Source organism: Arvicola amphibius, chromosome 6 (genome assembly GCF_903992535.2).
Source record: "Arvicola amphibius chromosome 6, mArvAmp1.2, whole genome shotgun sequence".
NCBI classification, from domain to species: Eukaryota; Metazoa; Chordata; class Mammalia; order Rodentia; family Cricetidae; genus Arvicola; species Arvicola amphibius.
In genome coordinates this window covers 57605033-57677121 of record NC_052052.2, presented here as the reverse complement: position 1 = coordinate 57677121, position 72089 = coordinate 57605033, and the positions used below count along the sequence as shown (strand labels likewise).

At 41.0% G+C, this 72089-nt stretch overlaps 5 protein-coding genes and 1 pseudogene across 5 annotated transcripts; 1 reads left to right on the top strand and 5 right to left on the bottom strand.

Annotated features, from left to right (window-relative positions):
- Positions 1–10950: 10950 nt before the first annotated feature.
- Positions 10951–11500, bottom strand: LOC119817306 (annotated as a pseudogene).
- Positions 11501–14300: 2800 nt separating this feature from the next.
- LOC119817275 (interferon alpha-12-like) lies at positions 14301–14843 on the top strand. Its single transcript, XM_038334441.1, has one exon. It carries the CDS (start codon positions 14301–14303, stop codon positions 14841–14843), a length of 543 nt encoding a protein of 180 aa, XP_038190369.1.
- Positions 14844–22130: 7287 nt separating this feature from the next.
- On the bottom strand, positions 22131–22702 carry LOC119817048 (interferon alpha-12-like). Its single transcript, XM_038334224.1, is given in 2 exon segments — positions 22131–22678; positions 22681–22702. Coding segments are annotated over 2 exon segments (570 nt in total).
- Positions 22703–30160: 7458 nt separating this feature from the next.
- On the bottom strand, positions 30161–30733 carry LOC119817057 (interferon alpha-12-like). Its single transcript, XM_038334235.1, has one exon. It carries the CDS (start codon positions 30731–30733, stop codon positions 30161–30163), a length of 573 nt encoding a protein of 190 aa, XP_038190163.1.
- Positions 30734–44057: 13324 nt separating this feature from the next.
- On the bottom strand, positions 44058–44630 carry LOC119817047 (interferon alpha-12-like). The gene has a single exon (XM_038334223.1). The coding sequence runs from the start codon at positions 44628–44630 to the stop codon at positions 44058–44060; it is 573 nt and encodes a 190-aa protein (XP_038190151.1).
- An 8293-nt stretch (positions 44631–52923) lies between these two features.
- On the bottom strand, positions 52924–53496 carry LOC119817055 (interferon alpha-12-like). The gene has a single exon (XM_038334233.1). The coding sequence runs from the start codon at positions 53494–53496 to the stop codon at positions 52924–52926; it is 573 nt and encodes a 190-aa protein (XP_038190161.1).
- Between the last annotated feature and the right edge of the window lie 18593 nt (positions 53497–72089).

The window sequence follows — 72089 nt, the reverse complement described above, 5'->3', positions numbered from 1 at the left end:
TGTTTCTAAGAGCGCATGTGATGGTTTAATATAACAATCCAATGATTATTCCAGTCCAGTTTACATTTGAGAAACTTAGTTCCACAGGAGTGAGATGAGTCATCCCGGAGCACACTTACAAACCCCACCAGGTGGAGTTTTAATGCAAAATCTTAAGGTGTGGGTTGAATGATTTCATAACTGGGAATTTTTGGAGTTTTGGGTTGTTTGGATTTGGGTTTTTGAGACGAGGTCAACCTATGTGTCCTGGCTGGCCTTGAAGTCTAGTCAGTCTGCTTGCTGCAGCCTCTGGAGTGCTGGGGTTATTTCTGTTAACAGTCGCTTAAAGTCCAAATTTGTATGGTTATTAAGTTATTTCTCTTGATAATTTTATCAGTGGTTGCAGCTCTGCATCCTCAGCCTCCCTTGCAGCTCTCCTGATTTCTACAGTGACAGTCTCTCAGGCATACTTGCTGTGTTTCTTCCCTCCCAGGCATTGATGGGGTCTCTGGAAGTATTTCTTTAAGGCCGCTTTCACATGCTCAGTTGCCAAGGCAGATTCTTGCTCTCCCAACATCTGCCAAACTGGTCTCCAGGTGTTCCAGCTGTTGATGGAATACAGTTCTGAGTTTACTCAGGTCACAGAGGAGCACTCTGTGTGGAAGAAGAGGTTGAAGATGCTGCAGTATCCCGTGGGTGACTGAGGTGGCCTAGGACTTCTGGATCTAGCTGTCATTCACTGTGTCTCAGAGGAACCAGAAGTCTTTTCTCTCCTTCAGACACTAGAAAGAGAACGATTCTCCTCATTTTGACCCAAGAGCACAAAGGTTTCCTGCTAAGCATGGGAGAGTTCTGAGACAGGTCACAAGCCAGAGATCCAAGGCCATCGCTGCACACCACTAGGGTGGCAAGGAGAGGGAGCAGGAGGATCATGTGGGAAAAGTGCTGTTAGCCTGGCTGAACTGGACCTTGGTGAACTTTGGACCTTAAGTTCTCTGAGGACATTCTGTATGTGCATTGTTCTTAAGTAGGTAAACAAGAATGTTCATTTTATGAACGTTTATCTTAACTTTCACTTCTTTTTTTCATTTCTATTTGTGTAATTTCCATACTATCTAACAAGATATCCAAAGGCAAGACTGTTAACTTTATAATAGAAGTTAGTTTTTCCAGTGAACTTTGGACATACCAATCCAAATAGACTCTCAGCCAACAGTGAGAACTTTTTGGCTCCAACTCAGAAATGCTTCCATGGATTAAAAAATCAGGGACTTGCATACAGGGACTCTTTTTTAAAAAAAATTAATTAATGATCACACATTTCTTTTTAAGGGACAATTTCTTTTTTAGTTCTGTACCACCATTTTTACTCTCCTTCCTTTTAAGAGAAAGTCAGGCTTCCTCACACCTACAGGTTGCTATATTTGCCTGAGGCTTTACCAAGCCAACCATGCCCAATAAACTCTTCAGAGTAAAGGATATGGCTTGATTCATTATTTGATTCAGCAGAGGCTGAGCGTGGGCAGTAAATGAGCTTCTTTGGCATTCCCTAGAACAAGTCTGTGATGGCGTATGTGACTGCCACATGGGGCCACAAGTCAGCGTTAATGTACACATCACCTTTTCTGCCCACTACTGAGGTCTGCAGTGCTCCTCTGTGTGTGCCCATCATCCTTGGACCATCCAACTCCCTTATGGGGCTCACTGCCGAGATTCTAGTTCTAATGTCTTGTCCCCAGCACCACCTCACTCCTTCATCTGTTTCCTCAGGGCTAGGGTGACAAAGCATCCCTAGCCCACACTTGCTAGACTCCCTTTCAGAGAGAAGGCTTTCCCACATCTCTATGACCACGGTACTCTTTATGAAGAAAGAGGTGCTTCTTTATAAAATAGGAAGCTCCCAAGGTCTTTGCTCTCTTGGTTAGGTGCTTTAATGAAAGGCCTTAGCTCTCAGTGGTGAACTGCTGTCCAGATGCATACATATCAAAAGTATCAATAGTCCCTCAGGTGATGACAGCAAATGTTTGTACCACCTTTATATCACTTAGTAGCAAACTAATTATTATATTCTCAAACATAAATTTTGTTTCCAACTCTAACACCATTGAACCCTTGTCATCCTCAAATTTTCTGATTTGGCAATGGAATTTATTGATGAGGTTCTCCTTCACCAAAAGTTTAGGTCACATACTCGGCTTGACTTTATTGTTTTTGCTTTATTGTCTGTGACCACTCTGGTACTACAGTGGGTTGCAGGATAATCTGTCAAGGTGTAATACATTTCACTTCTTTATGGTTTTTAATTCTAGATTTAAACTGTCACAAGAGAAGAACTTTATACCTTCTCTTTTCATGATAGTTTATTGGAGAAGGTGTAGTTTGCTCATCTGGTATTACCTTGTACTTCATTCTGAGGTTAGAATTCAACCACAGGAAGTCAAAGAAGGTGGTAGCAGTGATAGTGTGTGTGTGTGTGTGTGTGTGTGTGTGTGTGTTTACCTCTATACTTTTTAAGACACAGAATTTTTGTTTGAGATGAAGTTTCACTATGTTGCCCAGGCTGGCCATAAACTCACGTTTCTCATGCCTTGGTCTTCTAGGTATTGGGATACAGGCATGCACTTCCAAATTTAGCTAAGATAAAAGATTTTTAAATTTCTCATTTTCTCTTCTCAAGAAAGTAAAGCTCCATAGCTATTTGTTGACAAAGTGAAGACAGATGTGAGTCCAAATGTCATAAAAGTGGAAGAGGAGTTACTTCTTGAAAAAAATCTCCAAGTGTTAGAAAGAAAAAAATTTAGGATGGGTATTGTAGAGGGAAAGAAAGAAGGTTATTCCTGACAGGAATGAAGTTAGAAGATGTCTGTTTCTGTGAGAGGCACAAAGAAGAGCAACCCTCAGGATCTTATCAGTCCCAGCCTTCTAAGACCTGCCAGCTGATGTTCTTTGGGCTAATCTAGTTGTGATGATCTCTGGGGACAGAAGGAAAGAGTAAAACCAACCACATCACAGAAGCCTGACAACCTGACTCCAGTCACTGGAACACGAACCCAGAGAAAGGGAATAAACCCACCTAGTGAATTGTTCATTCAGGCAATGAAAATGCCATCTTGAGATGAAGAATAGAATTAGGAGAAAGGAAATCTAATGCTCTGAAACCCTTTTTAAAAGAAATTGTATTTATTCTTCTTTCATACAATATATTCCAAACCTGCAATTTCCCCTTCCTCCACTCCTCCCAGTTCCCCCTCCCCTCTTTTCCAGGCCCACTTTCCCTATCCCATAGTTCCCCAGAAAAGAGCAGCCCACCCAGGGCATCAACCAAACACAGTCACAACAAAACACAGTAAGATCAGGCACAAACCCTCACGCCAAGACTGAACAAGGCCACCTAGTAGGAGGAAAACTGTCCCGAGACCAGGTAAAACATCAGAGACACCCCACTCCTACTGTCTAGAGTCCCCATAAAACACCAAACCAACAGCCATAACATATATGCATAGGGCCTAATATAGACCCATGGAGGCTTCATGATTGCTGCTTCGTTTCTGTGTGTTCCCATGAACCCTGCTTAGTTGACTCTCTCCCGGTGTCCTCAACTCCTCTGGTTCCCAAAATTCCTCTTCCCCCTCTTAATTTACTCTTAACATAATAATAATAATAATAATAATAATAATAATAATAATGCTGTTTTAAAAGTGATAATAGAAAAAATGTATTTCGTATTCATTGTGAGTCATCTCTGGTCTCACATCCTTGAAAAGGTTAAGACAATATTCTCAACAACACTATTGTGGATGATGACGCTCATTTTGAAACTTTTTGGGCAAAAAATAAAATACATCTGTAATCAGTATCTTAGGGAGGACTGAGATAAAGCTTTTCTGGAAGGACCTATCAGATGATATGGAAAATAGAAATGGATATGAAATGGATGAGCCAAAGAAGCGACAAGGAATCAGAGCAGAGAAGGGGGGGCTTCAATAGCAAATGACCCCAACCCAATTTCACTGCTGTTCATTGTTTGTTTAGATTCAGGATTGTAGTAGAAGCAAATAGAACTGCCTGTGTGCTAAGGAAAAGTATACTATCTATTTACAAGTACGATAGTCTCTATTCTTTGAGAATTCCATTCATGCACATAATGTATTTATATTATATTCATCTCTCACTACCCCCTTCAAATCCTCCCGGCTCCTCGCCTGCATGTACCCTTCACAACTTTCTATCTTCTGTTGATTTGGTAACCCACTGCTGCCCATATATGCATGGGCATGGGGCCACACACATAGATGGGACCACACATCTGAAGAAAGCTGACCTTTATCTAGAAGACATCCATTGTAAACAGCTCTTTAGCTAACCCTGGTGTATATGTGCCACTCACACAGCCACACTGTTTTGTTTGATCTTGTGCAGCTTCTGTGCAGACATCCCAGTTGCCGTGAGTTCATGAATTCAACCATTCTGCCATATCCAGAAAACATTGTTCTGTCATGAATTCATGAATTCAACTCTTCTGCCATATCCAGAAATCACTGTTCTGTCATGAGTTCATGAATTCAACACTTCTGCCACATTCAGAAAATATTGTTCTGCCCCAGTCCTCTGAATTCTGGCTCTTACACTCTCTCTGCCCCCTCTTCAGAGATGTTCCCTGAGACTTTCAGGGAAGGTGTGATATGCAGATGTCCCATCAATGTCTGAGCATCCTACAGGACGTTTATTCTCTGTATTTTGCCCAGTTGTGAGCTTATGTGTTAACTGCCATCCACCACACAAAGATGCTTCTATGATTGATATGGGAGGTGCTGTATGCTGTGAATGTATTTTATTGTCATTGGTTAATGAAGAAGCTGCTTTCAGACAATGGCTTAACAGAGTAAAGCCAGGCTGAAATAGATATATAGAGAGAGTAGGCAGAGTCAAAGAGAAGCCATGCAGCCACCTGCAGGAGACAGACACACTGAAACCTCGCCAGTAAGCCACAGCCACATGGCAATACACAGATGAATAGAAATGGGTTAATTTAAGATATAAGAATTAGCCAAAAATACACTTAAGCTATTGGCCTAACAGTATTGTAGAGGGGAGCTGCGGGCAGGCCTGCTTATTGTCCTGCCCGGCTCCCGCATAGCTAGCTTAGCCCCAGAAATAACAACACACAAACTGTATTCATTTAAACACTGCCTGACCCATTAGTTTCAGCCTCTTATTAGCTAATTTTCACATTTTGCTTTAATCCATATTTAGTAATGTGTGTAGTGCCACACATTACCAGGAAAGATTCAGCATGTATGACCTGGCGGCTGGCTCCATGGCATCTGTCTCAGAGAGGAGAGGCATGGTGGCTGTCTAACTTCCCTTCTTCCCAGCATTCTGTTCTGTCTACTCCACCTATCTAAATCCTTCCCTATCAAAAAGTCAAGGCAGTTTCTTTATTAACCAATGAGAGTCCTCCATCATTTCCCCTTTTTCTGTTTAAACAAAAAAGAAAAGCTTTAACTTTAACATAGTAAAATTTCATATAACAAAACAGTTATCAAGCAAGAATTACAGTTACAATATTTATATCTATTTTATCTTTTATAACAACAAAGGAAAACAACTACAACTATCTATCTATTCTTCAACTCCATCAAAGACTCCAGAAGGATATAATATTACCTAAGTAAATGAGAAATAAGCAACTTACAAAACTCTAGAAATCACAGAGACATCTCGCTGCCTGGACAGTCACCCAAAGTTCCTCTGTACTGTTGGGGCATCCATCTTTGGCCTACAGGCCCATGGTTTCCCTCAGATATTTCCATGAAGCAGGAAATTTCAAAGGCAATTTAGTCAGTATCTGCTGTGTCCTGCAGAATGTCTCGCAGACTCTTTCATGAATCAGAAACCCCGAAAGATCATCTCATCTTTAGGCAAGTTCAGCAGTCCTCTCTCTGAGGTTTCTCTGTGTCCAGTTTACGTAATAGTCCAGGCAAGAGCAGTTTCTTGCCCAAATGGCTATCAAACTCCATAAGGAGCCTTTTCAATGCCCATCTTCCTTTTGAAGTAGATTGGAGCTGCCAGGAGCAGATGTGTGTCATTGTCATGAAAAGCCTTAAGTTATTAGAACATTAAATGTCATATTCTGTAGTCTTTGAAATATATGAAGAATGTCTATCTAAAATATATCTATGTACATCTAGAAAATCTAACTAATATGACTACAAGTTTGACTATTATTGATGACTATTCATTAACAACCTATATACATTACATTTTTAAATGAACTACACAAGCACAATACCTTAATCAAGGTCAGAAATACATATACATATAACAAAATTGACCTTAAATTATATCAATAGAGTAAAATTTATACCAATGTAAATTATTCATATCTATATCATTTCCCCCTTTAAATGTAAAAGAACATTTATAAACAATATTTGGGAATATGGACATAGTTATTTCTCTCCAAACTTCTTCCTGCTGTATAGGGGCACTGTTAATTAGGTCTTTCTTGGTATAACCTGTCTCCTAGGTTCATCTCAGTCAGCAGTTGAGCAAAGTAATTTTTTGAGGGTGTTCACAGCAACCTTTCAGGAGGGTGTGGTCTATCATACCATATTGGGATAGAAGCAATCCACAGGGTCTCATCCTATGTGAGAACAAAAGAAGAATCTCTTTTCCAAAGTATCATGTCCTTACATCCAAATTCTGAAGTCAAGGTATTTTCAAAATATCTATGTTGGATTAGTTCAGCAGCATGTATAAACAAATATCTTTTAGCAGCTGTTGCTCCTTCCTCAGCATTCGAACAATTCAAAGAGAGCATAATAGTATTCAGTGTCAAGATTCTCTGTGTAATTTCCATCTTTGTGTGGCTTTATTTTAACCTCTATTTCTTTTATTTTTACTTTTACTTTTTGATTCAGGTTCCCTGTATATCTTTGTCCTGGAATAACTCTGTAGACCAGGCTGTCCTTGAACCCACAGAGATCCTTCTGTCTCTGCCTCCCAGGCATAGGGATTAAAGGCGTGTGCTACCACACCTTGAAGTCACAGAGGTCAATCTACCTCTGCCTCCCAAGTGTTGGGTTTAAAGGTGTGTACTGCCACACCCAACTACTCTCTTTCTCTCTTTCTTTCTTTCTTTCTTTCTTTCTTTCTTTCTTTCTTTCTTTGTGTTTTTCTTTTTTTTATTTTAAGAACTTTAACTTTTAGCCTGCATATATTTTTAACTCACTGTAAACCATTTAGAGGTTTTCTTCATCTATGAATCTCTCTTTACTGTATATCTCTCTTTTTCTGACTACATGAGTCTTTAAGGAGAGGATGAAAGCCATGGCTTTGATGACTGGATCCAGCCCATTCCTTAGCTTTCCAGCCTCATGGCAGAGGTACCAGCTGTAGCCATTTTTATTGCCACAACTCTATGGCATTTCAAGGTTCTTGCCAACAAGCAAGCTGCAGCATTCTGGTCACAGACCACAGTCAGTCAGACCGCCTGCCTGAAAACATCAGAGTTTGCCCTGGCAGGATGGCCCAGAAAGCCAGCATTTTAAAACAGTGTAACTTTTTTCCTGCTACAGCTGAAAACTGAAAAACAGGCATTCAGCTTTTCATCAACACCATTTAAGTGTTTCGTGGCAGGACATCTTAAAAGAGCTGCAGGGTTTGCAGCTAAAGCTGAGTCGGGAAGCCTCTCTTAGATGAGAGCACTTGCTTGCCTCTAGCAAGCAGAGCAGACCTGAGAAATTGCTGCTACCAAGAAAATATGCTTTATTCTATTCTTTCCCAAACTTTCTCTGGCTTTATGTGGATTCAGTTATCCACATGGGTGCCATTCTGTAGAAGGAGCTGCGTGCAGGCCTGCTTATTGTCCTGCCTAGCTCCCACATAGCTAGCTTAGCCCCGGATATAACAACACACAAACTGTATTCATTTAAACACTGCCTGGCCCATTAGTTTCAGCCTTTTATTAGCTAATTCTCACATCTTGCTTTAACCCTTATTTATTAATGTGTGTAGCACCACAAGGGTGTGGCTTACTGGTAAAGATTCAGCATGTATGACCTGGTGGCTGGCTTCATGGCGACTGTCTCAGAGAGGAGAGGCATGGCGGTTGTCTAACTTCCCTTCTTCCCAGCATTCTGTTCTGTCTACCTATCTAAATCCTTCCCTATCAAAAAGTCAAGGCAGTTTCTTTATTAACCAATGAGAGTCCTCCATCACAGTATTGCAATTAATACAGACTACAGTGTGATTATTTTGGGAGTCTGGGTGGCTGGGAAATGAACAAGCAGACTCCCCCAACTTATAATGAAAGCTGAGCCTACACTAACCTATTGGTAGAAATACAAATTCAGAAATGCCTTAGTTACTTTTATATTGCTGTGATAAAGGACCAGAACCAAAGGCAACTTAAAGCATGAAGACCTTATTTTGGCTAAGTTTCCCAAGTGATGGGAATCTATCATGATGGAATGCTGACAGGAACAGGAAGCTGAGAGTTTACACAGTTTGCCTTACTGTGAAGCAGAGACAGCAAACTGAAAGTGACCAAGAACTCAAGAGGAAGTATCCAATACCAGGCACTGGGCTTTAAAAAAGAACAAAAACAAAAACCAGGGTCTTAATATGTATCCATGACTGGCATGGAACTCACTATATATAGAACAGTTTGTGTTTGGACCCACAGAGATCTGCCTGCTGTGGCTAGGATTTAAGGGAATGCTTTGATTAAGGGCATGTATTATGTTCATAGCTGCATTATTTGTAATAGCCAGAACCTGGAAATAATCTAGATGCCCCTCAGCCAAAGAATGGATAATGAAAAAGTGGTACATTTACACAATAGAGTACTACACAGCAGTAAAAATAATGACATCTTGAAATTTGCAAGCAAATAGACGGAACTAGAATAAAACATATTGAATGAGGTAACTCAGACTGAGAAAGATGAATATAATATGTATTCATTCAAAAGTGGCATTTAGACACAAAGCAAAGAAAAACCAGCCTACAATTCACAATCCCAGAGAACCTAGACAACAAAGAGAACCCTAAGAGAGACATACATGGATCTAGATAGGAATGAGAAAAGATAAGATATCCTGAGCAAATTGGGAGCATGGGGGTCTTGGGAGAAGGTAGAAGGGGAGTGGGAAGGAAGGGATGTGAGAGGAGAAAATGTATAGTTCAATAAAAAAATTAAAAAAAAGGAAAAAGGAGTTGATGAACCTGTAGGATTTCCTTGGAAGCCGTCTTTCTCCGTCCATGTATTATATCAGAGCATTTATCAAGCCCATTGTTGCTGGTCTCAGTAGGAAGAGCAGCAGGTGGAGAACAGAGCAGCTCTTCTGCAGGTTCAGAAACTATGCTACAGAATTCCTAGCTGGGGGCATGGTTTGCTCAGTTTCACGATGCATCCCAAATGCTTTACCTACTGCTCAAAATGATGTGAGATCAGACATTGAGCTGGGTTGTAGATAGTTTCTAGGGGGAATACACACAGACCCCTCCTTTCCTAGAGAACTTCCTTTACAGAAGGCTAGAGGGAAAAAATTCTTAGTAACTGTTTGTGCACATTGATCTGTCCATTGTCCAGAAGACATGACATGTATGGACCAGGGAAGATGTTCCCTCTCTCTTTTTTTTTTTTTTTGGTTTTTTCAGGGTTTCCCTGTAGTTTCTAGAGCCTGTCCTGGATCTAGCTCTTGTAGACCAGGCTGGCCTCGGACTCAGAGATCCGCCTGCCTCTGCCTCCCGAGTGCTGGGATTAAAGGCGTGCACCACCACCGCCCGACTTGTTCCCTCTCTCTTATGAGAAGTGAATGAAATCGAGTCTTCCAAACTGAAGTTAGTTCTTCTGTGGAAAAGCCTGTTTTAACTGTGGAGAAAAATATGCCAGGAAACAGAATTCTGCAGAAAGCAGGCCAGCCATACTCTGATCTTTCCTTGCAGGTCATAGGGAACAGGTGGCTCCCCTCCTCTCTAAATTTTGCCAGCTATGCAGATTCTGTTCCTTCTCTCCCTCATTCCCTCCCTCCCTCCCTTCCTCCCTCCCTCCCTCCTTCCTTCCCTCCCTCCCTTCCTTCCTCCCTTTTTCCTTTTCTTTGCCAAAGCCAGCATTATGTATGTCATTAGAAGAATTTTCTCTCGGTTCCAAATTCTCTCAACATGAGAGCTTTTTAAAACCTTGAAAAGTCTCATTTTTTTTTGGTTTTCAACTGGTGGTTATACATTTCCAGAAAATTAATAGCCAGAATTAGAGACATAATAGAGATCAGTTGTGCAGTGAACCGAACTGGTTAATGAGGAGAGAATGAAGACCACACACTAGAGCTTCCCACATCAGGAAGGAGGAAAACAGGGCTATGAGGCTGAAAAATTGGTTCTGGAAAGCAGGGAGTGCATTAGAAAGAAAGCTGTGTGCACATGTATGTGCAATATTATATATAACACGTGCTGCTGTTAAACAGTGCACAGTGTATAATACATGTGCTTATACATATGGCCACTTTCAGTTTTTGTCTAGGACACTGATCCCTATCGAATGTATTCCTTATTGAGTATTGATTTCAGCAATTAATCTGCTGTTCCAATGGGTCTCGTTTTAGAGATATTCAGGAGATTGTGACAGACAGCAAAGGCTATCAGTGCTTCAACTGTCAAAACTTTTCCCTTAGCTCTTTCTATCACTCCTTGAGGTGTTGGTTGGCTGGTAGAAGTGTCCACATCTGCTTTCTTTCTCTTTTCCATGTTCCTAGAAAGAACACCCTAATGCGGGTTTGTGGCCGTGAACTAAAAAATATGATTTCACTGGAAATGAAATCTAAAAAAAGAAACTGGCCTGCCATCCAAATGAGCAGAGACAATATTAGCTATTAAGACTCAGTGGAAAAGACCTATGTTGATTAAATAAAATAATGATGTGAAAGTGACTAGTCCAGGAGAGTCCCCTCCACTCTGCCTCAGGACTTACTCCTTGTCCTCACTCAATCTTGCCAGCAACTTGGCTGAGGAAGACAGGGCTCTCCAGACTTCTGCTCTGACCACCTCCCAGGCACAGGGGCTGTGTTTCTTCTCTCTCAGGTAGGCAGTGATCCTGTGGAAGTATTTCCTCACAGCCACCATGGAGTCTTCCTGGCTCAGGGGAGGTTCCTGCACCCCCACCTGCTGCATCACACAGGCCTGCACGTCCCTGAGCTGCTGGTGGAGGCCAGTGCAGAATGTGTCTAGGAGGGTTGTCTCCCAAGCAGCAGATGAGTCCTTTGAGCTGAAGAGGATCAGGACCTCCTGGGTCAGCTCCTGCAGGAAAGGGCATCCACCTTCTCCAAAGGGAATGCAAAGTCCTTTCTGTCCTTGAGGCAGGAGAGAGGGGAGAGTCTCCTCGTTTATGCCAGGAGTGTCAAGGCTCCCTTGTTGCTGAGGTTAGGAGTCTGAGGCAGGTCACATCCCAGAGAGCAGGTTGACCAGTACAGGAGCTCATCACTACCAGGGCCATCAGGAAAGCACTGGGTCTGGCCATTGTGGATGTTGCAGATGTTGCTGGTCCTGAACCTTCCCCTGTAGGTTCTCCGAAGATCATCCTTTGTGCATCTGTCTTAAGTAGGGCAAACACTAGTTTCCACTTTCTGAATGCCCTCCCCTTCTCCACAATTCTTTTCACTTTTCTTCATTAATTCTCAGCGGTGTCTTGGCATTTTTCTCAACCATTTTTATTTTCATTACTGTTTTCTCTTTCATTGCTCTCCTAAACAAATCTGTATCAGAGGTTTTCTTGCCCTGAGTAAAATTGTCATTAACTGTTAACCACACATATGCATTCAACTTTTGATATTTACACACGTAATTCAATGATAAATTTCTTCTAAAACTTGTAAAAAAAAGATATTGAAATTCAGTTTGTAATTAAATTTTCTGTTGTTATTTATATCAAATACATACTTTTAAATTATAATTTAAGGTATGATGCAAATTCGCTGTTTCTAAATTTATCATATTAATGTAATGAGACACTGTTTTTCTAATGTTTAAAAGAAAAAAATACTTTTTCAAATTGCCCTTATTAACTTTAATACTGATTTATATGTATGCTTGATTTAATAATCACTGTATATTGGCTATTTATTCAATGATTGCCATGCCATCATGAGGTTTTAATATGTGAGGGTTTGCTGTCAAAGTTTCATGAGCTGAGTTTGATTCCTGGAACCCATGGTTGAAGCAGAGATCTGAGTCCTGTATTTTGTCCTCTGAATACCATATTCATGATGTGACAATCTTGAGGCTGCTCACACACACACACTCACACACACTCAAACACACAGATATACATACACACTCCCACACATACATACACACAAACATGCACACTCCACTCCTAACACACACACACACACACACACACACACACTCCAGCATATCTGCATATAGACACACTGCATTACACACAAAAATGCCCATTCACATAAGCACACACACACATATATGCACACCCTCCCCCCACATAAGTATACATCCCTCCCACGAAAATGCACTCACATGCACATTTACACATTCCCACATGTACAAGCCCCTCACACTCAAACACACATATACATTTCCACACATATGTACACACTTGTGCACACACTCACACGCTGGTGAACATACATCTACACTTACATACATGCTCTCTCTCTCCCCCCCTCACACACACACCTATAAACAATGCTCATGCACACACACACACACCTATAAACAGTGCTCGTGCATACACACACACTATAAACAATGCTCGTGCAGACACACACACACCTATAAACAATGCTTGTGCGCGCGCGCACACACACACACACACACACACACACACCCAGTCATAATAAGAGCAATAAGAAGTAAATACCTCAAAACTAAGATTCCTGTGAGGGATTTTTCTTGAGTTGAAGTGGGAAGCGCCACTTCTTAACAAGACTTTGGAGGGGAAGGCACACCTTTTATCTGGATCTTTGAGGTGGGACCACTCACCTTTAACCCAGATCCTTTGAGATAGAAAGACCCACCTCTATGCTGAGGCACACCTTCTGCTGGAATCCCATAGAGGACATGAAAGAAGAAAGCTTTTGAACTTTGCCTGCTTGCTCTCACCTTGATCGCAAGCCCATTCCTTCACTGACATTAGAACCCACTTCTTCTGGACCCCAGTATGTTAGGAAGACCATGTAAGATGTCCAGCCTCACGGGGTGAATAAATCCATAAAGGTAAGGATCTGAAGTGTGACAAATGAAAGTTTTTGTTTTGAGATGGTATTACTCTTATTACTCCTCTGTATTATCGGGAGTGTGTGTGAGCATTGTGAATAGATGTGTGTGTATGTGTGTGGCCGAGAGCATGTCTGTATGCGTGTGTCCACAGGTGTGTGTGCACCACTGTGTGTGTGTGTGTGAATTGATGTTTGTGTTTGAGTGTGTGGGTATGTGTTTACATGTGTGAAGGTATAAATGTGTAGGTGAGTGCATTTGTCTGGAGGAAATGTGTGCTTATGTGAGTGTGTTCTATGTAACAGTGTGAGGGTCTTTGTGTGTGTGCATGCATTGTGTGCGTGTGTAGACACAAGCTCTTGCCATGTGTAAATGTGCTCATTGGAGTCTGACTTACGAGAGTTTGTTTCTCCGTTTCAACCCTGGACTCAGCGCGTCAAGACTTGAACAGCAAGTCTTTTCACCTAGATACCTTATGATGGCATGGCAATTATTGGAAGAAAAGTCAAGATACACTAATGATGTAATGAACATCTTATGTAAATCAATATTAGAGTTAATGGAGGCAATTTGAAGTGTACCATTACATTGATACTTTTAATTTAGAAATAATTTGCATCACACCTTACATATGATTTAAATATTTATTTAAATAATAGAAATAAAACACAATTTAAGATCAATTTAAATAACTTAAATAAAATTTTGGGAGAAACTTTATCTTTAAAATAGATAAAATAGTGTAAGTTTCAAAGAAGGAATGGTCATCTGTGGTGTAATGGCTAATGACAACTCCACTGACAAACAGAAAAGTGCTGAAAACAGCAGCTTTCTGAGGGCAGCGGTGAAAGAGGAAGCAAAGATGACAACCAAAATGATTTAGAAAAAAAATGTCTAGACAAAAGCAGAGGATGAGCTCAAGAAAGTGAAAAGACAATTGGAAAGTAAGGGGCGGGCATTCAGAAAACGAAAACCAAGGCTACACGATTTAAGACGAAGGCAGGAATGATGGTCTTCAGAGAACCTAGAGGAGAAGGTCCAGAACCACACAGCCCACAGGACCAGCAGCATCTACAACATCCACAATGGCCAGACCCTGTGACTTCCTGATGGTCCTGGTGCTGATGAGCTGCTGGTCAACCTGCTCTCTGGGATGTGACCTGAGTCAGACTGACAAAATCATGAACGAGACTCTCTCGATACTCCTGGCACAAAAGAAGCAATTCTCTCTTCCCTGTTGGAAGGAGACAAAGAACTTTCTCTGTCCCCTGGAGGAGATGGATGCCCAGCAGATCCAGAAGCCTCAAGTGATCCAGGTACTGGATGACATGACCCAGCAGAGCCTGACGCTCTTCTGCCTAAATAAGGCATCTGCTGCATGGGAGACAACACTCCTAGAGACATTCTGTAATGGCCTTTACGATCAGCTCAGGGAGCTGCAGTCCTGTCGGATGCAGCACGTGGGGATGCAGGAAATCCCTGTGAAGAAATATTTCGAGAGGATCACTGCCTACCTGAGGAAGAAGAAACACAGCCCCTGTGCTTGGATGGTGGTCAGAGCAGAAGTCTGGAGAGCCTGGTCTTTCTCAGCCAACTTGCGAAAAAGTTTGAACAAGGAGAATGAGTAAGTCCTAAGGAGTCTCCTGGGACCGGACACTGTATCTCACTGTTTAAGTTCTCCACTAAAGACTCTTGTTCATTTTGGCATGAATTCAATCAACCTGCCTAGCTGTTTCAGCAGAACAGAGACAATTTGGGTCTACATATGAAAGCATGTGTTCCTTCATTCTATTGGTGTATCCGTGTATGCATGTATTTACTCATTTTATTATTTATATAATTTAAGTTATTTAAATTCAATCTTAAAGTTTTATATTTTCTTTAATGTAGCAAACCATCCTGTGCGATTAAATTATTTTGTTTTCTATTAAATTTTGCGGCATAGAACATTTTTTAATTTGTTAATTCTGTTATTTTCCAATTTTCTCAGTACTTTTAAGTGGATACTCTACACCATACAAATGATACAAATGAACACAAGGTCAAAAAATTGAGCAGGATCCATGTGTGCACAGCATAGTGTTTAGACAAACCCTGCATCTGTCCCTCTAATTCTCTCCAGGATGTAGTATTCTCTGTGTGTACAGTCAGCATGCTGTCCAGAATCTTGTCCCTGTCACATTGTGACTTGGTCCTCTTTGATGTAATGTTCACCAGAGTAATCCTCCCTCTGACCTCCCTGACCTCTGGTACCTTTCATCCACTCTAAACTTCTGTGAGTTTTGGGTTCTAAATATGAGTGAGATCATGTGCAGTGATATAAAATAGATCACAGAAAAATGATCAACTTGCCTGAATACCACAGCAAACATACCAAGAAGAAGTCAGTAAATCAACTCCATTCATAATGGTCTCAAAAATATACCTGCAATAAATCCCACCACGGAAGTGAAATGCCTCTGAAATTAATCCTCCCTCTCCATTTCATGGTTTTTTTTCTCCTCTTTCTTCTCCTCCTCCTTTTCATCCTTCTTCTCTGTCTTAGTGCTTCTAGTTGTGCACAGGGGTATCTCCTGGAACCTTAGATAACCTCTCTTAGAGTCCCCACCCCTAAGGACAATGAATCTCTCTCTCAGAAGCCACCAGTTGCCTTAGTTCCTCGGCTACAAGTGGAATTTCCTGTGTTTTCCAAGCTGGGATGTTGTCTGGCTTGGTCTTGTTCATTCAGTCACAGCCACTGTCAGTTCATTTGTGCAGATACCGTGCTGGTCCAAGAACACTGCTTTGCTGTGGTTATGCACGGCCTCTGGATCTTGCAATCCTTCTGCTCCCTCTTCTGCAATGATCAGGACCAGGAAGTCAGCCCTTTATTTTCTGCTCTGTAACCACTTGTGGGTTTCTGTGTTCACTGACATAGGAGGCTCCTGTGGTAGGGGTAGTAATCCCGCAGTAACCGTCTCTTAGACATGTAGCTGTAATTTGAAATCAGGTATGGTGACACTACCAATACAGTACTACTTTACTCTTTGGTATCTTCATGGGAGAAATAAAATTTGGTAACTTCTGGGAGAAATAAAATTTCTATTTTTATTTGGATTGTGTGATGGTTTAGATAGGAATGGCCCCATAGACTCATGTGTTTGAATGAGGATTGGCCATATTAGGAGGTGCAGCCTTGTTGGAGTAGGCATGGCCTTCTTGTTGGAAGTGTGTCACTGTGAGTTGGGCTTTGAGGTCTTCTATGCTAAGACTAGGTCTAGTGTGAGAGACTCCTTCTGCTGCCTCTGGAACAACATGTAGAACTTTTGCTCATTCCCTAGTAGTGTGTCTGTCTCCATGCTGCCATGTTTCCCACCAGGAGGATAATGGACTACACCTCTGAAACGTTAAGCCACCCCCAATTAAATGTTTTCCTTTATAAGAGTTGGTGTGGTCATGGTGTCTCTTCACAGCAATAGAAACCCCAACTAAGACAGACTGCATTGAACATGAAGATCCCTTGGACATATAGAAACTTTCATAACAACATTATTGTATTTAATCAACATAGATCTTTCCCACTGAAATTAGTAGCTAATGTTGCTGCTACTGCTGCCACACTTGGATGATTCGCCAGCTCCATTCTTCAGCTTTCATTTCCAGAGACATCACGTTTTTTGGTTCACTGCCACAAAAGAACATCAGCGTTTTCTTCCTAGGAGAGTAGAAAAGAGAAAGAAAGCAGATACGGAGACTTCTACAATCAAATGAACATCTTAAGGACAGAAGACTTAATGGAAAAGTATAGACAGTTGAAACATTTAAAGCCACTGCTGTCTCTTAAAATAGCCTAAACATCTCTATAATGAGACACATTGGAACTGAAGATCAATCACGGAAATCAATACTCAATAAGGAATTGATGGCTTACAATTACTTTATATAGGGATCAGTGTCCTAGATCAACATTGAAAGTGGCAGTACATATAACATATGCATTACACACGATGCACTACTTAACAGCAGCACATACTATATATAATATTACACATACGTGTACACACAGCTTTCTTTCTGACACACTGCCAGTACCTCCCTGCTTTCCAGACCCCATTTTTCAGCCTCATAGCCCCGGTTTCCTCCTCCCTGATGTGGAAAGCCCCAGTGTGTGCTCCTCATTCTCTCCTCATTAACCAACTCTGTTCAGTATACAACCGATATCTCTTACATCTGGATTTCCGGTGATTACTTTCTTACTGAAAACGCATAACCTGAAGTGAAACAAAAAGAGAAACAACTCGAGGTTTGTAAAAAGTTCTCGAGGGAGGGAATTGTCTCACATATTTGGAACTGAGAGTGTTCTTCTCATGACCTAATGATGTCTATGGCTGAGAGAGAGAGAGAGAGAGAGAGAGAGAGAGAGAGAGAGAGAGAGAGAGAGAGAGAGAGAGAGAGAGAGAGAGATAGAGAGAGAGAGAGAGAGAGAGAGAGAGAGAGAGGGGGGGGGGGGGGGAAGGAAACTGAGCAACTCTGGCCTACAGAGATAACGATCGCCCCCTTTTGGCAATTGCCATCTAAGAAGTAACAGCTTCACTCTGGCATGTTTTCCGCAGATTTCTGCTTCCTAGTAGAGTTTTCTCCTCGGGTCAAATGGGCTTTTCCTCAGAAGAATGGACATCTGTTTGGAAGATTTGATTCCTTCCACTCCTTATCTGAGGGAGGGAGCATGCTCCCAGGTTCACACTGGTCATGTCTTCTGGACAATGGACAGCTCAACGTGCACAGATAGTTAGAAGAGATTTTTTTCCCTCTAACCTACTGTAAAGGAAGTTCTCTGGAGGAGGAAGTTCTCCGGAGAAGTAGCTGTTTACAAACCAGCTCCATGTCTGACCTCACATTGTTTTGAGCAGTAAGTAAAGCATTTGGAATGCAGCTGAGCAAACCATGCCCCAGCCAGGAAGGCTGTAGCTTAGTGTCAACCCATAGAAGAGCTCCTTCACCTGCTCTTCTGCCTACTGAGACCGGCAACAATGGGCTTGGTAAATGCACTGACCTATGACTGTCTTGATGTGTGACTTCAAAAGTTCGGGTTGCCTCTTCCACAATAGAACACATCACTTGGGGTAACACAAATCTGTATTCTACACCACGGTTCATGTGCCTATGAGTTCCAGCTTATCTCCCACCGTCTCCTTTATCACTTTCCGTGTACCCAGTCATATATCGAGGCCCTTGATCCTATGGAGTTGAGTTTACAGAATGATGAATATGGATCGATTTTCATTCTTCTCCATGTAACTATCCAGTTAGACTACCATCATTTGTGGAAGATGATTTCTTATTTCCAGTGTGTATTTTTGTATTCTTCATCAAAAGCAAGTTCCCAGAGCTGAATGACCTGTCTGGATCTTCAGTTCTATTCCATTGATCCATCAGTCTGCTCCTGTTCCAGTCTGGAGAGGTTGCTATTGCTGCAGTTCTGTAGCAAACTGTGAGGCTGAGGACAGTGGTGCTTCCATGGGTTCTTTCATTATTGGTGTAGTTATTGTGCTTGTTTTGTGAATACTAAATAAATTTAATTTAAATTAACTGTGACATACTTGTGATATTGTTTTAGATTATATAAGCCCTACTGCCTTCAAATGTTTGTGTATTTGTACCTTGTATATATAGACAGTGGAGGCAAATGTCAGCCAATGTCTAGTTTTTACCTTCGTCTCTCTTCACCTCATTTTCTACGACAGGTTCTCTCACTTAAGTTAGGGTTCACCCTTGTAGTTAGATTGACTGTCCTTGGAATTTGTGATGGCTATTCTTGATTATCAACTTGACTACATCTGGAATTAACTGACCCCCTCCCCCCAAAAAACCCTGAAAGCACAGGCACAGGAGCACACTTGTGATGGATTTTTGCTTAATTTGGAGTGTGAATATCCACTTATAATCAGGATCTTTAAGATGAATATTTGAAGTGGGAAGATACATCTTTAATTGAGATCTTTTGAGATGTGAAGACACAACTATAATCCGGACCATGCTTTCTGTTGGAAGCCTATGTAAGGACATGAGAGAAGGAAGCTTCTGTTTCTGTCTGCATTCTCTCATCTTATAGCAAGTGCGTTCCTTCACTGGCTTTAGAGCCTACTTCTTTAGATTCCTGCATATACTGAAGAACACTTAGGACATCCAGCATGTGGAGTGAACACCTGCTTAATTCTTGGACCTTCTACACATTGTAACCACTTTTGGATTAGCTGGACCACAGTCTGTAAGTTGCTCTGATACTGCACACACACACACACACACACACACACACACACACACACACAGAGAGAGAGAGAGAGAGAGAGAGAGAGGAGAGAGAGAGAGAGATAGATTCTTTCTATAAATTCTGTTACTCCAGAGAATCCTAAGTATTAAGGTCCATGTCTCCTCCCTAAGCACAAATGTTTGAAAAAGATTTGAAAGAAATAGTTAGAGACAGAAGTAGCTACAAGATTATGAACAAATATCATAAATAAAATGAGAAAATAGCCCATGCCATGAAAGAAGAACTCAGTGAAGAGATGCTATAAAGACAGAAATAGAAGTTTAAAATTGATGAGCTTTTACTGTGTAAGGAGAGAGCTTCAAAGCACACATGAGGTGCCTTCATCACAAATGAGACTTTTAAAAAAAAGACACTAGAATTATTATATTATTATTATTTGAGAAAATGAAGACAAACATCATAAAGCATGTGTTAAATGAATGAATGTAAAAATTCCTCTCATTTTAAGAATATTAACATACACATTCAGAGTATACCAAAGACACACAAAAAGGCATCTTCTCCTCCCATATAACAGGTGAGCTACCTGAAGCTCAGGACAAAAATCTTGTTAAACAGTTGAGAGAAGCACAACCCTGACATGGGCGATCCTACAAGCTCAACTCTACGTAACTACAAGGTTCCTCAGGATGAGCGTTCCAGGCCATCTGGGAAGAGGCAGACATGGAACGTGCTGAGCGGAGAACATTGAAATCCATCATGACTTCAGTCTACAAAGCTGTGTTTCTGGTAACGGAGGAGAAATGAACTTTCAGACAGAGACACAAATTAAGGCTCCGCTGTCACTAGACCAGCCCTGCGACACACGCTTAGCAGATCCGCACATTTCTTTCACCTTCCTAATACTTGAAATTCCAACTTCAGTCAAGTCGCTTACATGGATTTCAACAAATACAGACACACAAACTTCTTGGATAAGGATTCCAAGACAGAGGCATCAAAAGACCATGGATATTGAGGGGATAAACAGGCACTAAAGGTCTATACAGCTAAGGAAACAATCACCAGGGTTGCTAGACACAGAGAGATGAGAGAACATGTTGCCAAAGCATCTGATAACAGTGTACCCTAAAAAGTAGAAGAAACTAATATTATCAACAGCATAAAAGCAAATACTCCATTAGATACAGTTTGGAGGTGAGAAAATAGTGACTCTAATGTTCGCTTACACAGAAGACCTTTTATATAATCTAAACAATATAACAATTATGTGCTGCATTTAATTAGACTAAACTTATACATAACTTACAAAATGAGGACTAAGTCTTTGAAGTTTGCAACCACACACAGTAGGAGATGTTGAGATGCTAGATAGATGCCTCTATCTGATTTGATACAAACATTGTTTGTAGGTACCGAACCATATTACAATGTCCTGTGCATAAGGATAAATATTAAATGCTGATAAAATGGTTTTAAAAATTGGTATAATTTTAATAGTACTCATGGCATAGCATTTGAGATCCTAAGCGTTTGGAAAACAAAGTTTAGATTTTACCTGTATAATGTGCTTTGGATATAAGATGTTACTCGAGATTTTCTGTGCTGGGGGTTAATAGTCATGAGAGCAGTGTTCACAGAGAATCTGAACCTCCATTACATCCTCAGAGAACAAACTGTATCAGTGAAAATTTATTGCTTATTTCAGTGAGTGGAATATTAGTGTGGCTACACACACACACACACTCACACACATACACACATGCACAGGCATGCACATGTACACACACACTAATACACACACACTACCAGCACCACCACCAGCAGCAGGAATTGCAATCATTGGTATCTCTCAAAATCAATGGACTCAATTCCCCTAATTAAAGAAACACAGATGAAAGAATGGTTGGGAAAAGAGGATCCATCCTCCTGGTGTATGCAAGAAACACACCTCAATACCAAAGATAGATATTACCACAGAGTAAAGGGTTGAGAAAAGATTTTCCAAGCAAATGGACTTAAGAAGCAAGCTGGTGTATTCTTTTTTTCTTTTTAATTCTTTTATAACTGAGATTTTATTGGCTGAGGAGCAAAATATACAGACATTTCAATTCCCAAATCATGAGTCCAAACTCTGAAGAGTTAGACATTGTGTTCACATACCCCAGAGCCACGTGTTGCTTCTCTTTGAACTTATTGCAGTGATGTTTAATTCATAAACTTGGCAAGTTTTTCCTACAACCTCACATAATAATAAAATTCTCACAATCTTCAATTCCACTGAATCACAATTTTATGCCACATACAGTACATACTCAAAACAAGATAAGTATAATAAAAATTCAAAAAACACAGAAAAATAATTTTTAAAAATATACTGAAAATGTTTTGTTCTATTAAAGAATATGTACAATTTTCACATGTACTAAAATTTAACTTTCACTGTTAAATAAATAAATATTTATACACATAAATACAAATAACAAAGAATCTAGAAGCTCTCGAATGTCTCTACGATATACACAGTCTTGCTCATAACTGATGAAACACCCAGGAAGGCTGACTGAAGGATGTGAAAATGAGTGATATCACTGAGACAGCAGGTTTGGTGAGGGGAGGTGCAGGGTCCTAGTCCAGGAAAGTTCTCTCCTCTTCAGCTCAGGACTTACTCCTTGTCCTCACTCAATCTTGCCAGCAACTTGGCTGAGGAAGACAGGGCTCTCCAGACTTCTGCTCTGACCACCTCCCAGGCACAGGGGCTGTGTTTCTTCTCTCTCAGGTAGACAGTGATCCTGTGGAAGTATTTCCTCACAGCCACCATGGAGTCTTCCTGGCTCAGGGCAGGTTCCTGCACTCCCACCTGCTGCATCACACAGGCCTGCAGGTCCTTGAGCTGCTGGTGGAGGCCAGTGCAGAATGTGTCTAGGAGGATTGTCTCCCAAGCAGCAGATGAGTCCTTTGAGCTGAAGAGGATCAGTACCTGCTGGGTCAGCTCCTGCAGGACAGGGATGGCTTGAGCCTTCTGGATCTGCTGGGCATCCACCTTCTCCAGAGGGAATGCAAAGTCCTTTCTGTCCTTCAGGCAGGAGAGAGGGGAGAGTCTCCTCATTTGTGCCAGGAGTGTCAAGGCTTCCTTGTTCCTGAGGTTATGAGTCTGAGGCAGGTCACATCCCAGAGAGCAGGTAGTCCAGTAGCTCATCAGCACCAGGGCCATAGGAAAGCACAGAGCCTAGGCATTGTGGATGTTGTGAATGTTTCTGGTCCTCAAGGCTGAATGGTCTTGAACCTTCCACCCTAGGTTCTCTGAAGATCATCATTTGTGCATGTGTCTTAAATAGAGAATAACACTACTTTCCATTTTCTGAAGCCCTCCCCTTACTTTCCAATTCTCTTTTCACTTTTTCTAATTCATTCATTCTCTGCTTCTGTGTGAGCATTTTCCCTCTACCATTTTGATTTTCATTATTGCTTCTTCTTCCTTTTTTCAACAAAGCCATTTTAGAAGTTCTTTTCTGAACAAATTTTCTTAACTTTACCAAACCCATAACCTCTAATGAATAAAATGTCCTCATCTAATATAAATAATAAAAAATCATGTGTACATAGAAGGTATTGAAAGGCTCAGTCACCCAAATTCTAGGAGTACATGCTTGAGTACCTAATTGGTATCTTAGCACTGATGAAAAACCTGGCTCAGAAGCACATGCCTGTCATCCTGAAACTCAGGAGGAGACACAGACAGGTCCCTAGAGCTCCAAGACAACCCAACCTACCTGTAATGTCTTGTCCTAGCTTAAGTGAGAGGACCTGTCCCAGAAAACAAGGCAGGGAGTGAGTGAGTTAGGAACTGGATGTTGATATCTGGCATCAATCTGCATGAACACTTGCATGCAAATGTAAACACACACAATTGTGTATAATCTCCAACCACACACACACACACACACACACACATACACACACACACACATAATAATGAACAAAGGTAAATTAAATGAAAAAAATATGATTTGAGCCAAGTGTTCTTGCTCATGCCTTGATAATTAACATTCAGGAGGCAAAGAAGTTGGTTGATCTGTGTAGTCAGTTTCAGGACAGCCAGGGCACATAGAGACACTCTGATGAAAACAAAATAATAAGAAAGAAAATCGAACTCAAATATATTGAGAAGCTTTTTTATACATTTATTGAAACGTGAAGGTGAATACATTTTATATTAATATCTAAATGTCATTGAACGAAGATGGCAGTGGTTGCCAGCACATACTGCTGAATTCCGAGAAGGCTAGGAGACTCATGGATGTTTCAAGGGGTGACAGCCCAGGGTGACAGCTATTGCAGGCCTGCAATAGCTCTAGAACAACTAACACGAAAATAAGGCAAGTCTCATGGAAAGATGCTTTAAAAATGCAGCCTCTGTGGGCCCATATTTCATATAAAATAATTTACAGGCAGGCTCACTAGCCACTAGGCAGCTGCAATCCTGCCAAACAAGCAAGTTAGTCAACTAACAAAAGCCAGAATGTATGGCTCCTTCTCCTTTGTTAAAAATGTAGATTGCCTGGGGAGAGGTTCTTTCCAAAACTGGTGACTAAGTTGCAGGTGTTTCAGTAGCCCCATGTCCCCTGGAAAGAGAATATTAATGAGGCTCCACCTTGGTTTACCTTGGGGATAAAAGGTGTTTTGGATAATAAACGTGGGTAGTTCTTCAGGATGGATGAAGCCTGAGATGCCCTTCCGTGATGACTGTATGAACTGTGTATTGTTATTTTCTCGCGCCTCCGTACCGGTCCAGTTAGGGAAACTAGTTTTCTATATTGGGGCCTACGGGCTCTGACACAATGGTGCCAGCAACGTGGTGCTGACCACTGAACCCCGAGAAAAGCCGGAGAAAGAACAAGAAGTACAAAAGAGAACGTGGTGGTGACCACTAAACCCCGAGAAAAGCCAGAGAAAGGACAAGAAGTATGAGAGAGACAGTGAATGCTGACCGCTGAACCCCAAGAACAGCCGGAGAAAGGAGAAAGGACGGAGGAGAATGTGAGGCTGATCTGCGAACCCCAAAAAACAAGGAAGAAGTGACCAGACGTGAGGAATCCTCGAGAAAAAAATCAGTGGATGCGTGAGTAATGGGCGCTTAGATAACAAAACGAGACGGTAATATTGGGAGTAAAATTTGTAAATATAGAAATATGGGACAAAGAGAAAGCAATCGGATGGCTATGCAGTTGATTGAAGATATATTAAAAGACAGACGAGAGAGAGTACAGCAACATCAGATACAGGCATTTATAGAATTCATAGAGGAGATATGCCCTCGGTTTACCCAGCATAGGACCTTAGACATAGCTGTATGGAAAGAAGTGGGAATGAGAGTCCAACAACATTATTGTAATTATGGACCAGGAAGCATCCCTGAAGATACACCTTATTTCTGGATGCTAATACAGGAAAGGCTGGACTCAGATCCTGACCAGCAGGAGTAGTTCCATCTGCACCACCCAAGGGGTTGCTAGATACTCGTTCAGAACAGAGCAGTTACAGCAGGCCAGAGACTAATGATTCAGGGCTTGAAAGGGAGTCAGGGTGGAACAGGCTCACATCTGTGGACTCCCACAAGTCAGAAAGAATATTGAAAATGCTTTCATTTTCAAAACACTTCTCCATTGCTTTTCTTCCTCTTTTTGTAGGGAGCAGTTCATTTGTATGTTCAGAAAACACAAAGCTTCAGATACTAAGTTTGAAATAAATATTCACTTTAACACTAACACTCAAGCATACCAATTATAAATGGAAAATGTCATTTCCAATGAAAACCATCTATGATAGAAAATCAAAGTGCACACATACATGTATGCGTAACAGAGAAACCAGATGCATTTCAGATCCTAGTATTGCTCTTTGATGAACAAAGTTTCAGCTTTAGTCTTCACCCCATTGTTCCCATTGCTTCCTTTAAATGGAAAAAGATGCTCTCTCAGCTCTAAGAGCTTCCCTTACTGTGCAGAGACTGGTCAGAGCCTTCATAGCCCAGAGACTCTTCAGGATGAAGAAGCAGATGATGTAATGAGCCATAGGTGACTCATTACAGCTGACAGAGCTTCGCTGATATTTTTCTCTTAGGAACAAATTCCTGAAGCTCTTGAGATTGGGCTTCATATTCCCTCAAACTAAGAATTAATGTTGACTGTGCAGTGGTGGTGCACACCTTTAATCCCAGCACTTGAAAGGCAGAGGAAGGAGGATCTCTGTGAGTTTGAGGCTAGCCTGATCTACAAGAGCTAGTTCCGGGACAAGCTCCAAAACTACAGCGAAACCCTGTTTCGAAAAACAAAAAACAAACAACCAAAAAAGAACTAATGTTAACATCTCCTGTGTCTACTTTTTATGGACTAATGTCTACAGTGTCCTTCAGTCTGCAACAATGACCCTTATCCTGAATGTTTCTTAGGCTCTCTCTCTCTCTCTCTCTCTCTCTCTCTCTCTCTCTCTCTGTCTGTCTCTCTCTCACACACACACACGCACACACACAGGGAGAGGGAGAGAGAGAGAGAGAGAGAGAGAGAGAGAGAGAGAGAGAGTCTGATGTCAATGTAATGCCATTTCCCAAGTCACTTGGAACTCATTCAGTGACTTTTGAGTCTGCTCACACTCTTGGCTGCACAGGGACACAATACCCTCCATCCTCTTTTTGTAACCTACTCTCTGAGAGTGAGCGCACCACATCCTGATGGCTTCAGCTCTCACAGTGGATATACTTTATGCTTGGTTTTCAGAATCATAAATCCTAGAGGATTACTGTTTCAAGTGTTCAAGTGAAGGGCTTTTGTTTTCTGACTCACATTGCCAGGATCAGAGTGTCAAAAATCTCCAGACTGTAACAACAAAAAATGTTTTATCCTTATAGTTAGAATATTTTCTAGATTTTTTTCTTAGTTTTCATTTGTAATAATAAGTATTAGTTGTTCTGACAAACACAATTTTTTATGATTCACACTTAATCATCAAATATTTGTTTGAAATAATTGAATGGGTGTAAAAGATGCACAGATGACTGAGCACTTGATCACAATTATTCAGGAATCAAGCCTAAGGATGTTTATGTAGTAAGACTATAGTAAGGAGTTAGGGTCCTCACATATTCATCTCCATTCAACTCAAAACTGGACAGTAAAGATAATTGGAAAATTCTTCCAGAGAGTAAAAACTTTATATCCTTCAACTGAATATAAACTTCCATTTAATTTTACTGCATTTTTGAGGTGATCTTAATTCATTGGAGGGATTCTGCCCTCTGTCTTTTCTTTACATTTACTCCATAAAGATGTCAGAGATAAAATGACACAAGTAGATGCATCCATTCCAAATTTCATGACAGTTAACTATTTATTTAGTTATTTACTGATTTATTTACTTTCTGATCTTTTCTACTTTCCTAGAAAGCAAAAGCCAGTCTTGGTTCTTAGCATGGAAATAAAAATGTGATGTCAATTGTCATGAAAGCAAAAGAGAGGAAGTGACTTCTGCTGCCCAGAGGGGAAACAAACGCAGTAACGTTAGTAACATTCAATATAGCCCTCGGGGAATCCTAACGTCATGAAATAAGAATTGATAATCTGAAAATGACTGTGTGTTCAAAAGTGACATAAGATTTAATGAAGTTTCAACAAAAGTTTAACAACATTCCACTCAGAATCAGAAACATCTGTCCTCAAATACACACAGAAGCACAAAGTGCAGTGGTGGGGGTGTTCTGACACCTGATTGCATGTACTACAGTGTCACAGCAATCAAAACAGCAGGACACTGAGAACACTGTTACAAAAGGAGATATGAGGGTCAGTGCAATGGGATAGTTGGCCGAGAAATAAATACACACCTACGTCCATCTGAATCTCCAAAAGCACTCATTGGGTGTGCTGTAACCATGCCTGGGATAATGAAGCTAGATCTCTGTCTGCCACCTTGTACCAAAATCAAATCAAAATGATGAAAGACCTGCATGTAAGGGCAGAAACATTGAAGTCGGTAAGACAGACACAGAGAAAGCTCTTCATTGTAGCTACAAGCAAGGGCTTTATGAAAAGGACTTGAACAGTCCAGGAAGTAACAAGAAATGAGAAATAGGAAATTGACCAAAATTAGCATAAAATTTCAAACCTTCTACATATAAAGGAACAGTAGCCTAAGTGAAAATATGGCCTACAGAGAAGAAGGAAAAGGATTTCTACTATTCATCTGGCTGGGCATCAGATACTAGAAAGGATAAAGAATGTTAAAATGCCTAGACAATCTATAATTCCATTAATTCATGGGCAAGTGAATAAAGAGATAGTTCTCCAAAGAGCTAGTGCAAAATGTCAATGCATATTAGAAACATGTCCAGCATCATTAGCTGTCAGTGAAATTTCAAATTAAAACTACATTCATGTTTCATTCCACTGCACGCAGAATGGGTGTCATCTAGTAAATGATGATGAGAAGCAGGTGTGCAGAATATTTTATTTGGTTTTAGTGATGTTAATTAATGCTAAGTGTAACTATTAATTTTCCTCACAAAAGCTTATAATGGAGCTAACATTTGATCCAGCTGTAGCACTCCTGTATGTATGTATGTGTGTGTGTGTGTGTGTGTGTGTGTGTGTGTGTGTATATATATCAGAAAAAACAAAGCGAAATTACAATAGAAACATCTGTAAGTTAATTCACAATAGACAAATATTTAATTAGTCTAGCTGTATATTAAAAGGTGAAAGAATATTTAAAACACACACACATTATATATATTGTGTTTGTGTGTGTCAATTCTATTAGCTATATGGCTATAAGAAAAATAAGAAAGAAGAAACTACAAGATATAAAATGAAGTAGAAGATTATTCAGATATAAAGCAGACATTATATGATTTATATGAATCTGAATAGATATCAAGAACATCAAAAGGAGAACCAGGTTGAAAGGTTTGGGAGCAGAGAGGCTTGTGGATAGGGGAATATATAGACTACATTACAACACACAACGATGCAACTATCACACAAAACTCCATGCTATTTCAAAGACATCACACACTTTGATCACAGGACATGGGAGAATCGGTTTGATACTAACCTAGAAGTTAACTTTTGTTGGCTTCACAGTGGGAAGGTGCTTTTCATCTTGCAAGGGGAGAAATCCATGAAATACCTTATTCGGCTTTGCACACAGTGAGGTAAGATAGTGAGGGGACTGGAAAGTTATGCTCATTAGCACAATGGCAGCATCAATGAATGCCGATTATCAACCACAGTCTAATGGGAACTCTGCCCAGCTCCAAAGAAGAAACTCATGCCCAGCACTCTCAACCTGGCCAAAAACCCATGGGTAGGGAGCTCAGAAACCCTACTGTTATTATGCCAAAGGGTCACAGTATCAGAGAGCCTTTTAAAGACTTATATTTATACCCTTATGCTAGTGAAATACTTAACCCTCTTCAAAGAAACTTCCTTATGCAAGAGACAGCAGTTAATAGAGAAATTTATACTCAAAGAAATGGCAGGGCATAATCAACTGTGAGTGCTTGCCCCTAGATAAAAGGTTAATTTCACACCTCCTTCCCCAACCTAGACTTATGGCACACTGCAGAAGAAGGGGCAGAAGGATTGTAAAGACAAAGATTGGGAAGATTGATGAATACATCTTCTGAACAGGACAGCACTGTAGCACTCCTAAGGCAGCTTTGACTGTGTGAAAAGAAGTGTAGACAAGGTCAAGGCAGTCACCACCCCAGCGTGGACAGGGGAGGGGCCGAGATTCCCCATCCCTGTCTGAGGAGCCACAGGCAGCTGATGGCTGCTGAGGGAGAGTCAGGTTTCTCCAGCGGTGTTTCGTACAGAAGACGACGTGTTCTCCAGTGGATGCCACCCTGTACTATGTAAACATGCGAAGCACTAGTTGGGCTATGATAGAAAGGCAGAGTAAAACAAGACATGATGTTAGCACGAGAATGTGGAGGGGAGGTCTAGGAAGAGTCAGGCAGGGAATAGAGTGTGTATATGATCTATATACATAGTATTCATGTATAAAATTACCAAAAGGGAGACAAAATTTAAAAAATTGTGCCATAACAATTAGATATGAAAATATGTTCTCCTTTACTATTGTACAACATAATGACTAAAAAGAACAGCTGTACTGCATATTATAAAGTACTAGAGGATAAGATATTAGGATTTTCAGAGCTAAAGAAACGATGCTACTACATGATGGGCAGGTCTGCTTATATCCAAGCACCATGCATTTTACACCTGTACCCTCTAAATGTTTGTGGTTTTTACATTGTAATGTTAGTTTAAAGAAATAAAAGTGAGAATATATAAAGGATGGAGATATATAAGACCTATAAGAAACAAATTTACAAAGCACAGGAAACTTTTATTACATACAGAGAAATGTTTTATTATATCAAATATAATGTAAAATGGTATTATAACTTAAATTTCATAGTTAAATAAATATTTATACACATGAATATAAATAACTGGGTGAATCTAGAAGATAATATCTCTACAATATACAAGTCTTGCTCATAACTGATAAAACATCCTGGAAGATTGTTTGAAGGATGTGAAAATGAGTGATATCACTGAGACAGCAGGTTTGGTGAGGTGAGGTGCAGGGTCCTAGTCCAGGAAAGTTCTCTCCTCTTCAGCTCAGGACTTACTCCTTGTCCTCACTCAGTCTTGCCATCAACTTGGCTGAGGAAGACAGGGCTCTCCAGACTTCTGCTCTGACCACCTCCCAGGCACAGGGGCTGTGTTTCTTCTCTCTCAGGTAGACAGTGATCCTGTGGAAGTATTTCCTCACAGCCACCATGGAGTCTTCCTGGCTCAGGGGAGGTTCCTGCACCCCCACCTGCTGCATCACACAGGCCTGCAGGTCCCTGAGCTGCTGGTGGAGGCCAGTGCAGAATGTGTCTAGGAGGATTGTCTCCCAAGCAGCAGATGAGTTCTCTGAGCTGAAGAGGATCAGTACCTGCTGGGTCAGCTCCTGCAGGACAGGGATGGCTCGAGCCTTCTGGATCTGCTGGACATCCACCTTCTCCAGAGGGAATGCAAAGTCCTTTCTGTCCTTGAGGCAGGAGAGAGGGGAGAGTCTCCTCATTTGTGCCAGGAGTGTCAAGGCTCCCTTGTTTCTGAGGTTATGAGTCTGAGGCAGGTCACATCCCAAAGAGTAGGTTGACCAGTAGCTCATCAGCACCAGGGCCATCAGGAAAGCACAGAGCCTAGGCATTGTGGATGTTGTGAATGTTGCTGGTCCTCAGGGCTGAATGGTCTTGAACCTTCCCCTCTAGGTTCTCTGAAGATCATCATTTGTGCATGTGTCTTAAATAGAGAATAGCACTACTTTCCATTTTCCGATGCCCTCCCCTTACTTTCCAATTCTCTTTTCACTTTCATTCATTCTCTGCCTGTATCTGGGCATCATTCCTCAACCATTTTGATTTTCATTATTGTGTCAACTTTTCCTGCTCCCCTCAACAAAGCCATTTCAGAAGTTCTCTCCTAGGTGAATTTTCATTAACTCTTATGGTACTGATATACATCAAATGTATGAAACTTGCTTATCTAATATAAAGAATGAACATTCTTTCAAATTTCATTCAAAAAGTATACTTAAACTATTAGAATTTATTCACCATTAAATTTGTACCCTGATTTTTATTTCCTCCGTACATTATACAACTATAAGGTAGTTCTTGATAAAAATTATTTTTTACAAATAATTAATTACAATACTGGCAATGATATAATTAAATTCATTCAATGTTTTTATAAATTAATGATTTATTTTCTTCACATTCACTTTTTATTTTCTTTTTTAATTTTTTTATTCAAAAATTTACACTTCTCTCCCACCATTCCCCTCATGCCCCCCTACTCCCTCTCCTCCCTCTCCCTCCCTCCTTAAGAGAGGGCAGGTTACCCTGCCCTGTGGAAAGTCCAAGGCCCTCCCCCTCCATCCAGGCCTAGGAAGCTGTGCATCCAAATAGACTAGGGTCCCAAAAAGCCATCACAGGCAGTAGAAACAAGTCCCAGTGCTATTATCGATGGCTTCTCAGTCTGTCCCCATTGGCAGCTACAATCAAAGAGTCTGGTTTGATCACATGCTCATTCAGTCCCAGTCCAGCTGACTTTGGTGAGCTCCCATTAGATCAGGCACTTGTCTCAGTGGGTGGACCAACCCCTCGCGGTCCTGACTTTCTTGCTCATCTTCTCCCTCCTTCTGCTCTTCAACTGGACCTTGGGAGCTCAGTCCGTTGCTCTAATTAGGGTCTCTGTCTCTATCTCCATCTGTCGCCATACGAAGAGTCTATGGTGATATTCGAGATAATCATCAGTGTGATAGTGGGGCAAGGCCAGTTCAGGCACCCTCTCCTTGCTGCCCAAGGACCCAGCTGGGGACATCCCCATGGACACCCAGGATCCTCTCTAGAGCCAAGTCTCTTGCCAACCCTAAAATGGCTCCCTTGATGTAGGTATCTTCTTCCCTGTTCCTATATCTGCCCTTCCTCCACCTCCACCCTCCCACTCCCCCCAAGCTCTCCCCAGTCTTTCCCTCCTCCCTTCTCTCTCCCCCTCACCCTTTCCTCCACCCCCTCCCTCATCTCTACCCCTACCTCCATACTCCCAACTTTTGCCTGGCGATCTTGTTTGCTTCGATATCCAGGAGGATCTATATACATTTTTCTTTGGGTTCACCTTGTTATTTGGCTTCTCTAGGCTTATGAACTATAAACTCAATGTCCTTTGTTTATGGACAGAGTCCATTAATAAGTGAGTACATTCCATATTCATCTTTTTGGGTCTGGGTTATCTCACTCAGGATAGTGTTTTCTATTTCCATTCATTTGCATGCAAAATTCAAGATCAATTAGAAGAGAAGAAGATGGACACTTTATACTCATAACAGGAAAAATTCATCAGGATGAAGTCTAAATCCTGAATATCTATGCCCATAATATAAAAGCACCCACTTATGTAAAAGAAAAATTACTAGAACTTAAAGCACACATCAAACCCCACACACTAATAGTAGGAGACTTCAACATTCCTCTCTCACCAATGAACAAGTCAGAAACCTAACAAGACAGAAACCTAACAGAGAAATAAGAGAACTAATGAAGTTAATGAATCAAATGGACTTAAGAGACATCTATAGAACATTCCACCCAAATAGGAAAGAATATACCTTCTTCTCAGCATCTCATAGAACCGTCTCAAAAATTGATCACATACTTGGTAACAAAGCAAACTTCCACAGATACCTGTGTCTTATTGGATCACCGTGGAATAAAGTTAGAATCTAACAGCAATTCTACCCCCCAGAAAGCCTACAAACTCATGGAAACTGAACAGTCAACTACTGAACCATCCCTGGGTCAGGGAAGAAATAAAGAAATTAAAGTCTGCCTTGAATTCAACGAAAATAAAGACACAACATACCCAAACCTATGGGACACTATGAAAGCAGGGCTAAGAGAAAAGTTCATAGCTGTAAGTGACCACATTAAAGAAACGGAGAATGCTCACATTAGAGACTTAACAGCACAGCTGAAAGCTCTAGGAAAAAAAGAAGCAGACTTACCCAGAAGGAGTAGAAGACTGGAAATAAGCAAACTGAAGGCTGAAATCAACAAAATAGAAACACAGAAAACAATCCAAAGAATCAATGAAACAAAGAGCTGGTTCTTTGAGAAAATCAGCAAGATTGACAAACCCCTATCCAAACTAATCAAAAGGCAGAGAGAGAACACACAAATTAACATGATCAGAAATGAAAAGGGGGACATAACAACAGACACTGAGGAAATTCAGAGAATCATCAGGTCTTACTACAAAAGCCTATATGCCACAAAGTTGGAAAATGTAAAAGAAATGGACTTGTTTTTAGATAAATACCATATGCCAAAATTAAATCAAGACCAGGTGAACAATTTAAGTAGACCTATAATTATAATTCACGAGGAAATAGAAGCTGTCATCAAAAACCTCCCAACCAAAAAAGCCCAGGACCAGATGGGTTTAATGCATAATTTTACCAGAACTTTCAAGAAGAGCTGATACCTATACTCCTTAATGTGTTTCACATAATAAAAACAGAAGTCATTGCCAATCTCTTTTTATGAAGCCACAGTTACCCTGATACCAAAACCACACAAAGACTCACAAGAAAGAGAATTACAGACCAGTCTCGCTCATGAACATGGATGCAGAAATTCTCAATAAAATACTGGCAAACCGAATCCAAGAACACTTTAGAAAAATTATCCACTATAATCAAGTAGGCTTCATCCCAGAGATGCAGGGCTGGTTCAACATACGAAAATCTATCAATGTAATCCATCATATAAATAAACTGAAAGAAAAAACCATATGATCATTTCATTAGATGCTGAAAAAGCATTTGACAAAATTCAACACCACTTTTTGATAAAGGTCTTAGAGAGGTTAGGGATACAAGGACATATCTAAATATAATAAAAGCAATATACAACAAGCCAAGACTAATATCAAATTAAATGGAGAGAAACTCAAAGTCATTCCAGAAAAATCAGGAACAAGACAAGGCTGTCTACTCTCACCGTATCTCTTCAACATAGCGCTTGGAATTCTAGCAATAGCAATAAGACAACATAATGAGATCAAGGAGATTTGAATTGGAAAGGAAGAAGTTAAACTTTCGTTATTTGTAGATGATATGATAGTGTACATCAGTGACCCCAAAAACTCTACCAAAGAACTCCTACAGCTGATAAATACCTTCAGTGGTGTGGCAGGATACAAGATCAACTCAAAAAAATCAGTAGCCCTCCTATAACCAAAGGATAGAGAAGCAGAGAGGGAAATCAGAGAAATTTCACCTTTCAAGATAGCCACAAATAGCATAAAGTATCTTCGGGTAACACTAACCAAGGAAGTAAAAGGTCTATTTGACAAGAACTGTAAGGCTTTGAAGAAAGAAATTGAAGAGGATACCAGAAAATGGAAGGATCTCCCATGCTCTTGGATGGGGAGGATCAACATAGTAAAAATGGCAATTCTACCAAAGGCAATCTATAAATTCAACGCAATCCCCATCAAAATCCCAACAAAATTCTTCACAGACCTTGAGAGAACAATAATCGACTTTATATAGAAAAACAAAAAACCCAGGATAGCCAAAACAATCCTATACAATAAAGCAACCTCCGGAGGCATTACCATCCCTGACTTCAAACTCTATTACAGAGCATAAAAACAGAGACATTGACCAATGGAATCAAAACGAAGACCCGGATATTAACTCACAAACCTATGAACACCCGATATTCGACAAAGGAGCTGAAATTATACAATGGAAGAAAGAAAGCATCTTCAACAAATGATGCTGGTATAACTCGATGTCAACCTGTAGAAGAATGGAAATAGATCCATATCTATCACCATGCACTTTTCATATTCTGCTCTATTCTGCCCTGCCATGGGCCAAAGCACTTCTTTATTACCCAATGATAATAAAACATATTCACATCATACAGAGGGGAATCCCACATCACTTTGTGTCCCTGCTCTCTCTAAGACCTTTATTGTGAAGGGGCATTGAATTTTGTTGAAGGTTTGTTCAGTGTTCAGCCTCTAATGAAATGATCATGTGTTTTTTTTTTTTTCCTTTCAGTATGTTTATATGGTGGATTCCATTAACAGATTTCCCTATGTTCATCTCTGGGATAAAGCCTACTTGGTCATGGTGGATTTTTCTGATATGTTTTTGGATTCAGTTTAGCACTATTTTATTGAGTACTTTTTCATCAATGTTCATGAGAGATTGGTCTGTAATACTCTTTCTTAGTTGCATCATTATGTGGTTTGGGCAACAGGGTAACTGTAGCCTCGTAAAAAGGACTTTGGCCATGTCCCTTTTGTTTCAATTGTGTGGAACATTTGAGAAGTATTGGTATTAGTTCTTCTTTGAAATTCAGGTTGAATTCTGTGCTGAAACCATCAAGCTCCTGGCTTTTTTTTTTTTTTAAATTTAGAGGCTTTTGATGATTGTTTCTATTTCCTTAGTGGTTATGGATCTATTTAATTTGCTTATCTAGGCTTTATTTAATTTTGGTATGTGGTACTTATCCAGGCAGCTCACTTGAGACCCTAGGTCATTTGATCTAACTGCAATGGGGATCCCCAACTTCAGGGAGAGAACCTCATAAAGAAACCAAGTAAGGCGGTGACTGAGCATCTGGGCATTGATATTTGGCTTTAACTTATATGAACATGAACATATAAATTCAGAAATGTGTTATACTACACCAAAGACATACTAAGAAAAATATAGTTTATATAAATAAAATAAAAATTAAGTAAGGTGTAATTACTCATGTTTTTTCCTTAATATTTGGGTGGCAGAGGAACACTGATTCTGTGTCAAAGTCAGCATGGTTTACAGATTTTGTTTCAGGACAGCAAGAGACACATAGAGAAGCTTTTTTTTATAGAAGTAGAAAGAAAACAAAATGATGCTCAAATAAATTGAGAGAATTAAAGCCTTATGCATTTATTAAAATGTAAAGAATACATTCTTCTAAATACACAAATCTTACAGCTATTTTATATTAAAAGTTATGGAAATATGAATACATTCTTCTAAATATACAAATCTTACAGATAATGTACATTAAATGTGGAAATATGAATAAATTCTTCTAAGTATACAAATATTAAAGTATTGTATATTTAAAGAAATGGAAATATATAAACCAATAAGTGAAATATAAGGCCTGTCCTCTCTGAAGACTGTTGTTAAACGCTGTAGATAAACACTTTTGACATTCACGAGCATCGTGTGGTTAAATGACACGCTCTCTATCTGTAAAGAACTGTGTCTAAAGTGGGAGTCAGAGTCTTTTCAAAGTCACCAAAGATTCATGGGAATATTTGAGATGACAGAGCAGTCAGAAAGACTATTGCAAACATTTTCATTTTCTCAACTTTTTTCCATAGTTTTTTTTCCTTCTTATGCATCATTTGTGTGTTTTCTCTGTGGCCTGAAAACACAAGAAAGATACAAAGTTTGAAATTCAATGTTAATTTCCCTGGTAAACCTCAGGAATACTAAATATAAGTAGAAAAAGTTGTTCCATGGAGAAAGACCTGTGACAGAATACCAAAGTGCATACATTATGCAAATATACACCAAGTCACGGAACTTTTAGCATTAGTTTTCACCCAAGTTTCTTTTGCTTCCTTTAAACGGGAAATGGTGCTCTCTCAGCATTAAGAGCTTCCCTTACTATCTAGAGACTGGGCAGAGCCTTCATAGTACAGAGGCTCTTCAGGATAAAGAAGCAGATGCTTTTCTGTTTATTCCCATGGGTGACTCATTACAGTAGAAAGAGTTTCACTGATATTTATGTCTCTCTAAGGATCCAGTTCTGAAGGCCATGGGTTGCTATTCATTGGTCCACAAAGTCAGGATTAGTGTAGACATCTGTCTTTTTATCCACCATTTGTGCACTGGTGCCTACAGTGTTCTTCACCTTCTATCAATGACCTCTAAGCTGAATAGCTGAATACTGGTTCCTTCTTGGTGTGCGTGTGGAGAATTTGATGCAATGTGATGTCATTTATCAAGTACCATGTGACTCACTCAGTGGCTTTTGAATCAGCCCACACTCTCCGCTGCTCAGTGACACAATACCCTCCATCCTCCTCTCATCCCCGAGTCCCTGAGAGTGTGCTTTCCCCATGCTGATGACTTCAGCTATCATAGTGGATATGGTTGCTTGATTTTTCAGCATCATAAATGCTAGAGAATTACTGCTCTTATATTTAGTGTATTCATGTGAAGGGTTATTGTTTTCAGTCATGACTCATATTTCCAGGAATCAGAGTATCTGATTCCTAACTATTCCCAGATGTTAATGATAAAATTATGTGCTGCCTATTTTGAAGAATAAATAGTTCTACTTTGTCTTAATTTCACTAGTAGTAGATAAGTACTGTCAAATACTCTTCTATGATGAACACTTAATCATTGAATACTTGTTATGTTTGAAATTATCTTATTGAAGTACAAGACACACTGATGGTGAGCATTTGATTACAGTTATGTAGGAGTCAAACCTAACGTTGTTTATCCAGTTTCAATACAATAAGTGACTGAGGGTTCTCATATCCCATCTCAACTCAACTCACATCTGCATGGTAGAGAAATTCAGTCTATTCTCTGGAGAAGAAGAACTTCATGTTGTTAAATTGCTTATAATAATTCTTTTAATTTTACTGTATTTTGAGGCCTGCATTTAACGATAGAATTCTGCCACCTGCCTTTCCTTGTATTCATATCCTAATAATGTTAGACAGTTAAACAACACAATCGTATAACATCAAATCTCTCTAGTTTTTATGACATTTAACTTTAATTAGCTATTTATTTACTTACTAACCTACTTACTTACTCATTTTCTTTTGTCTCTTTTACTTTCCTAGAGAGCAAAACCCAGTTTTGGTTCTCAGCTTGGAGATACAAATGTGACGTCAGATGTCAAGAAAGCAGGGGAGGAAGTGACTTTTGCTGTCCATATGGGAAGCACTAGCAAGAATGTGAGGGACATTTATTATAGCACTAAAGCAGCATGAAATAAAAGAATTTACAAATGTAAATGGCTGTATATCAAAAGTGACCTGAAATTTAATAAAGTTTTAATAAAAATTTACCAACATTCTACTCAGAAATTGAAATAAAAACCATTAAACATACATAAAAGCACGAGGACATGGGAAGTATAACACTGCACGGTTTCATAGATTACTGAGGGACAGAAAACAGAGCAGCAGGACACTACCACAGAGCAGACATGCAGAGCAGTGCAGTGTGACAGCTGGCAGAGAAATAAACACACACAGCTACACCCCCCTGAACTACACTGAACTACAGATAACACACAATGCAGGGAGGTAACTGTGTCTAGGAGAGTGAACTCAGGTCTTTATCTGCCACTCTGAACACAATCTAGTCAAAATGATAAAGACTTGAACATGTTGCAGAGACAATAAAGTTGGTTAGGGAAATAAAAACACTTCGTTCTATCTATAGGCAAGAGTTTTATGAAAAGAACTCAATAGCCCACAAAACAGCAAGAAGTAAGAAATGGAAAACTGACAAAAAAAACACTTGTGCAAAGCCTCTGCATATCAAAGGAAGAGTGGCCTGAGTAACTAGCCCACAAGGAGGAAGGAAATGCTTCCCCACTATTCACCTTGCCAGACATTAGATACTAGAAAGGATAAAGATCTTTATAAGTGCACAAACAATACACAATCCTACTAATTTCTGGGCATGTGAATGAAGAGAGAGTTCTCAAAATAGCAAATTCCAAGTGCTAGTGAATGTATTAGGAAATGTCCAGCGTCATTAGCTGTGAGGGGGAAATTCTAGTCAAAAACTACATTCATATTTCATCTAACCTATGGTCGAATGGCTAAGATAAATTAAATTCTGGTGAGAATAAAGGTGAACAGGAGCCTTTATGTTTGTTGGTATGGATGTTATTATTACTGACACAATGGGAGTCATTATGAATGTTCCACAAAATATTTCATAATAGAGCTAGCATGTGATTCAGCTGTACCACAACTGTGTATACACCAGAAAGAGAAAAGTGAATGACCATAGAGACTTCTGCACATCCATGTTTATTATGGTACATTTCATACAAGACAAAATATTTAATTAGCCTAGATATATATCAAAAGGTGAATGAATAATTGAAAGCATATATGTATGGATACTATTATAAGGATAAAGAAAAAGGGGGAAGTGACACATATATTTCTAACATAGAATAGAAAATTATTCAGCTATAAAAAAGAATAAAATGTATGACACATGGAACCAAATAGATATCAAGAACCTCATGCTAACAGAAACAATAGGGAAATACATAGTATATGTTTTCTACCATATGGGAAATCTGGAAACAGCTATACAAGTTTATACTTATATATTATGATATAATATATAAGAATAAGGTCAATTTAGAAGCAAAGAGGACCAGTGTGAAGGATTTGGGGGAAGAGGAGAGGATTACAGAAGAGGAAATATATAAGTACATCACAACACACATGGATGCTGACATCACACTAAAGCTCATCCTATTAGAAAGGTATCACACACTTTGATCACAGGACACGTGGAAAAGAATCTGATACTAATCCTAAAACTTCCTCTTTGTTAGCTACCTCTCACAAAGTGGAAAGGTGCTTTTCACATTGCTAGGGGAGAAATCCATGAAATATCTTGTCCTGCTGTGAGCCCTGTGAGCTACCATAGTGACTGAGCTATAAACCTATTCCCATTACTGCAATAGTGTCAGGAATGTAATAGGAGCAATCAACAACATTCTAACGGGACTTCTGATCTGTTCCAAAGAGGAATCTCATGCCTTGTACTGTAAACCTGGCCAAGGCCCATGACTGGGGATCAGAGACCACGCTGCTATTATTTTGTTATAAGAGACACAGTATCGGAGCCTTCTAAATACTTACTGTACACACACAGGCCTGTGTAAAGCTCACCCCTTTTTAAAGAAACTTACTTATGCAGCAGACAGTGTTTTATACAGATACTCACAGTCAATCAAAGTGTGGAGCATAAATGAGTACAGAGTGCTCACTCCTAGTGTAATGTCAGTATCACACCTCCTTCCCCAGCCAAGGCTCAGAGAACATTGCAGAAGAAGTGGCAGAAAGATTGTAAAGCCAGAAGCTGGGGAAGATGGCTACAAAGTATCTCTGAACACAACAGGACCATTGCACTCATGAATCAGTACAGCTGTTACTGTGTGCAAGAGATCTGCAGAAGCCAAGCCAGTCCACACCCCAGCATGGAGAGAGAAGGGCCTCACAATGCTCCATCCCAATCTGACACTTTGTCGCCAGTGAGGAAGTGCTAATTTTTGTTCAGTTGTTTGGCCTATGGTCAATGACCCATTCTTCAATGAATATTACTGTCAACCTATGCAAATATGGGAAGCATTAATTGATCTAGATGGGCTTAATAAAAAGAAAACAAAGAAAATGAAGAAGAAATGAAGTTGGGGAGATTATGTTAAGCAGGTCTAGGAAGACTTCAGGGCAGGGAGGAAGTGGTGGATACGATGTACACACACTGCATTGATGCATGAAGTTACCAATAATAGATAAAAATTGTGAAAATATATATACCAAGTCATAATTTAATGAGGAACACAGTTTTCTGTTTTACTATTGTACAACATATAGGCCACACAGAAATCTGCTGTGCTACATGTTTAAAAAACACTAGAGGAAAAGATTCTAGGATTTTGTCCTAAAGGAATGGTTGCTACGAGATGCTTGGACCTACTTCAATTTAAACAGCGCACAGTTTAAACATTGTCTCAGTCAGGGTGACTAATGCTGCGATGAAGCACCATGGTGAGAGCAACTTGTGCAGGAAAAGGTTGACTTGTCTTCCACTTTCACACCACAGCTCATCACCAAAGGAAAGGAACAGTAATGGGCAAGGACTGGGAGGCACAGCTGATGCAGAGGCAATGGAGAAATTCTGCTTTCTGGCTTGCTCAGCCTGCTTACAGAGCTAGGACCATCAGCCCAGGGAAGACAACACTCCTTACATCAATTTCTAATTAAGAAAACACCCCCATAGGCTTGTATATAGCCCCAGCATGTGAAGGAATTTCCTTAATCAAGGTTTCCTCTTCTCAAATGTCTTCACTTGCTCTCACATTGGCATAAAACTAGCCAGCACGCCTGACCTCTTGCCAACTTGACATATAAACGCATTGCTGTTAAGGCCCAACCTTTCCTTTTCTTGTATATGCTAACAATCACATTAATATCAACTTCACAATAAAAAATATTCCAAGTTTTAAGAGTGACACAATCTTTAAGCATTTAATCATTTAAAATTTTAGTCTCTTTAAAATATACAAACTCTGGACGAGGAGAGGGTCTCAATGGTTAAGATTACTGCCTATTCGTACAGAGGACCTGAGATTGATTCCAGCACCCACAACGTGGCTATAGCCACCAGTAACTCCTATTCTAACAAGATGGTGTTCCCTTCTGACATCCACAGGGTACAGCCATACATGGAAAAAATAGACATAAATGAGGTGAAAACATTTATAACATACAAAGTAAGAAAGATACAAAGTTTTTAAATATTCAAACTCTCTTTTTAAACCCAAAGTATCTCAACGGTTGGCTCATCTAAAAAATCAAAAATAAATTAAGCACTTTCTTACTTCAATGAGGAAGAAGGAGAACATAGATCACTTCTCCAGATCCACCTGCAGCACACATAACTTGACCCCTAGGCTCAGGTCAGCTCCAGTCCACATGATCACTCTCCTTATGGACTTCCCAGGGGCCTGGCATCTCCAAAAGCCTGGAGAGTCGTGCTAAAATGGGGCTGCACTATTAGCATTAGCCTCTTTGGGCTATTCATAGGAATCTAACCCTGCCACAGAGTGCCGACCCTCAGATGCTCTCCATGACTCCTTCATGCCTTCAAACCTGCACCAGCTGGATGATTCCTGCTCTAACAAGTTCCACTGCCAGGTTGAGGTGCAAACTTGACAGCCTCAGGCACACGGCTTGCATGACCCAGCTCTGAGAAAACCTGTTCCGGATGATTCCAACTCACCGATGCTGCTCTTTTCTTAATCTCCCCTGATGCCTCAGCTCCTTCTCCCCAACATCAAATGTCCTAGTAAAACAGATGTTTTCCCTTTAGTGGTCCTGGTATCTTGTTAGTCACAACTGATGCTTCATGCCCTGGTAGCAAGAACCAGATTCTTAACTGAAGTAGCGAATGACTCAAATAGTGTCCTTAACAGACTCTCAAACTAGCCTCTGAAATAGTTCAAGCTAGGCCTTTTGTTTGGATTGCTCTCAACATTCTTATCTTCCAAGCTCTCAGGGAACAGATCACCAAGCTATGAACACTCAATAGCTTTTCACAGTCCTTCCCAAAGTACATGATCAGGTCTGTCACAGAAATACCCCCACAATCATGGCACAAATCTCTGTCTTAGTTAGGGCTATTATTGGTTTGATGAAATGCCATTAGCAAAGCAACTTGGAGGGGAAAGGTGTTTTTGACTTAGACTTGCACGTCACTGTTAATCATCAAAGGAGGTCAGAACAGAGACTCAAATGGGGCAGGCTGAAGGCTGGCACTGATGCAGAAGCCGTGGAAGAGTGCTGACTACTGGTTTGCTCATCATGGTTTGTTCTCCCTGTGTTCTCTCTCTGTGTGTTTTTTGTTTCGTTTTGGTTTGGTTTGGTTTGTGATGTAGGTGCGTCTTCTATCTATCTGATGATTTCATTGGTTAATTAATAAAGAAACTGCTTGGTCTGATAGGTTAGAACATAGGTGGGTGGAGTAGACAGAACAGGATGCTGGGAATGAGGCAGATGCCTCGGGCAATCGTCATGCCTCTCTCCTCTCTGGGCCAGTCGCCATGAAGCCAGCCACCAGGTCAGACGTGCTGAATCTTTCCTGGTAAGACATCACTCATGGTGTTATACAGATTATTAGATATGAGTTAATAATAAGATGTGAATAAGATGTGAATAAGAGACTGAAACTAATGGGCCAGGCAGTGTTTAAATGAATACAGTTGGTGTGTTGTTATTTTGGGGCATAAGCTAGCCAGGCAGCTGGGAGCCAGGCAGGAAAGCAGGCCTGCTGCTCCTCACTACAGGTTTGGTTAGGTTTTTCAAGATAGAGTTTCACTGTAGCTTTGGAGAATGTCCTGGAACTAGCTCTTATACACCAGGCTGGCCTCCAACTCACAGAGATCTGCCTGCCTCTGCCTCTGCCTCTTGTATACTGGGATTAAAGGCATGTGCCACTAACACCTGGCTCTCTGCCTGATTTCTTATAGACCTAGGACCATCAACTCAGGAATGCTACCTCCCACAATGGGCCAGGAACTTTTCCTCACATATTAAGGAAATGCCCTACATTCCAAAAAGAAAAAAGAAGGAAAAAAATCATACAGCATTGCTTGAAGACCCCATCACATGGAGGTTTTAAGGTTCCCTCCACTCAGATGAAGTTAGCTTGTATTTAGTAGACAGAAAACTAATTGGCACACAACAAACCATATAAATGTAAGGAGTTTTATGCTGTACTGTGTCAACTTTACTGAAATTTATACGATTGAAAGTTATAAAGAATGGAAAGACACAAAATTAATATAATATTTAATACCATAGAAAAATAATTTTATCACACATAAGAAAAATGCTATATTAAAGAATGTATAAATTTTCACATGATATTATAACTGAAATTACATAGTTAAATAAATAGATATGTATACAGATAAATACAAATAACTGGGTGAATCTAGAAGCTAATTAATGTCTCTACAATATGCAGTCTTGCTCATAACTGATGAAATATCCAGGAAGGTTGGCTTAAGGATGTGAAAATGAGTGATATCACTGAGAGAGCAGAATTAGTGAGGTGAGCTGCAGGGTCCTAGTCCAGGAAAGTTCTCTCCTCTTCAGCTCAGGACTTACTCCTTCTCCTCATTCAATCTTGCCAGCAACTTGGCTGAGGAACACAGGGCTCTCCAGACTTCCGCTCTGACCACCTCCCAGGCACAGGGGCTATGTTTCTTCTCTCTCAGGTAGACAGTGATCCTGTGGAAGTATTTCCTCACAGCCACCAGGGAGTCTTCCTGGCTCAGGGGAGGTTCCTGCACTCCCACCTGCTGCATCACACAGGCCTGCAGGTCCTTGAGCTGCTGGTGGAGGCCAGTGCAGAATGTGTCTAGGAGGGTTGTCTCCCAAGCAGCAGATGAGTCCTTTGAGCTGAAGAGGATCAGGACCTGCTGGGTCAGCTCCAGCAGGACAGGGATGGCTCGAGCCTTCTGGATCTGCTGGGCATCCACCTTCTCCAGAGGGAAAGCAAAGTCCTTTCTGTCCTTGAGGCAGGAGAGAGGGGAGAGTCTCCTCATTTGTGCCAGGAGTGTCAAGGCTCCCTTGTTGCTGAGGTTATGAGTCTGAGGCAGGTCACATCCCAGAGAGCAGGTTGACCAGTAGCTCATCACTACCAGGGCCATCAGGACAGCATAGGGCCTGGCCATTCTGTACCTTGTGGATGCTGCTGGTCCTCTAAGCGCAATGGTCTTGAACCTTCTCCTCTAGGTTCTCTGAAGATCATCATTTGTGCATGTGTCTTAAATAGAGAATAGCACTACTTTCCATTTTCTGATGCCCTCCCCTTACTTCCCAATTCTCTTTTCATTTTTTCTCATTTATTCTCTGCTTCTATGTGGGCATTTTCCCTCTACCATTTTTGGTTTCATTGTTGCTTCTTCCTTCTTTCAACAAAGCCATTTTAGAAGTTCTTTTCTAAATGAAATTTCTATAACTTTTACCAAACACATAACCTTTAATATATGAAATGTCCTCATCTAATGTAAAGAATGAAAAAAATTCATATCAAATTGTACTTAAAAGCTATTGAATGGCTCATTTACCAACATTCTCGTAGCACACACTTGAGAACTTGATTGGTTTCCAAGCATTCAGGTAAAACCAGACACAGAAACACATGCTTGCAACCCTGAAACTAGGAAGGAGACACAGACAGTCCCTGATGGCTTTACTCTCATAGTGGATATGCTTTCTGCTTGGTTTTCAGAATCATAAATCCTAGAGGATTACTGTTCTTATCTCTAGTGTGTTCAAGTGAAGGGGTTTTGTTTTCTGACTCACATTGCCAGCGTAAGAGTGTCAAGAATCTCCACACAGTGACATTAAAAAATGTTTTATTCTTATAGTTAAAACATTTTCTAGTTTTTCTTACTTTCATTTATAGTAGATAAGGATTAGTTGTTCTGACAAACACTATTTTTTGTGATTCACACTTAATCATCGAATATTTGTTTAAATATTGGATGGGTGTAAAAGATGCATTGATGTCTGAGCATTTGATCACAATTTTGCAGGAACCAAGCCTAAGGCTGTTTATGGAGTATGATTATAGGAAGGATCACATCCTCATCTCCATTCAACTCAAAACTTCATGGTAGAGACAGTCAGATAATTCTTCCAGAGAGTAAAAACTTTATATCCTTCAACTGAATATAAACTTCCATTTAATTTTGCTGCATTTTTGATGTGTTCTTAATTCATTGGAGGGATTCTGCCCTCTGTCTTTTCTTTACATTTACTCCATAAAGATGTCAGAGATAGAATGACACAGTAGATGCATCCATTCCAAATTTCATGACAGTTAACTATTTATTTAGTTATTTACTAATTTATCTACTTTCTGATCTTTTCTACTTTCCTAGAAAGCAAAAGCCAGTCTTGGTTTTAGCATGGAAATAAAAATGTGATGTCAATTGTCATGAGAGCAAAAGAGAGGAAGTGACTTTTGCTGTCCAGATGGGAAAAAAAATGCAGTAACGTTAGTAACATTCAATATAGCCCTCGGGGAATCCTAATGTCATGAAATAAGAATTGATAATCTGAAAATGACTGTGTGTTCAAAAGTGACATAAGATTTAATGAAGTTTCAACAAAAGTTTTAACAACATTCTACTCAGAAACGGAAACATCTGTCCTCAAATACACGCGGAAGCACACAGTGCAGTGGTGGGGGTGTTCTAACACCTGATTGCATGTACTGCAATGTCACAGCAATCAAGACAGCAGGACACTGTTTCAATAGGAGATATGAGGATCAGTGCAATGGGATAGTTGGCCAAGAAATAAATACACACCTATGTTCATCTGAATCACCAAAAGCACTCATTGGAGGTGCTGTAACCATGCCTGGGATAATGAAGCTAGATCTCTGTCTGCCACCTTGTATCAAAATCAAATCAAAATGATGAAAGACCTGCATGTAAGGGCAGAAACATTGAAGTCGGTAAGACAGACACAGAGAAAGCTCTTCATTGTAGCTATAGGCAAGGGCTTTATGAAAAGGACTCGAACAGTCCAGGAAGTAACAAGAAATGAGAAATAGGAAATTGACCAAAATTAGCATAAAATTTCAAACCTTCTACATAGTAAGGGAACAGTGACCTAAGTGAAAATATGGCCTACAGGGAAGAAGGAAAAGGATTTCTACTATTCATCTGACCGGGCATCAGATACTAAAAAGGATAACGAATGTTAAATTGCCATGACAATATATAATTCCATTAATTTACAGGCAAGTGAATAAAGAGATAGTTCTCCAAAGAGCTAGTAGAAAATGCCAATGCATCTTAGAAAAATGTCCAGCATCATTAGCTGTCAGTGAAATTTCAAATCAAAAGTACATTCATGTTTCTCCTCATCCCAAGCAGAGTGGTTGTCATCCAGAAAATCAGTGTCATGAGAATGCAGGTGTATATGGTATTTTATTTGGGCATAGGGATGTTAATTAGTATTAAGTGTCACTATGAATTTTCCTCACATAAGCTAATAATGGAGATACCATATGATTCAGATGTACCACTCATATATATATATAAATATATATATATAAATATATATATATATCAGAAAGAACAAAGTGAGCCTACAATAGAGCCCTATGCATATTAATATTTTTTCGTTATACTATATGCATTTTTCTACTCATGTTTGGAGTATTGTGCTTATGCAGTTCATTTGAAAATATAATGAATATTTAAAATAGATGTTAGTAGTTAATAAGCTATAATATTCAAACTTGTAGTCATATTAGGTATTCTTTCAAGGTTAAATAGATATACTCAGACAGATGGTTTCCAAACATTTCAAAGACCTACATAATAAAACACTTAATATGTTTAATAACCTAAGGCTTCTCATGGCAGTGAGATACAACTGCTGCTGACAGTACCAATTTCCTTTGTAGTGAGGAGCTGCACACACGCCTGCTTTTCGTCCCACCCGGCTCCCGGCCACCTGGCTAGCTTATGCCCCAAAATAACAACACAAATAGTATTCATTTAAACACTGCTTGGCCCATTAGCTTCAGCCTCTTACTGGCTAACTCTCACATTTTGATTAACCCATATTTAGTAATGTGTGTAGCACCACGAGGGGTGGCTTACTGGGAAGATTCTAGCCTGCATCCATCTTGGAGAGGAGAGTCATGGTGACTCACTTCCCTCCTTCCCAGCATTCTGTTCTGTCTACTCTACCCACCTATGTTCTAACCTATCAGACCAAGCAGTTTCTTTACTAATTAACCAATGAAATCATCAGATAGATAGAAGACACACCTACATCATTCCTTCTGCTTATTTATTTATTTATTTATTTATTTATTTATTTTTTGTGACAGAGTTTCTCTTTAGCTTTGGATTCTATACTGAAATACCCTCTGTAGACCAGGCTGGCCTTGAAGTCACAGAGATCTTCCTGTATTTGACTCCTGAGTGCTGATATTAAAGACCAAGTTGCTTCAAAAGTGGATGGTGGGTTTCAAATAAACCCCATATGGAGTTTGCTTTTTTGTGGCCAAAGCTAACCATTTGGGCAAAGAAACTGCCCTTGCCTCACCTGCTACAGGTGTAATGTTCAAATTGGACCAAGAGGATGCAAAAAAGGTGACTGTCAAAGGACAAGGTAGGACAGTCCTTCAAAATTCCCTGCTTCTCAAAAATGTCTGTCAGCTATACTAGGTCTATTGTCTAAGTTAGGGCTGCTATTGCTGTGCTGAAATACCAGGACCAAAGCAACTTGGGTAGGAAAGGGTTTCCTTGTCTTACTCCTACATTGCAGTCCATCATCAAAGGACAGGAACACAAAGGGGGCAAGAACTGTGCTTCTGTAATGCCCCAACATGGCCGAAGAACTTTGGGTGACTGTCCAGGCAGCCAGATGTCCTTGTCATTAGGTAACATTACACTTTTCTGGGGTTTTTGATAGAATTAAAGACTAATTAGATCTAAAACTCTTTTTAGTAATGATAAAAATGTAAATTAAGTAAAAACTTTAGACTCATAAAGATAAAAAAGATAGAATTTTCTTTAAATTTGGCAGATACAAAGGACCTGATGATATTTTAACTGTAATTCTTACTTGGTAACTGTTTTTTGTTATATGTAATTTTACTATGTTACAGTTAAAACCTTCCTTTTTTAATTAGACCAAAGGGGGAAATGTGAAATATTCCTTTACACTGTGTGAATATATGTCACTATGATTGGGATAATAATGAAGCTGACTAGCCAATAACTGGGCTGGTAGAGGTTAGGTGGGACTTTCAAAAAAAGAGCATGAAGAATAAAAGGGGGAGTCTCATGAATCACAAGGAGGTGCAGAAGAAACAGATGAACTTGCCATACTGAGAAAAGATACTAAGCCATGTGGCAGAGTGTAGATCATAAATATGGGTTATTTTAAAATGTATGAGTTAGCTACTAACAAATCTGAGCTATTGGCTGAGCATTTACAATTAGTAATCAGTCTTTGTGTGGTTATTTGTAAACTGGTTGATGGGGCAGAGAATTCTGCCTATTATACATTCCAGGATGGACAGGGAGGGGGCTCACAATGCTCCACCCCAATCTAAAATACCACTGGCAGTTGATGACCACTTTGGAAGAGCCAATTTAGTTCAGTGGTTTGGCCTGTGGTTAACAACTCATTCTAGTGGATATTATCCTTTACCTATGCAAATATGGGAAGCGCTAATTGGTCTGGGTGTATTATGAAGAATAATTGTTTAATGATGAAAAGATATGGTGCATTTGCTTAACTCTGTAAATCTGTGTTATTCTGCAGCTGTTAAACCTGGTTGGTCTAATAAAGATCTGAATTCCCAATAACTAGGCAGGAGAAAGAAATAAATGGGGCTGCCAGGAAGAGAGAATAAATAGGAGGAGAAATCTAGACTCAAGAGAAGAACAAAAAACTAGAAACAAGAAAAGGAGACGAGGAGGATTCCAGGGCTAGTCACCCAGCCACACAGCCAATTACAGAGTAAGAAGAAAAGAAAGACATAGAAAAAATGAAAGGCAAAAAGTCCAGAGGCAAAACATAGAAGAAAAGAAACAGGTTTACTTATGTTAGAAAAGCTGGTTAGAAGCAAGCCAAGCAAAGGCCAGGCAATCATAAGTAAGAATAACTCTCTGTGTATTTATTTATTTGGGAGCTGGGCGATAGATCTCCAAAAGTTTCAATAAAAACTATATGGATGTGCTGTAATAAAAGGAAAGCAAAGAAAAGCAAGAAGAAAGAAGAGATGAAGTTGAAGAATATGGTAGGGAGGTCTAGGAAGATTTCAAGGCAGGGAGGATATAGTGGATATAATGTACATACATTGCATTATTCATATTAGAAATTACCAAACAATAGATAGAATTGTAAAAATTGTACGAAGTCACAATTTGATAAAGATTTTCCCGCTTACTATCGTACAACATAGGCTACACAGAATACTACTCTACTAAATACTTAAAAACACTAGAGGCAAAGATTTTAGGATTTTTATCCACAACAGAGCTGAAGCATGCAGCTTAAACACTGTTTAAATTAGGGTTGTGGGGCTGGAGAGATGGCTCAGTGGTTAAGAGCATTGCCTGCTCTTCCAAAGGTCCTGAGTTCAATTCCTGGCAACATGGTGGCTCACAACCATCTGTAATGAGGTCTGGTGCCCTCTTCTGGCCTGCAGACATACACACAGACAGAATATTGTATACATAATAAATAAAAAAAGAAAAAAAATTAAATTAGGGTTTCTATTGCTGTGATAAAACACCAGGACCAAAGAAACTTGAGTAGGAAAGGGTTTACTTGTCTTATGCTTCACAGTTCATCATCAAAGGATAGGAATACAAAAAAGGCAAGAACTGGAAATAGAGTTGATTCCAAGGCCATGAAGGAATGCTGCTTACTGGCTTGCTACTCAGGGCTTGCTCAGCCTGCTTATGTATCTAGGACCAGCAGTTCAGGGATGGTACCACCCACTATATCAGTTACTAACTGATGCCCCCACAGGCTTGCCTACAACCACAGCATGTGAAGGAATTTTCATAATTGAGGTTCCCTCTTCTCAATGACTTTAGCTTCTGTCACACTGATGTAAAATGGTCAACACAACTGATCCCTGCCAACTCGACATATAAACATATCACTGATAAGGCCTAACTGTTCCTTTTCTGGTTCATCCCCATAATCGCATGTTAATATAAACGTCACAATGAATAATATTCCAAGTTTTAAGGGTATCACAGTCATTAAGAACTCAAACACTTAAAACTTTAAAGTCTCTTTAAAATATAAAAACTCTAGCCGGGCGGTGGTGGCGCACGTCTTTAATCCCAGCACTCGGGAGGCAGAGGCAGGCGGATCTCTGTGAGTTCGAGACCAGTCTGGTCTACAAGAGCTAGCTCCAGGACAGGCTCTAAAGCTGCAGAGAAACCCTGTCTCGAAAAACCAATATATATACATATATATATATATATATATATATATATACATATATATATATATATATATATATATATATATATATATACTCTGGGACAGGAAAGAAGCTCAATGGTTAAGAGCACTGACTCCTCTTTCAGAGAGCCTGGGTTTGATTCCCAGGACCCACAAGGTGGCTCAGGGCCACATGTAACTACTTTTCCATAGGATCTGATGCTTCCTTCTGACCTCCACTGGGACCAGGCATACATGTGACAAAGAGACATAAATGAGATAAAAAATTATAAAATAAAAATTAATGAAGATATAAAATGTTTTAAAATACCCAAACTCTCTTTTAAAACCCCAAGTATCTCAACTGTGGGCTCCTATAAAAAAGATCAAAAATAAATTAAACACCTTCTTACTTCAAGAGAAAAGAAGAACATAGATCACTTTCCCAGATTCACCCTCTGCAGCACACACAACTTGACCTCTAGGCTCAGGTCAGCTCCAGTCCACATCTCCTGCTGTTCTTATGGATTTCTCAAGGGGCTTTCTCTGAAAGCCTGGGGTGTTGTGCTGAAATGAGGCTGCACTTCACCAGTGGTGTCTCTGGGCTCTTCTCAGAGACTCTAACCCTGCCACAGAGTGCCGACCCTCAGATGCTCTCCATGACTCCTTCATGCCTTCAGAACCTGTACCAGCTGGATGATTCCTGCTCTACCAAGTTCCACTTCCAGGATGAGGTACAACCTTGACAGCCTCAGGCACACAGCTTGCATGACACAACTCTGAGGAAACCTGTTCTGGATGATTCCAACTCAATGATGGCTCAGCTCCTTCTCCCCAACATCAAATGTCCCAGTGAAACAGATGTTTCCCTTTAGTGGTTCTAGTATCTTGTTAATCACATTCAGGCTATCGACCAAGAACTAAAGTCTTAACTGAAAATAGCCAATGACTCTGACAGAGTCATTAACAGACTCTCAAACTAGCCTTTCAAATTTTTACACTGGGACTATTGTCTGCATTGCTCTCAACATTCTTATTTTCCAGGATCCCTTGGAACAGATCACCAAGCTATGAACACTCAATGGCTTTTCTAGCCCAATGTTTCGAAATCTTTCCACAGTCCTCCCCAAACTACTTGATCAAATCTGTCACAGAAAATACCCCCACGATCCTGGTACAACTTTCTCTCTTAGGTAAGATTACTATTGTTTTGATGAAACACCATGACCAAAGCAACATGGATGGGGAAAGGTGTTTTTGACTTAAACTTGCACGTCACTGTTCATTATCAAAGGAGGTCAGAACAAAAAATCAAATGGGACAGGAACTGAGAGCAGGCACTGATGCAGAAGCCATGGAAGGGCGCTGATTTCTGACTTGTTCATCATGGACTGTGCAGTCTGTTTTTCCGTAGAGCTAGAACCATCAGTTCAGCGATGCCACCTCCCAAAATGGTCCAGGAACTGCCATGAAGTATTAATTGAGAAAATGCCCTACAGGCATGCCTGCAGACCCATTGCATGGAGGTATTTCTTTTTGAGGTCCCCTCCACTCAGATGACTTTAGCTTGTATCTAGTAGACATAAAACTAACCAGCACACAATGTATCCTACAAATGTATGGAGTTGTTATGCTGTAATAAGTCATTTTAATGAGATTATAGAATTGAAAGTATATAAGAATGGACAGATTGAAAATGAATATAATATTTAATGACATAGAAAAATAATTTTATCTCATATAAGGAAAATTTATATTAATGAATATGTAAAATTTTACATGTATAATAACTTAAATTTTATAGATAAATAAATAAATACTTATATAAATAAATACAAATAAGTGGACAAATCTAGAAGCTAATGCATCTACACTATATACAGTCTTGCTCATAACTGATGAAACATCCAGGAAAGTTAACTGAAGGATGTCAAAATGTGAGAACGTTGAGACAGCAGAGTTGGTGAAGGAGGTGCAGGGTCCTAGTCCAGGAGAGTCCTCTCTTCTTCGGCTCAGGACTCACTCCTTCTCCTCACTCAATCTTGCCAGCAACTTGGCTGAGGAAGACAGGGCTCTCCAGACTTCTGCTCTGACCACCTCCCAGGCACAGGGGCTGTGTTTCTTCTCTCTCAGGTAGACAGTGATCCTGTGGAAGTATTTCCTCACAGCCACCAAGGAGTCTTCCTTGTTCAGGTGAGGTTCCTGCACCCCCACCTGCTGCATTAGACAGGCCTGCAGGTCCCTGAGCTGCTGGTGGAGGCCAGTGCAGAATGTGTCTAGGAGGGTTGTCTCCCAAGCAGCAGATGAGTCCTTTGAGCTGAAGAGGATGAGGATCTGCTGGGTCAGCTCCTGCAGGACAGGGATGGCTTGAGCCTTCTGGATCTGCTGGGCATCCACCTTCTCCAGAGGGAAAGCAAAGTCCTTTCTGTCCTTGAGGCAGGAGAGAGGGGAGAGTCTCCTCATTTGTGCCAGGAGTGTCAAGGCTTCCTTGCTCCTGAGGTTATGAGTCTGAGGCAGGTCACACCCCAGAGAGTAGGTTGACCAGTAGCTCATCAGCACCAGGGCCATCAGGAAAGCACAGGGTCTGGCCATTGTGGATGTTGCAGATGCTGTTGGCCCTCAGTGCTGTGTGGTCCTGAACCTTCCCCTCTAGTTTCTCTGAAGATCATCATTTGTGCATGTGTCTTAAATAGAGAAATACACTAGCTTCCATTTTCTGAAGGCTTCCCCTTACTTCTCAATTTTATTTTCACTTTCTCCCATTCATTTTCTGCTGGTGTTGGGAAATTTTTTAACCATTTTTGTTTTCATTATTGTGTCAACTTTCCCTGATTCCCTCAAAAAAGCCATTATAGTTGTTTTTTAAATATTTTTTCCTTTTACAGTACACACATAACCTTAAATGTATGAAATTTGCTCATCTAATGTAAAGATGAAAAAAAATTTGTCCAAGTGTACATAGAAGCTATTGAATGGCTCAGCCACCCACATCCTAGGAGCTCATGCTCGAGTACCTGATTGGTTTCCTATCACTGATGCAGAAAAACAATGATAGCAAGCACATGCCTGTCATCCTGACTTGGGAAGGGACACAGCCAGGTCCCTAGAGCGCCAAGGCAATCCAATCTACTTGGAATATCTTGTCCTAGCTTAAGTGAGAGGACCTGTCCCAGAAAACAAGGTAGAGAATGAATGAGTTAGGAACTGGACATTGACATTTTACATCAATCTGCATGAACACACACACGCAAATGCAAACACACAAATATGTGTATATCCTACAACCACACAATACACAATAATGAATAATGGTTAATTAAATGAAGAAAATACAAGTTGAGACAAGTGTGCTTCATCAAGCTTTTATTATTAACATTTGGGGGGCAGAGGAATAGTGTTATTTATATAGGAAGATAAATTAATTATATTAGAAGATCAGTTTCAAGACAGCCTGAGCTTCATAGAGAAACTCTGGTTTAATAATAATAATAATAATAATAATAATATTAAAGAAAATAGAACTCAAGTATATTTAGACATTAAAGTTTTATACATTTATTGAAACAAAGGGAAATTATTATATATTAATATCTAAATCTTATTGATCAAAGATGGCAGGGGCAGCCAGTACATGTTGCCAAACTCCGTGGAGGCTCAGAGACTCTGTGGATACTCTGAGGGGTGACACCACAGGGAATGGAGTCTGCAGGGCTCAAAATATCTCCAGAACAACTAAGAAGAGAATAAGACAGGACTTATATGAAGATATTTTAAAATACGGCCCTACAAATTTGGAAGGAAAGATTATAGAACAGAGCCACATCTCAACCAGCAGGCTACAGGTACAAAAATCATTCCTGGTGAGCCATAGGGCTGCTGGCATTAATGAGAGAGAGATGTGAAACTCTTAGGAGCTCCTGCACAACATTTGTTGGATAGGGTCTTTCCAGGCCAACTGACCAGCCCCTGGCATGGAACCACTGTGTGTGTGGCCAGTCTTGTTTGACCTGCTGGGAAACAGAGTGAGCAGGACAGCAGTCCTGCAATTCACAGTCACAGCAGTCTTGCCTGGAGACACAGAGGTGTGCAATAGCCTAGGGCTCCCACGGTAATATGTCATAACTGAATAGGATCAGTCCTAGGCCAGTACACCAGAGCCCAGCATGGATCTGCTGCAGCCAGGGCTGGGACTTCTTACCTTACTAGGAGACAGAGAGCTGGGGAGGCAGCAGTGCTGTCAGCAGGCTACAAGCACAAAGGTAGAGCCTGGACAGACTTGTAGTGGCAGACATAGAGGGCAGGGAGGTGTGCTGTAGCCAGGAGCTAGCACAGAACCTGCTTGCAGGATGCCTGGTGTAGCTGCAATATCAACCTGACTCTGGACAACAGCAGGATGTCTGATGGCAATGGTCCTGTACTTATGGTGCTTCAGAATCCAAAAACAAACCAGATAAGTGACTTGTTGCAATTAATATTTGCATGCAAACCTGTCCGGGCCAAATATATGCGCATAAGGCGACACACTGCAATTTCCAATGCTGCAGTAAGGAAGGAATGGTCAATGGATGCTTGGGAAAGATAGAAGAAGGGAGTGGTGAGCAAGTGTGTGATGGACAGAGGCAGAGCGAGAGCCTCTGTGGCTGTGACAGGTTGTGACAGGTTTCATAGAAGGCTGTGGTGTATGGGGATCATGTGGATTCCAAGCAGGGACAACAAGGTGGTGTGCAGTAGACTGGAGCTTCCATTCCAACTCTTCCTCCAAACACGCTGCCCAGCAACGAGATCACCCTGGTGCTGAGCAATGACATGATATTCAAGATGAAGAATGCTCATCTTCTGGATGAGATATTCTCAAAAGATCTCTATATAGCTCATGTGGGTGTCCATGGTTCTCCTGCAGGCAGGAGCCATGTTGACATCCTTGGCTCAAGTTACCAGCAAAGGCCATGCAGAAGTCCTTCATCAGTGCTGCAGCCTGAGCCATATTGATGTCAGTGGACCATGCTGACACTGGGATCCCAGCCATACTGATGTGAGTGGCCTGTGCTGTCACCTGAGACCATACTGCCAGCCAGGTCCATGCTGCTGCCAAGAGCCTTGTATTGTCTGTGGTCCTACTGTCACTGGGGTCTGTGTCCATGGCTGGTGTTACCACCAGCAGCTATGCCAATGGTGGTCTGGGTTGCAGCCTCAAACCATGTTGATGCCCTCAGGCTGTGTTGCCACCAAAGTTCATGTTGATATGAGTGACCTGCTCTGCCACCTAAGGCTGTCTTGATGCCCTTGGCATGTGCTCCTGATGTGGGATTCCCCTCTGTATGCTGTGAATACCACTGGTTAATAAAGGAGCTGCTTTGGGCCTATTGCAGTGCATAATAGGGCAAGGTGGGAATTCCAAGCAGATAGAGGAGGAGAGAGTAGCCAGAGTTGGGGAGAAACCATGTAGCCGTGGCAGGAGACAGACACTGGACACTAGACGGAACCTTACCGGTAGGCCACAACCATGTGGCAATGCACAGATTAATATAAATGGGTTAATTTAAGATATAAGTGCTAGCCAATAAGAAGCTTGAGCTAATAGGCCAAGCAGTGTTGTAATAATACAGTTTCCGTGTGATTATTTTGGGTCTGGGCAACTGGGAAACGAACAAGCAGTCTCCGGCAACATGCGGCCATCAAGAGCTGTGATGGAGTCTGTGACCCCCTCAGCACAGACCTGGTCTGTATTGGCACTGGAGACCATGGTAAGGTCTGTGGCATGTGCTGACCCTGGAGACCATGTGGATGTATATGGTCTATACTATCACCACGAACCGTGTGTAAGTCCATGACCTGTACCCTGATGACTATAAAGGGCAAGGAAGCTATGTTTGCCATAGTATTGATGACTGCAGAGTCACAGTTGAGGTGGAGGGACACAGAAGGCCTCTGTGACAACCCCTACACCCAATCCCTCTCCCAGGAAAAGTAACAGCCTAGATAAAAAGCCATAGAAGAGAACTCTTAAAGTTGGTTTTAAGGATGCTGAAATGTATATCTTCAAAATTAATGGCTTCTGGCAGAGGTGCAGATGGGGAAGGATTCAGCTTTCTTTATAAAGGGTTGCCTACTACTAGACTTACCATGCTCTAGTGAGTATATGAGCAACACAAAGATTTGTGGTTTTTGATCTTTTTTACTTCTTCTTTTTCTTTGGTGGTGGGGGAAATCCCAAGGACAGAGGAGCAGACCTGGAAGGACTGGGAAGTGAGTGTGCTTGGGGTTAATACTGTGAAACTCCCAAATAATCAATAAAAATATTATGTATATATATACACAAATCTAACATATATTGTCCATTTAAAAGTGCTGGAAATACATAAAAACATAAATAACATTTAAGTCCTGCCCTCTCTGCAGACAGCTGTTCCTTAGATGAGCACTTTTAACTTTCACAAGCATCACATGGCTCAGTTATGTGCTCTCTATTCCTAAAGCGAATGTGTTTAAAGAGGAGCCAGAGTTTTGCAAAGTGACCAAAGATTCATAGAAGCCTTTGAGATGACAGAGCAGTCAGAAAGAATATTGCAAATGCTTTCATTTTTGAAACTTTTCTTTGTAGTTTTTCTTCCTTCTTCTTTTTCTTTTCCTCTTCTTTTTTTGTGGGGAGTGGTTCATTTGTGTGTTTTCTCTGTGGCCTGAAAACACAAGACTCAGACACTAAGTTTGAAATAAAATGTCAATTTTCCTAGTAAACCTCAGATATATCAAATGTCTTAGTTAGGATTTCTATTGCTGTGAAGAGACACCATGACCACTATAACTCTTACAAAGAAAATAATTGATTGGGGTGGCTTGCTCACAGTTTAAGAGGTTCAGTCCATAATTATGACGACCGGGAGCATGGTGGCATGCAGGCATATGTGGTGATGGGGGAGTATCTGAGAGTCCTACATCTTGCAGGCAACAAGAGATCACCTGGGACACCGGGTGGTATCCTGAGCATAGGAAACCTCAAAGCTCACCCCACAGTGACATACTTCCTCCAATAAAGCCACACCCCTAATAGTGTCACTCCCTATGAGATTATGGGGGCAATTGCATTCAAACTACCACACCAAATATAAATAGAAAATATCATTCCAATGAGAAAGAGCTGTGTTAGAGCATCAAAGTGCATACACACGTGTAGGCATACACAGAGTCACCAGACTTGTTTCACATCCAAACACTGCTCTTTTGGGAACAAATTCTTAGCGTTAGTCTTTGCCCCACAGTTTCCCTTGCATCCTTTAAATGGGAAATGATGCTCTCTCAGCTCCCTGAGTTTCCTTTACTGTGTAGAGACTGGGCAGAGCCTCACAGCACAGAGGCTCTTCAGTCCCCACAGGCTTATATGTTTGAGTGCTTTGTCCACTTTGTGTATCTGTTTGGAACGAGTTCAAGGGTGTGGACTTGTTGGAGGAGGTGTGTCATTGGAGGTGGGCTTTGAAGCTTCAGTTGCCCAGCCAGGACCAGTCTCTTGGGGTCACCTGCTCTCTGAAGATGTAAGTTTTTCAGTTACTGCTCCAGCACCATGCCTGTCTTCTTCCCACCGTAATGGTCACAGACTCTGCTATCTTCTGGAATAGTGAGTTCCAAATTAGATGCTTTTCAAAAATCTTTTAATAAGAGTTGCCTTGTTCATGGTTTCTCCTCACAACAATGGAATACTAGCACACAAATGAGTGAAAAAATACACCTATCAATTTCTCAGTTTACTTTTGAAAGCCTGGGTATGGATTTGGACTTATTTTTTTAGAAAAAAAATCTAATAGAAAGCAAAGGTGAATGCATTTGGTAGATTTTCACATAAAGTAAAATATGATTTGTGAAATATGTAAATATTATAAATACATGATAAACAAATAAAAATTATATATTAACATTAATAACAATGATGAATTAAGAGCTGATTGGTTGGAATTAAATATTTGTAGTGTATTTTGTTTAATCATAATGGTATAATGGCAGCTGAATTGATTTTAAAATTGCTTTTTAAAACTGTGATAAGCATCTTTTAGAATAACCAAGATGAGCCTGAGTGGCACTCACCACTAACCCCAGCTCTGAGGAGTTGGAGACAAGAGGATGGGAGCTGAAGGCCTCAGCTTTAGCGCATCTTCCAGAAGAACCTGGGCTGTACGATTCCCTGTGATGACAGAAGTGGGCTCGGGAGAGACAAAAAGGGAAAAGAGGAAATGAAGGGAAGGAAAGAAGGAAGGAAGTGCCCAAAGAAACAAGTGCCAGTGTGAGATGTCAAACTAGTCCAGGAGAATCATCTCAAGGCATCTTCCCGTGACCCCTCTGTTTGAGTGTTTACTACATCTCGTTTTGTCTTTAAATAGGCTTCATCTTAGCTGTAATTGTGAGATTTTCATGATGAAATAGATAAGGAGGTCCCACCTCTTCATAGTGGGGTATATTTTCCTTTGGGGTTAAGTATTAGATGAAACTTCACTGACAAAAATAAATATTCATTTCACACTAGATGTTTGGTGCAAGCGCTCCTTCATGTTCTTTCCTGTTAAGTAGACTGAAGCTGACAGACATCTCTTGGCTACTTGATTGACAGCTATCAAACCCAGACACCCACGACATGGGTAGGTATCAGGTAGCAGAAAAGAACGAGTCCCCTTGTTTCAGGAGACACAAGTCTGGGAATGGGAATGTGGTGTGGAAGATCCTTCTGTCTATGTGTTGCTTTTATTGGTTAATGAATAAAGAAGCTGTTTCGGCCAGTGTCTTAGCAGAACAGAGCTAGGCAGGGAAAACTAAATTGAATGCTGGGAGAAAGAAGGCAGAGTCAGGAGAAGCCATATAGCCCCACTGGGAGACATACACCCGAACTTTACCTGGTAAGCCGCAGCCTCATAGCAATACACAGATTAATGGAGATGGGTTAGTTTAGGATAAGAGTTAACCAGAAATACGTTTAAGCTATTAGCCAAACAGTATTGCAAATAATATAGTTTCAGTGTGGTTATTTCGGGGCAGAGCAGCTGGGAACAAACAAGTGGGCCTCCTTACAACAGGAACGGGAGCCACTGCTATTGCCCCCATGGTTCTGAGCTAATCAGGATGTAATTGATATTGCTGTCACTCCTGAAGCTCCATCAGGGTGGCCCAAGCACAAACTCTGCCTAGACATTTTCCAGAAATGGCAGAAGCTGTCAATCAAACAGCTGCTTCTTCAACAATTCCTCCAGTTGTTCTCAAGACAATCATCATAACATTGGGAAGATAGCCACTCTGCTTCACATATGCCCCGGATTGCTCTGCCTACAGCTGCTCCAGATAACCAGGCCTGCTTGCAACTGTCTTCATTCAGGACGAGGACTGCTCCCATTAGCTGGTGTCTTACATGGCTGGCTACACAGGCAGCACTCCTTATTCTCATGGGAGCAACAGGGAGACCTTCTTTCTGTGTACTGACACCCCTTCCCCAGCCCTCTGCTGCAGCCCTGCCCCACGCCTGCTTGGATGCCGCCATGCTCCCCACCATGACGAACTGTACCTCTAAATTGTAAACAAGCCCCCTCAATTAAATGTTTTCTTTGTAAGAGCTGCCATGGTCAGGATGTCTCCTCATAGCAATAGAACACCCTATGGCAAGTCACAGGAGCGGGGATCTGTCACATCTCTATGACCCCGGTGACATCCTTGATGTTGCAGGATGAATTTTGGAGCTTGCCAGTCAGTAAGGGCAGAAACTTGGTCACAATCACAGTGTCATTACTGAGCCCGGTAAGCCTCAGTTGCTTGCAGCATTGTAACCTTACAGCCCCACCCACAACCATCTGGGTACCTGGCCTGCCCTTCCCTTCGGCACTCCCTTTGTTGGTGAACCACTGACACCTCTAGGGATGCAGAGGCTCAGCTGTAGTGTAGGACTTGTGGGAACTGACCTGGCACACCCTGGATCACTTCCTCAGCTGTCTTCTGGTATTTGGGTCCTCACATTTGGTTCGCCAACACTTCATGTCTCTAGCAAGTGGTTAGCTCTGGCAGGTGAGTGAGAATATGGTCATAGGTATTTTCAAGAAAATGCATGAGAACAGAGCCAAACCCCAGAACTCTAATGCTCCAAATTATAATTTTTAAAAAAAAACAAATCTAAACTAAAAAGCAAGTTGCATTGAAAAGGAAATAGCAGCCAGAGACTTGGAGGGGTTTAGGTTATCACAGAGAGAAGCAGTTGAGACCCAAGATGTTTGTTTCCTTTTTCCTAAACTGGTCCCTGGGATGGAAGAAAATGAAAGGGGCCAAAAGCCATTTAATGGAAACATTAGTTTCCTAACTCCCACATGTAGAGAAGCCATCTGAAAGTGTCGTCTGTAACCCAAGGCTGATCTGAGCGATCCCACCTAAGCTGAAGTCACTTCTTTCTCAAATGAGCCTCATAGACGTGGGCTTCTTTATTAATTATTCCATTAGAATATTTCAGCTACTTCCTTTATACCTCTACTCTGTTTACATGTGACACCCACCAGCTGGCGGTCATCATCTGTTATGGAATATTAAGATGTGTTCCATTTATTTGTGCCAAGGGACATTTGTTTGACGATGCAAAGATGTGTTGCATTCTTTTATGCTGCATTTGTTTAACTCTGTGAAGCTGTGTTACCGCGCCTGTCTGAAACACCTGCTTGGTCTAATAAAGAGCTGAACAGCCAGTAGCGAGGCAGAAGAAAGGATAGGTAGGGATTGCAGTCAGAGACCATTAAAAAGAGAAATCTGGGAGGGGAAGATTAAGGAACAAGAGAACAGAAAAGGAGGACGCTACGGGACAGCCACCCGGCTCCTTAGCCAGTCACGGAATGAGAGTGAAAGCAAGAAATACAGAAGAAGGAAAAGATCAAAGTCACAGAGGCCAAAGACAGAGGGGATAATTTAAGAGAAGCTGGCTAGAAATACGACAAGCTAAAGTTAGGCATTCATAAGTAATAGTAAGCCATTGTGTGTGATTTATTTGGGAGCTGGGTGGCAGGCCCCCAAAGAGCAAAGAGCCAAAACAGAAAAACAGTAAAAGAGTAAATATTTTAAAAAAACAACCAACTATAATCATCTTCTCTGGCATCTCTTAAACCTGTCTGCCTATATTTTCTTCTTCTATGGATAAAAGCAGAAGTAGAGGGGATGCAAAGTCACTATTCAAGACGAAGTGAGAATTTTCTCCTGATTACGAAGTCAAGCAACACATTCTGACAGAAGTAATTGATTTCTAAAACTGGCAGCTTACACATAAGAATGCATGTGCTATCAGTGGTACTTCCTGACCTCCCTGCAGGTCCACGCTTAAATTGCCAGGTCGTCCCTCTCCTAGTCTATAGTTCAGTGCATATGCAGTGGGGTTGAGCAAGCTGCAGCCCAGGAGCACGGGCTACCGCTCTCTCACAAGGCTGTCGGTCACTAAAAGCATGCTGCTCTTGAAGCTGAATGCTCTTTCTCCAAGATGGGAAAAGCCCAAAGACACAGTTCCCTTCAATAATAGGGTCAGTGAAGAGCTCGTTTAACTGTGGGGAGAAATCTGCCAGGAGATGGAGTTCTGCAGAGTGGCAGAGCTCCAGGCTTCCGCGCCTCGTGCCCACTAGGGGGCTCTCACCCCTCCTAAGGACCCTGGTGTGAACTGACTAAAGATTTCACTTGCTCTTTTGCCACAGCGACGGTTGCATCATTTCATAACGAGGGCATTCCCTTGTTTCTAAAAATATCGACTAGGTGGGGGAGGGGCTATATGGGAGGGGCGCGAGGATCATCTTTTATATATGGAAACTTCTGGAAAAAAAAAATCTTCAACTTTCACTCCATTTTTGCTTTCAATTTAAGGGACAAATTAAAGCCAGAAACCAACATGAGAAAGAAAGCAGCTGCTCAGAGGAGAAGGCAGGTTAATGTGGAGAGGGTGAGGAGAGAACCCTGGGGGTTTCTCCATGTGGCCAGAGGGGACTATTGGGACAGAGTGGAAGGATGGTACTCAAGGATGTATCAGAACCAGCTTCCATTGAGTGGCTGCTATCGCTGGCCTACAAAATGTCCTCCAAGGGCCTGGTTCCCTGAGGGTGGTGCTGCGTAGTGTTGTGGCCTTTGAAGGGTAGAACTCAGTGTCAGGCTCTTCGGTCTGTATGGGTAGGGAGCATGCTGTTCATTCCATGGGGTGTGGATGAAAATTCATATGCCCCTCACTCTTTCTCTTTGTCCCTCTCTCGCTCTCCTTTCCCCAGTCCTTCTCATACCCCCTTCTTCTCCCTCTTTCTTTCCCCCACCTTCTTGTCTGTCTTTCCTCTCTCACTGTCCCTTGATGGAATATGGGCTCCAGCTCCAACACCCATTCCTGTCAGCATGGATTCTCCTAAGGCCCAAGTTAGTTCAGCTGACCTTGGACTTGAGCTAGAGCTCAAATGAACTCATTTTTTATTTCTTAAGTAGTCTGCGCCATATACTTTGTTATAGTGATGGAAAGTCAATACAGAAAGTTAATAACGACTTCCAGATTTGTATGCAAACCGCCATTCTACAGTTTTCTCAAAGTATCTTCGAAACAAATGCAACAGACCTTCAGGTTGACCCTGGCCTCATGATCTTGGCATCTGGACCAGCAAAGTCTATCATCCAGTTCGATATCTGCTGTTTAATAGCTAATTTTCTTACATGTAAAGCAAATATCTAAAGGGGAAAAGTACTGTTGCAGAACCTCTTCCGAGATGGGCTCCTGGGGGTGGGGGCAGATGGGCCTTTGTGACCCAGACTGAGCCCCACGTCATTATCTTTGAATCCAAGTATTTCCCTGCCACTAGACTGGGTGTTATTTGGACAGACTTGGTTTCCTCCTCACAGCCATAAATTATGTACTCTCCTCTCCCTTCCACCCTCCCGTTAGCTTTTCAGGCTCACTCACACCACTCTTCCTCCTTTGTGTACCTGGGGGACTGGTGGATTGCTCAAGTCCCAGCTGGGGGACCAACTCTCCCACACCTGTGGTAAAGGGCGGGGCCATCTTTCCCAAGTGTGGGGAGCCAACTCTCTTAATGCGAGTGGTGTCAGCTTTCCTGTGCTGGTGTCACTGGGGTCCATAATCCCAGGGCCACTGAAGGATGGGGTCAGCTCTCCAAGGAAGTGGGGACAGCTTTCCTCAGGTGAGTGAGGGGTAGGAACAGTTCAATGAGGCCCTTGTACTTCAACTCATGGTTCAACACATGGTTTGCATGGGCTCTTGAGATAACATGAGCAATGACCGTCAACACAGATCATGGACCCAGACATGACCACCACCAGTAGCTTGGGCCTGAAAGTCACCATGAACCTGGGTGGCAGCATATACCTCTCAGATTGGAATAGGCCCAGCAGCAACATGGCCCCAGGTGGCTGTAGAGACCCCGAACAGTTGAGCAGCCCCTGATGGCAACAGGAGCCACAGACCTCAGAACAAACCCTGGCTGCAGTTGAGCCCCAGACCCAGACATGGCCCCTGGCCATAGCTTGGGCCTGAATACCAACATGGCCCCAGGTGGCAGTGCAGGTCACCTTGATTTGCATGGCCCCAATGACAGCATGACCCTCCAGCACCAACATGGCCTCGGGTATTGGCCCAGATTCAGGCATCTGTACTGCCTTTGGTGGTAACCAGATCCCCAGACATCTGTGTGGTCCTTGGGTGTGGTGGGCCACGGATCCAGACTCGGCCCTCAGCAGCAGCCCAGGCCCAGACGACTCCAAGGCCACGCGTGGCACTACAGGCCACTTAGGTCGGCATGGCCCTGGCAGCTGCATGTCCCTTGGACTCCAGCGTGGTCTCAGGTGGCAACCTGGAAGCCGGCATCCTTGTGACCTTTGGTGGGAACACGGGCCATGGAATATATTTCGTCCATCACAATTCTGTTCATTTTGCTTTTGCAACTTAGGAACCAACTTGGAAAATATGGGTGTGATTATATCTATGGAAAGAAAGGAAAGATGGAAAAGTTTCATTTTATGGAATAGCAAATTAGATAGCAGTGTTATTCAATCTGGGCATCATCCATGAAAAAAGGACAGAGATTTGACAGAGCATTGGAACTGACTTCTGCAACTGGCACAAAATGCCCAGCAATGGAGAATATCATGCCATCTCACCAGGGCACACTATGGTCCTCACTGGCAAAGCTTGCCTTATTTTCTTTTGTATGTTCTTCAGCGGTTGCAAAGGTTCATCTCCTAATTAGGAGAGTCTGTGGTTTACTTCAGGAATGTAGTTGTCCACACGAACATGTGCTCTTTTGAAACTTTTGGAACTTCACAAGAATACTGGTGTGATGTAAGACTAGCCATTTGCTGCAAGGTCTGTGGTGTGCTTTAGTGAGGTAACAGTGGTTATCCCATCCACTAGTGTTTGTCCTGAGATGAATCCCAAGTCCTCTCTTTGCAGCGACTTCCGTCTTTCAGGGACAGTGTGGACTGAGGCTGTGCCACTTCTTACAACCGTGTTCTGAAGGAAAGTGAGACACAAGCTTCAGGTACTTATCACTGTGAGTTAAGGACTTTGCCAAGCAATTAGGGCCATGAAAGACGCAATAACTATCTTGGCTTCCTCAAGAGGTGATCAGTAAACCTCTAGAGTCTAGACAAAGTTTGAGTACAGCTTCTCTTTTACTACTCTGTCATAGGTAGAGAATGATGGTGCACTCCTAACCCACAGATACGCTGAAATACATATCTTACCCAGCGAGTTCATGATGCTGAGAATCTACTGTAAAAAGGTATTTGATGCACCACTAAACATGAAGCTCATTGAAAACTGCTTACAATTTAGCCGTCAGAATTTCAGATTCTTTCTACCTCCCAGTTTAGTGTAGATACATTATTAATCAGGGTTAGCAGAGCAAACTCCGGGAAAGGAACATGTTTTGACCCCTTATATCTGCTTCTGGGACAAAGATGCATGCTCTGCCTGAGCTGGTCCTTTTTGTGGTTGTTGTTGTTTTGTAAGAAAGACTATGTCAAGAGCAAAAGTATTGAGGTTAATTTCTAGCATGGAAGAGACTCTTCAGTCTGCATGAAATAGCCCCCAAAGAGAGTACATGGGTCATGTCATAGACTAGATTGAACTCCCAGACTTGGCCTCGGGCCATACTGCACATGGCCAGCAGGGGGCGCTCTTCCTGCGCAGCCTTCATTAACTCAGTTGGTGGAGCCTGCTGTTTCCTTTATCTATGTGGTTGCTCTCATATTCCAAAAATAATCACCATACGAAGGAAGACTTGCATATGCTTCTGCAAACCTCGAATTATCTCATCCAATTTCTACTTTCTGTTCTTGTCTCGCTGTGAAACCTTTAAGCCAGAAACTACAGCAGAATAGGAAGAGGCTGTATGAAAGAGGAGGGGTAGGCAGTTAAGGGCCCCTAGTATAGGGATTTCTACACGGGAGAAGGAAAATACAAGAATATGGAAGGGAACAGGTTCAAAAGGAGATTTGGCAGAAGTGCGTAAAGTTTCAGAGTCAGCACGAAAATTCAATATGCTTCCCCCTTACCAGCCTAAGCAGCCCCTTCCAGTTTCAGCTTCCTGTTTAAGCCACTGTGCCCAATGACCACCGTCAGTGTGTTACACACATGTTTTCTAGCTTATCACTTCATTTCTTGCATTAATGAATATTCTGTTGCTAAGACAAAAGGCCATGACCAAGACAACTTGAAGAAAAAAGTTTATCTAAGCTTATGGTTCCAGGGGAATGATTTCATCGTGGCAGGAAGGGGCAGGCACAACAGCAGGAGCAGGAATTGGAGAGCTAACGGATTCTAATCATTAGACCAAGCAGAGGAAGCAAACTAGAAAGAGGTAAGGATTTTTTTTTTCTCTCAAGACCTGCTCTGCGTGATATATTTCCTCCAGCAAAGTTCCTAAACTTGCCCCATTCAAATATGGGAGCCTATGTGAGATAGTTCTCATTCAAACCACATAATTTTAAAATTTAGCTACTTTTTTTGTCAACCAATACACCTTCAAATTCTTTGATTGAAAAAAAAATCTCATACAACTCTGCCCTCAGAAAACAAAGATAACTTCCATGCTAGCTGCTTGTTTTGCAGAACAGTACATGAGTGCTTGTCTAACAGGTCTCCAGATGAGGCAAAAGCCCATGGGACAGTCTCACTCAGCGAGGACCAGCAGACTTTGGGGACAGCGCAGATATTGTTGGGACCCTGTGTCCTGCCCACTCTCTTATAAAGACTGACGAGTCTCTTGGAAGTCTTAGTGTCCTTTTGTCAGCCGTACATTGGACAGATGTGATCATTCCTGGAAATCTCAAGTTTTTCTCGAATGTTTTCCCTAAAATTCTTTGGGAACTAATGTTTCTTAGGTTTCTTGTCTGAAGATGCCAGCTGTCACTTCAGACCCCGGGGAGCTGTTCTGATTCAGGATTTGTATTTTTTTTTCACAACTACATATGCACTGTACTGACTTTAATTTGTGTTTTTTTACTTGGTTTTATGGGAGAGAAATAGTCAGATGCAGTTCCGTTTCTGTGTCACACAAAGGACGTGTCTCAATTTTATGTTCATTGCGGTATGGTTCTAATTAAAACCACACATTTTTAACAATTTTTACAAAAGCAGCACTGACCACTATTCAAAGTCAAAACAATTCAAAGTTAATTAAGAATGGTCAGAAATATATCAGAAATAAAAAAGAAACATCCTTAGACTATGTATCTCGACAAGAACAATGAACTTCTGTTATACAAAATAGCAATAGCGCTGACAAGATGGTTCGTCCAGTAAAATGCTTTGCATACGAACAGGTGGACCTGAGTTCAGATCCTAATACCCACGTAAAACAAAACCTGGGTGTGGTCTCGTACAGGGCAGGCAGAGACAGGGAACCCCCGGACTAAGTGGCCAGTCAGTCCATCTAATTAGTGAGCTAATTACCGAGAGTCCCTGCCTCACAAAATATGTGGAGAGTAATTGAAAATTACTCTCCCGACGACACATTCACACACTCTCTTAGTTAGGGTTTCTACTGCTGTGAAGAGACACCATGACAGCGACAACTCTTACAAAGGAAAGCGTTTAATTGGAGCTGGCTTACAGTTCAGAGGTTTAGTTTATTAACATCATGATAGCACGCAGGGAGACATGATGCTGGAGAGTAGCTGAGAGTTCTACATCCAGATCAGCAGGCATCAGGAAGAGAGAGGAAACACTGGGCCTGGCTTGCACAAGCATTTTGAAACCTTAAAGCTGACCCCCAGTGACACAGACACAGTTTCCCCAGCTTGCCACATTTATTCCTTCAACAAGTCCACACCTCCTAATAGTGCCACTCCCTATGAGCCTATGGTGGCCATTTTTATTCTAGCCACACACACACACACACACACACACACACACACACACACAAGTTCCATCAACAATATACCCATGGTATTCTAGTTTCATATCTGATACGGTGATAAAAACACTCTAGCAAAAAGCATCTTGGGGAGAATGAGTGAGTTATTTTGCTTTTGCTTCCAGATCACAATCTGGAATCACTGAAGAAAGCCAGGGTGGGGACTCAAGTCAGAAACCTGGAGGCAGGAACCAAAGAGGAATGCCACTTGCTGGTTCACTCTCTGCATTGCTCAAGCTTTGCTAGCCCTTATACAACCCAGGACCAACTTGCCTAGGGTCGGGACTGCCAAAAGTGGGCTGGGTGCCCCTAGATCAGCTAATAATCAGAACAATCCTTTGCAGACATTCCCACAGGCCAATCTGACTGAAGCAATTCTTCAGCTGAAGCTCTCTGACATATGACTCTACGCCATGTCCAGTTGACAAAGCTAACCAGGACACATACTAACAGTGGAGAGATTAAATAGCCAATGCAGTTTTTAATGAGACTGGCCCCCGTAGGCTGATATATTTGAATGCTTTGCCCCCAGTCGGTAGAACTGTTTGTGCAGGATTAGAATGTTTGGCCTTAGTGGAGGAGGTATGTCATGGTGGAGGGGTTTCTGAGACTCAGGCCATTTCTGGTTGACTCTCTCTGCTTCCAACTTGAGGATTAGGATATGAGCTCTCAGCTGCTGCTGCCTCAGTGCCTTTATTAAGGGGAGCATGGATAATAAGGAAAAGAAAATTAAAATATATGAAAAGTCCTTAATAATTCTTAAGCCGGCAGATATGAGATGGGAGAGACTGTTTCTACATGCCCAATATTCTGGCACTAAGAGAAAGTTTGAAAAATGAACATAAGTGTAAGCATAATTTATAATCATACAAAAATATAGTTAAAATGAAAACCAAATAAAGGAGATCAAAAATAGTGAGCAATGCAAAAACAAAGCATTTCATCCACTAATATTTTAGAATTGTTAAACAATGTTTGGCATTAAGAAGTTATTTAGATGTTTTAGCCTATTATGTAAAATAAATAAAATATGATTTTATGTGTCTTGTACACCTAGAGCCATTCTTTGCAACAAATCCTAAAAAGTGTTATAAAAAGTTAAAAATTACTGGGGGTGTGGGTGGATGGAAGGGTGAAGAGGAAGGTGGGGAGGGAGTGGAAACGGGGATAGCTATGTCAAATGAGAAAAGATTGTATTAAAACTTCTTAATAAAAAAACCAGAAAAAGTTAAAAATTTCTATGTGGGGGGCATATATTTTTAATTTCAGCACCCAAGAAGCAGATGCAGATACATCTCGAGGCAGCCTGATCCACACAGGAGGTTTCAAGGCTACACAGTGAAATCTTGGCTCAAGGGAGAAAGCTAAAAATTATGTATGCTGTAATATCCCCCAAAGAGCTTTCTGTTCTATCTGCCCTCAATGTGTTTTCTCTCATGTGCCCTCAGGGGATATCTCTTTTTCCTCTTGTTTACCCTAAGTGAACATCTGATGTGGGATTCCCCTCTGTATGCTGTGAATATGTTTTATTGCCATTGGTTAATAAAGAATGTTTTCAGCCAATGGCTTAACAGAGTAAAGCCAGACGGGTGCTCCAAACAGAAAAATAGAAAGTAGGTGGAGTCAGTGAGAAGCCACGTAGCCCCTCTGGAGACAGATGCTGGACGAAACTTTACCTGGTAAGTCATAGCCATGTGGCGATACACAGATTAATAGAGATGAGATGGGTTAGTTTAGGATATAAGAGGTAGCTAAAAATATGCTTAAGCTGCTGGGCAAACAATATTGCAAATAATATAGTTTCTGTGTGATTATTTTGCTGGGAATGAAGAAACAGCCTCCCCCAATAATCTTCCATTCTGAATTTGGTGGAATTAATTCTGAAAACCAGTCTCCACTTCCTCAGAAAATAAGATAAACTCTTTTAAAAAATTATTAAAAGTTAAAAGTAAGTATAAGCATTTCAGTCCTTTACTATTTACGTCGTGTGTGTTGAGGGTCACACACGTGGAGGTTGCGGGACAACTTGTAGGCATCTGTTGTCTCTTCCACCATATGGATCATCACGCCGGACTATCTCTCTGACCCCAAAGCAATGCCTTTTAAATGTGTTTCTTCTGTAATACATTCTCTTGTCGCCATTTCGCCTGGGCATCTCCCCATTGTCCCTCCATACCATCCCAGTGCCTTTCGAGTTCCCCCTTGTGCTTCCCTTCACTGTGAGGCAAAGTTCCCACGATTTAAGTTTGGACATCATTTTACTCCGAGATTTCATTCATCCTTGGCCTTTGCTGACTGACCAGCTCTGGTCTAGTTCCCAAGTTAGAACCTCTAACCCTACACTCTGTAAATCGCAGAACGATATGCAGTGTCACGTTAGAACCTCTGAACCTTCCAGTTTCTTATGATGAAGACACTTTCCTTTTGCCTTCAGAGTTAGCGTGTAATATAATTAAAATTGGTCACCTGAGCCTAGAGTGGTGATGTACATCTCTAGCCAGCACAAAAGAGGCCAGTGGAAGATTGTTTCAAAGCTATTAACAATTTTACTAAAAATGGGGAATTCCCAAGAATAAAAAAACAAAATCCCTGCTGTTTACGCCATTGCCACAGTGTTCTGAAACCTATCACATGAGTATTACTTGTAACTTGAATAAAGTGGACCTTCATTCTTCATTTGAGAATAAAAAACCAGCCTTAACACTGACTTAAGAGTAAACATGAAATGTCTAAAAGTAAAACTTTAAGTGATGACAAATGAACTAAAACTGTGAAGTTAAAAACTTTTTGTTACTAGTGAAATGTGAAGGTGAACATGATATGTTTTCTAAATACTAAGATTTAGTAAATTAAAATTTATAATAAACCAATTAGACTTGGCATAAAATATATAATCATATATAATATATACATGATATACAATGATTATATAATGTTATAATGAAAAAGCATATGAGTAAATAATGCTGCCTCGTGGGCTGGTGCCCCTAAGTAGGTGCTTTAACACATAGCTTTTTAACGTGACCACCAAACGCTGTGACAAAAGAGATGCATTTCATATTGAAAGCAGAAAACAATAGTCTTTTGCAATAATTAAAAGCTGAAGTATGGAAAGCATCTGTTCCTAATAATGATTGATGTTCGTCTCTTGTTTCCCGTCTATTAATCTTGTAAGCTCCATGATTAAACGACTGGTGTGATTTTTTGCTCTGATGCCTACTCAGGCACAGCGGCTTTCTTCTTTCTTTTCCAGGTAGAAAGTGATCCCGTGGAAGTCCCTCTCTACAGCCGAGCCCACATTCCACAGTAAGTTAGGGAATGTTCTCTTCAACCCCCTACCAAATATCCTCCCAGAATGTCCCTTGTCCACAAGAATTTCTCAAGACCGGTTTCATTTCAACAAAGCTCTTGTATCAAACAGACTGGATTGCTGCTAGAGCACCTTGGGAAAACAGTGTTGGTCTACTAGCCTCCTGGAGTTGCTGCAATTCGGCAGAAACAATGGGGAGAAAGGAAGAAAGATAAATAACTCGTAATTAAGTAACTTATGGTGCACACATTTAGTGGTGAACAACATGTTGCAAGCATGCTCTTTAGGGCAGTGGTGGCGCACGCCTTTAATCCCAGCACTCGGGAGACAGAGGCAGGCGGATCTCTGAGTTCGAGGCCAGCCTGGTCTACAAGAGCTAGTTCCAGGACAGGCTCTAGAAACTACAGGGAAACCCTGTCTCGAAAAACCAAAAAAAAAAAAAAAAAAAAAAAGAAAAAAAAAAGAAAGAAAGAAAAAAAGAAATA

Excerpts from the sequence above, each read along its gene's own strand:
- LOC119817047 (XM_038334223.1), bottom strand. The coding sequence starts at position 44,630 with ATGGCCAGGCCCTATGCTGTCCTGATGGCCCTGGTAGTGATGAGCTAC.
- LOC119817055 (XM_038334233.1), bottom strand. The coding sequence starts at position 53,496 with ATGGCCAGACCCTGTGCTTTCCTGATGGCCCTGGTGCTGATGAGCTAC.
- LOC119817057 (XM_038334235.1), bottom strand. The coding sequence starts at position 30,733 with ATGCCTAGGCTCTGTGCTTTCCTGATGGCCCTGGTGCTGATGAGCTAC.
- LOC119817275 (XM_038334441.1), top strand. The coding sequence starts at position 14,301 with ATGGCCAGACCCTGTGACTTCCTGATGGTCCTGGTGCTGATGAGCTGC.